Raw genomic sequence first — 72,089 nt, 5'->3', positions numbered from 1 at the left:
ACTTTTCCGACCTGAATAAAGCCTGCCCCAAGGATTGCTTTCCATTACCGAGGATCGATCAACTGGTGGATGCCACGGCGGGGCACGAGCTCATGTCCTTCATGGACGCGTACTCGGGCTACAATCAGATCGCGATGAATCCAGCAGACCAGGATCATACCAGCTTCATGACCCCGACTAATGTCTATTGCTATAAGGTCATGCCGTTCGGTCTTAAGAATGTCGGGGCTACCTACCAAAGGCTGGTAAATAGAATGTTCGCGGATCAGATCGGGAAAAACATGGAAGTGTACGTCGATGATATGCTTGTCAAGTCAAAGATTGCCAGCAACCACGTCACCGATCTGGAAGAATGCTTTAACATACTGCGAGAATATGGCATGAGGCTCAATCCTCAGAAGTGCACTTTCGGTGTCGCATCGGGGAAATTCTTGGGTTTCATAGTCAATACCCGAGGAATCGAGGCAAACCCCGACAAGATCAGGTCACTGCTAGAGCTTCCTTCCCCCAGGTCGCGGAAAGATGTCCAAGGCCTCACAGGAAGAGTGGCAGCACTGAACCGGTTCATTTCCAAATCGACTGACAAGTGTTTGCCCTTCTACAACCTGCTCCGGGGAAACAAGAAGTTCGAATGGACAGTAGAGTGTGAAAGCGCATTCCTCGACCTAAAAACGCACCTGGCTGAGCCGCCTGTGCTGTCAAAGCCCAAGGTAGGAGAACCTCTTTTCCTCTACATGGCCGTCACTGAGGACGCAGCTAGTGTTGTTCTGGTGCGAGAAGAGGACCAGGCTCAGAAACCGGTTTATTACATCAGCAAGAGACTCCTCGGAGCTGAGTCAAGGTACCCATTGATGGAAAAACTGGCGTTCTGCCTAATCACGGCCTCGCGAAAACTCAGGCCATACTTCCAGTCCCACTCTGTACACGTCATGACCGATCAGCCTCTAAGGCAGGTTTTGCAAAAGCCTGAAGCCTCGGGACGCTTGCTAAAGTGGGCGGTCGAACTCAGTCAGTTCGAGATTTTCTATACTCCCCGAACTACCATAAAAAGTCAAGCCTTGGCCGACTTCGTGGCAGAATGCGCGGGATTCCATGAGATCCCATCGGAAGACTCACATCAGCTCACCTCCTCAGGTTCATCGTGGAGGATCTTCGTTGATGGCTCATCTAACGAGAACGGCTCCGGGGCCGGAATCATTCTGATATCCCCAGAGGGGCATAGATTCCACTCGACGCTGAGGTTCGGGTTCAAGGCGTCTAACAACGAGGCAGAGTACGAGGCCTTGTTAGCTGGACTTAGGATAGCTAGCGAGCTAAAGGCAAGCTCTGTCCAATGCTTCAACAACTCTCAGCTCGTGGTGAATCAGGTTCTAGGCGAGTATCAGGCGCGGGGTCCCAAGATGGCCTCCTATTTGGCTAAGGTAAAATCCGAACTGTCTGCGTTTGGGCAAGGGTCGATCGAACAGATACCTCGGGAGCAGAACGCCAACGCAGATGCTCTCGCCAAGCTCGCCACCTCGGGAGAGACAGAAACCCTGGGGTTGGTGCCAGTTGAGTTCTTGGAGAAACCCAGCATAGACAGAGATCGAGCAGATATTGAAATGATTGATATCAGGCCGACCTGGATGACTCCCATTGTTGAGTACCTCGTCGAGGGCAAATTACCCGAAGGGCGCAACGACGCACGGCGAGTCCTTTATCAAGCTCCGAGGTATACGCTAGTCGAGGGGGTGTTGTACCGACATGGGCATTCCTTACCTCTCCTCCGGTGCGTTCTTCCAAGTGAAGCGAAGGCCATCCTGCAAGAAGTTCATGACGGATTCTGCGGAGATCACACTGGGGGGCAAAGCCTGGCCTTGAAGATCCTTCGGCAGGGGTATTACTGGCCGACTCTGTCCAAAGACTCGATCTCATATGTAAAAAAGTGCGACAAGTGTCAGCGGTTCGCTGCGGTTGCACGAGCTCCTCCGACCGAGCTAAAAATGATGTCGTCTCCCTGGCCCTTCGCCATTTGGGGGATAGATCTAATAGGCGCCCTGCCCACCGGAAAGGGCGGGGTCCGTTACGCCGTGGTAGCCATTGACTACTTCACCAAGTGGGCCGAAGCAGAACCGTTGGCGACAATAACATCGAAAAAGGTGCTAGACTTCGTGGTTAAAAGCATCATATGTCGATTTGGCCTACCCAAAAAGATCGTCTCCGACAATGGCACTCAATTTGACAGCGACCTGTTCACCGAATTTTGCGAAAGGCACGGAATTGTGAAAAGCTTCTCGTCCGTGGCCTATCCCCAGGCGAACGGCCAGGTCGAGGCTGCCAATAAAACTCTGAAGGCAAGCCTCAAGAAGAGGCTAGATGAGGCAAAGGGAATCTGGCCAGAACAGCTCCCCCAAGTTCTGTGGGCCTATAGGACCTCACATCGGACTCCCACGGGTCACACTCCTTTCTCCCTAACCTTTGGAAGTGAAGCAGTCCTCCCCGTGGAGGTGAAGGTCCTGTCGCACAGGGTCCGGTCCTACGACCAAGACGGGAACCACGAGCTCCTATGCCACTCCTTAGACTTAGTGGATGAAAGGCGAGAGGATTCACAACTCCAGCTTGCCCATTATCAACAGAAAATCACTCGCTACTTCAACACTAAGGTCAAAAGACGTGCCTTTAGCGTCGGTGATTTGGTCTTGAGGAGAGTTTTCCTGGCCATGAAAGATCCCAAAAATGGGGTTTTGGGACCAAGCTGGGAAGGACCATACCAGGTCATCGAAGTCATCAAAGAGGGAACTTATAAGTTAGCTCGACTTGATGGAGGGGCGGTCCCGCGGACTTGGAATGCTATCCACCTAAAGAAATATTATCAATGAGCCATTTGTAAGGCCTAGAAGGTCACCTTCCATGTATAAATAAAAATCAAATGTTTCTCGTTATTTGCAAGTGTAATTTTAAAGTAACAACGAAAGACCCTTTCCCAGTTACTTGGGGGGCATATGGTACCTGGATATAACCAGGTCTCCTTAACGACTTAGGTGTTAATTTTTATCTACGGATAAGAGTTATCACAAACTAAGTCCTATCCTGGTCTTAACCAGGTCAGAAAACTTAGAAGTTAACTAAAATTTGTTGACCGTGGTTCTTCTTTAAAGAGCCCGGGATACGGATAAAAGTTGACGCGAACTAAGTTTTTCAAAATAAGTTCCTGGTCTTAACCAGGTCAGAAAACTTAGAAGTTAACTAAAATTTGTTGACCGTGGTTCTTCTTTAAAGAGCCCGGGATACGGATAAAAGTTGACGCGAACTAAGTTTTTCAAAATAAGTTCCTGGTCTTAACCAGGTCAGAAAACTTAGAAGTTAACTAAAATTTGTTGACCGTGGTTCTTCTTTAAAGAGCCCGGGATACGGATAAAAGTTGACGCGAACTAAGTTTTTCAAAATAAGTTCCTGGTCTTAACCAGGTCACAAAACTTAGAAGTTAACTAAAATTTGTTGACCGTGGTTCTTCTTTAAAGAGCCCGGGATACGGATAAAAGTTGACGCGAACTAAGTTTTTCAAAATAAGTTCCTGGTCTTAACCAGGTCACAAAACTTAGAAGTTAACTAAAATTTGTTGACCGTGGTTCTTCTTTAAAGAGCCCGGGATACGGATAAAAGTTGACGCGAACTAAGTTTTTCAAAATAAGTTCCTGGTCTTAACCAGGTCAGAAAACTTAGAAGTTAACTAAAATTTGTTGACCGTGGTTCTTCTTTAAAGAGCCCGGGATACGGATAAAAGTTGACGCGAACTAAGTTTTTCAAAATAAGTTCCTGGTCTTAACCAGGTCACAAAACTTAGAAGTTAACTAAAATTTGTTGACCGTGGTTCTTCTTTAAAGAGCCCGGGATACGGATAAAAGTTGACGCGAACTAAGTTTTTCAAAATAAGTTCCTGGTCTTAACCAGGTCACAAAACTTAGAAGTTAACTAAAATTTGTTGACCGTGGTTCTTCTTTAAAGAGCCCGGGATACGGATAAAAGTTGACACGAACTAAGATTTTCAAAATAAGTTCCTGGTCTTAACCAGGTCGCAAAACTTAGAAGTGAACTAAAATTTGTTGAACGCGGATCTTCTTTAAAGAGCCCGGGATACGGATAAAGTTAACTCGAACTAAGTTCATAAAAATAAAGAGATGAATTGTAACCAAATGCATAAAAATATATATGTAAAACTGGCTGAGCAAATTGTCTCGAGGCGGAAACGCCTCACATAAAAAAGAGAATTACAATAGAAAAGAGTTCAAAATACTTAAACGAGAAGTGTCCTAAGCCCCATCAGTTGGCCCTTTGGAGGTCGCGGTCTCATCCTGCTCCGCCGCGGCAGAGGCCTCTCCAGTCTCCGATGGAGGAACCTCCTTATTCAGGCGGGCTTGAAGCTGCGGCAACAAGAATGCCCAGAGGTCCGGCGGCATGAAAGAAAAGTCCGCGTCCGGATTGTGGGACCAGAAGTGATAGAACAGGTCTTGTAATGACTGCTCCGATACGACCCGCTCGTCTTTCAGGGCGGCCTGGGAGGCCTGGGCTTCGGCCTTCGCCGCCTCAAGATCTGTCCGCGATGCGGCCAGGGAGTCTTTAAGCTCTTGGTTCTCGGAGCGGATCTTCTCTAGCTCGGCTTTAGAGGCCGCCAGAGCGTCTCTCGCCTCCTGAGACTCCTGGAGGGCGGTCTGACGATCAGCTTCCAAACCCTCGAGCTGGGCCTTGGTCCTAACAATGCCTCTGTAGGCGGCAGCAATGCCCTGCAAGAAAAGAATGATAAATTAACAAACTGGAAGGAGAAAGGCGGCGTGTGAGTGTTAAAGCCTTAAAAGAAGGGGGCACTTTACCGTTAAGGTCATGTCCATCGCAGACTCTACAACTCGGACCGGGCTCGTTGTTTCGATGGCCCGGAGCTCCTTCTCCCTGATATTGTAGAAATGGTTGACGGCATAGCTAGCCGACTCATACACGGTACCCCGGAATGCTTCGGGCATCTTCTCCAGAGCCTGGGGGTCGACCTAGATACGCACATCCGGGGCTGCCGCGGCCAGATTCCCGACCTCTATTACCCCGTCTTGGGCGGCTAGTGGAGATCGCTGGGGTGGCGGGTGCATGAGCCCTGTCTTGGCAACAGGGAGGTTCGCCCCCGCGACCTGGGATGGCGGGGCTTTCTCCTTCTCCTTAGCCGGGGATTTGGTGGAGGCCCCAGCCGAGCTCTTGGACTCGCGAAGCCTCTTTAACCTCGGCCCTGCTGGGGGATTCCCACCGAACACAACGCCCCGCAGACTATTCCCGGGCTGAGACATCTCTTCTGCTAAGAACAAAAAACATGGTCATTACAAGGTAGCAATCATGCAGAAATAAAGACAAAAGGTTCAAAGGCAATAAGAAAGCAAATACTAAGGGAGCCCTACCCCCCGAGCTGGAAGAGCCTAGGACGATTATCTCGCGAACTGGCGAAGGTTCTAGGTCCGGTTCTGACTCGAGGCTGGACTCTTCTACGTACTGCCTAATCCCCGGAGCATAGATGCCCCTCTAGAGCGCAGGCCACGTGCGTAAGTTGGTCCCGTACTCCTCAAAAATGACCGACCTAAAGGCTAGGGTATTATCTACTACTACGGTACCCTTAGGCCGACTCTCTTGGTTGTCCAGCACGAGCTGGTCAACGCAGTGGAGCAAGAGCGTGTCCAGGTCCGGATTCCTTGAGTGACGATGGACGAGCTGCCTAGGGTTGAACCTAACTAGCCGGGGGTCTGCAGTGGCCCTATCTACGTTCTTAAATAAGTAAGAGTTACCTTGACCGGAAGGACCCGCGGCTGCTCCGGATTGGGCCCTCTCCTCGCTCATCCCCTGGGCGACCTCCAAGGTCCTCTTCCTGTTCATCACCAGAGGAACTTCCTCACCTTCTTCCTCGCCTTCGTCGTCTGCGACCTCCTCCGCGACGATCGGTCTGTTGACCCGAGCTGGGGGAGGCCCCCGGGGCCTTTTCAAATTCAAAGTCTGATTTGGGAAAATCAGCTTGCAGAATACCATCGTCTCGTCCGTCACGAGCACGCGGTAGTCTTTCTCACTGGGGGGCAAGTTCGCCAGTGTATCGTATTGACCCCCGAGGGTCACAGACTTTTCGGTCCTCGCGTAAATGGCTGCAAGGTTGGTTGAAATCAGAAGAGGAATAAGGGAGGAGCTAAAACGAGATAACCTTTAAAAGGCGAACTAAATCAAGGATCACTTACGAGGACGGTTGAAGTAGTGATGGTCGCAATTACGAAACCCAGTTGACATGAAAAACTGGTCTTTGAAGTCGTTTGGATGGCTCGGCAGCTCGATCACTGCTGCTGTGTTGGGGAAGCGGGTTAAGTAATAGAACCCATCGCCTCACCCCCGCTGGTCCGGGCTGGCTTTGAGGCAAAAGAAATATAGAATATCAGCAGAAGTGGGGACCTCCCACTCATGCTTTTGGAACAAATACCTCAATCCCGCCAGCAGACGGTATGAGTTGGGGGGGAGCTGAAATGGGGCCAACCCCACATAGTTCAGAAAATCAGCAAAATACTGATCAAGGGGGAGGAAGGCCCCTGCCTTGAAGTGTTCCCCGCTCCAGGCCGCGAACGACTCGTCGAGCGGCGTGTAGCTCCGCTCCCCATCCGCAGCAGGTCGGGCGATCACGGAGGCCACCCCCAGGGGAATGTTGTGGTTGAGGAAGATTTTGGTGATCTTTGCCTGGTCGGTTATCTTCGAGACGATTCTCTCCGCCTCGAAAAACGCGTCAGGGGCCACCTCGGCTTGCTTCTCCACCGCCGGCCCAAAGTGAGGAATTGGCGAGCTGGTCACCACCGCCTTTCCTTTATCCTGCTGGGAGGACGAACTTCCCACATTCTTCTGTGGCAGATTTCTCTTTGGAGCCATCTGGTCGCCTATCGAACAAAAGAAAACACTTTAGAAAAGGCGACCCAAGCAGGAGAGTGAGGCAAGTATTAAGTACACGAGCTGGGGTAAGCCCAGCCCGTGGAGAGTGGTGCCACGCGTTCCAAGGAACATGCGCCTATGCCCTCAACAGATCCCAGATTACTCGGAATTCGTGTGTTAGAGGACTCAGGGTAAAAAATTGCCTTGGGGGGAAAGTTTCAACAGGCAAGGCGTGGCAAAACCGCTTTTAAGGCGTATTCCCTAAGCTACCCGGTTTTTGCACCCAAAATTCCTAAGGATCCTACCCAGAAATTGTTCCTAAGAAAGAACCATGGAACCCATATTCTAAGGCGATGTCCCATGGCAAGTGTGCCCTAATCCAAGAAGGGCTGTCACCCTCCATATCCGCGCGACCCAGAAAACCTCTGCATGTGGCTACAGTAAAAATCTTTACCTAAGCTACAGTGGCATGCTTTCAAAAATAAACAGGGACAGAAGACTTACAGTATATGGTTAGATGGTGAGCGAGGTTGCTGCGCGGGTAGGAGCTTCGTTGGCACAGTGGTCTCCAAGGCTTTGAAGGAACTCGTACGCTTAATCTTCGTGAACGGAGAAGATGAGAGCAATGGAAATGAGGGTTTTTTTTCTTCGGAAGGTCAAAGAGAAAAGAAGGAAATTTGAGAGGTTTTGAATGGTAAGGTGGCCCGTGCGTGGGATGACCACTCCCTTTTATACAAGGGAAGGATCACGTGTAAAAGGCTCTTGGGAGACCCTCCACTCGAAATGTGAAACGACGGCTGGACAGTAGGCTAGGCCATTTAATGCGGTTCTCGTAGAGTGTACCGTCGCCACCCACGGCGTTCCACGTATGAGACGCCTGCGAAAAGCATGGAATACGAAGGGTTGTGGGGGAAGTCTAAAAGCCCCTACTGTGGTCTCCCATATCTGACGTCATGGACCACGAGCAGGAGCTTGGGGGGCAGATGTACGCCCTGGTTTTCACGTGGGCTGTTTAGCAGGACGGGCCTTGGACTAAACATGATTTAGTCCGAGGCTCCCACAGGCCAGAGGCTCTATTTCCAGGCCGGGCCCTTTCTAGCTCGAGGGGGTCCTGTTTCCAGCTCGCGCTTGTTGCACCAGGAGCTGGGAATAACATCCGGCGACCACGGACGGATAAGCTCGGGTTATGGATTGCTCCGGTAGCGAGCTTCTCAGGAAGCTCTGACCTTATGGGAAGTCAACACGCAAGATAAACGTGCATATTCCTGCCATCACGTGTCCGATATCCCCCTGACTTCTCAGACACGCAGCAGGAACGTGCGTATTCAGACACCCACGGACGAGTTGGGCCGTGCGGCCCATTTTCTCCTTCCATACTGATTAGACCACACTTGTGTGTCAGGTTTAGGAATTAATCATGAATATCACAGACTTGATATGACAAATGGTAAGGTCACGGGATGACCTCCCTACCAACTTCCAGGTGCCTTCTCCTATAAATATGGAGACCCTGGGAGTTGATAGGGGTTGGAAAAATAGTCTTTTAAGAACTATATACTTTGTAAACCAATTACCCAGAGAATATCAATAATATTGACTAGTTGAGTAGAAGGATTTTAACCTTCGAACCACTTAAAAACGTGTCTCAAGTCACCTAGTTCTTGCCCCAAAGATTTCATATCTGTGACGGTTCTACTTTTAGTACTAATTTCTTTCTCTTCTTCTCTTAATTATCTGTTGCCGAAGAACCGCGCCAACATGGCCATTTTGGGCATGTTTTGTGTTGATATCGGTGATCCATGACTCGAGACGATCCTAGAGTGAGCGGGTTAGCGCAAAAGTCAATGCGGGAATCTATACCCGGCTTGGGTTAAGCCTGGGGAGTTTTAATGAGAATTTGGAAATATATTGAGGTTAATCTTGATGATGAGGAATGTATATTTGATGATTAATCAGGTATTGGGTAGCGAGCGGGAATTATTAGGAATACTTGAGGAATTAGTGGGAATTTGGGTAATAGGACTAAAATGCCCCCTTATGGGCATAAAGGTTTAGAATTATTAAGGGAGGGCATTTTGGTCATTAGGCTTGTAAGAGATAAATTAAAGAAGGGCTTTATACTTAGTGGATTTTGTAGAAAAAAAAAAGGGTTATAGGCTGAAAAAGAAAGAAAGAAGAAGAGAAAAGAAAAAGAGAGAAAAGCTTAAGGGGTTTTTGCTCCAAAAGAACGGTTTGTGGCTCTCCCAACCAATTTCCTTCATTTTTCTTGGAGTCAAGCTCAGTGGAGAGACAGGGTAGGCTGAGCATCAAGGATCCTAAGCTAGGCTTGAGGATTGGCAAGGGGTTAGCAAGATCACATCAGAAATTGAGGTAAGTTCTTGGGGATTTTCTGTTTTAGGGCTTGACTGGTTTGGATTGTGTTTTTGAGCTAAATGGATGGGGTTTTTGGGGAAAACAGGTCAAGGTTGTGAAGGTGCAAGCCAAGGAGGTCTAGGGTTCAATTCAAGGTCGAAATTCCACCCACGGTATGATTTCTAAGACCCTATCCTTGTTGTTTGAGTGAATTTTCTGGTTTTTGGGTTCATTGTGTTAGATTTTGAGTTTTGGGTTGCTTGAGCTAGGGATTGAGTTCATGGGATGCTAGGGATGAGTGTGAGGTGTGGTTATGTGTGTTTTTGGGTTTGGAAAAGGTTTGGGCAAGTTCGGAGTTGAAATGGGAGAAGAAAATCACAAGATACGATTTTGGGTTTGGTCTGGCTGCAACTAGCGCTACAGCGCTAGTCAGGGGGCGCTGTAGCACTAGCCCCTGTTCTGGTGGGGTGGTTCTGCTTGTAGCGCTACAGCGCCCTCTTTTGAGCGCTGTAGCGCTGCACTGTTCACAGAGGGGATTTTTGGGCTTTTGTGAAGGGATTTTGACCTAGGGTTCGGGGCTCGATTCCGCCACTTTGTTTTGGGGATCTAGGACTTCCCGGGGGCTCGGGATTAGTCCCGAGGCTAGGTTTGTGACTTGAGGTTGGTGATGACTTTGACTTGTGAATTTTGCTTAGGTAAGCGCTAGGGCTCGGATAGGATCGTGCTCAAGGAGTCAGGTGATCAAGGCTACCGAATCTAAAGGTAAGAAAACCGGAACATCCGAGAATAGGGCATGGGCCCACTGTGTGATTGCAGGGCACGACCCTAGATTGTATTGTGTGCAAAGGTGTAATCTTAGATGAACTATTGTATGTTTGAATGGTTATTTCTGAATGTATTATATGTGTGATTATAATGGAATGAACGGCTAAGGCCGAGAGCGGCATAGGCTGGATACGGCAGTGGGGCCGGAAGTAACGCTCAGCACATGGGATGCTATAGCCAGGGTGGGACCCAAGGGGTACATGAGTTATCCTACGGTGAGGACCGAGACCCCAAGCTTTGGTAAGGCCTCTGGGGCGGCATGGCCGTGCTTGTTTAATCTGATGGTTTTCCCATTTATCTGTGAATTATGCCAGCTATATTATTTGCATATGTTATGTACTATTTGGGTTTTCTTGCTGGGCTTCGGCTCACGGGTGCTCCGTGTGGCAGGTAAAAGCAAGGAGTCAGTCAACCGGCCATGAGTATGGAGAGCGTGGGGGCGGCGCATACATGTTCGGCCTGCCCGACTGCTTTGGTTGGGGGCATTTTGTAAATGGCTGTATTAATCCATTCTTTTGATAGTTAACCTGGTGTAAATCTATTTTTGAGTTGTAAATAATTTGTAAACCTTATTTTGGGATCCCAGATGTTTGATACTTAACATTTTCAATGAAACTAAACATTTTCAAAGAGTACAGCCTTAAATTCTGATTTATTCACACTTTTGGTTTTAGAAACCACTTAAAGTCAGTCAAAAGCACGATTTCTATTTTTAAACTCACTAAGTAACGGCTCTAAGGTAGTAGGGCGTTATAGATCCCCAATTAACTCTGACATACTTAAATAATCGCGAAATAGCTACCCGTTACTCGATAAATTCCGAACACATACTATGTTCCCAAAATACCCCTAGGCTTACCCCGAACCGGTATTCGACCCCGTTGTGACTATTCCGCTACTCCGCTCCTTAGGACCGTCTCGTATCACACATCTTAGTTATATCTACACAATAATGTGGTCTCAATCATAACACATACATAACTTACATTTATGCCCTCAACGGGCCAAAATTACAAATATGCCCTTATTAATGAAAATGGGCCCACATCCATATTTAATTCACCTAACACATGCATTTCTAATCATAATCCACATAATCACATGCTAATACACATATATCACATGTATAACCCATTAATCGATCATATAATCCCAATTAGGCCCTCCAGGCACTGTATCAAGGCACTCAACCTTAATAACAAATTTGGGAAGTTACAACTATACCCTCATTATTAAAATTTCGTCCTCGAAATTTATTCAAACATCTCGGGATACCAATTCTGCAAACCTGACTATGACCCCAGAGTTAGGTCCTTTACCTTGCCACTACTTGCAATACCTTCACAAGAAGGATAGTCTTAATATGTATGACTTTATCTCTTGTATTCAGAGTTCCACTGGTTTTTCATTGCACAATAATTTCCCCTGAAATTCCAGGGCCGCTTCGCTCGATCAGGGGTAGTACTCAACACTTCTTCCCTTAACATTGGCACCAGTAACACCTCATGAGCCTTACCCATGCTAAGGTAAGGCTAAATTGTAGTCCTCTGGCCTAGTCCTTATTAGGATCTTTCAGATCTATCCAAATCTAGGGTCAAAATTCCTTCTTCCTTTCCCAAACTCCTTTACCCTTCTTAGTCCACAATATTCGGAGAAGCACAAAGTCTCCAATCTTGGAACCCTACGTTCCTATACTCAAATTTGCAAACTCTTATATCCTTCAATAAAACAGACACTCTGCCCTAACAATCCTTAATAATTTTATTGGTCCTTTAAACCAATTATGAACTAGGATACTTCCTGTCCCTGGTTTTTTTTTCTCGGAATAAGTATTTCTCGTTCCCTATCTCATAATATCTTACTTAGAGCCACTCTAGCCGTCGACTGACATTCATCTTCGTGACAATCCATTCTAGGGGCTGTATTTACCTGAATGTCCCAAAGCTCATAAATTCGAAGTAAAACACTCAAAGTCTGAGTCATTCCTTCAGGTTATCAGTTGTTTGAAGGTAATCATTAATTCTAAATTCCAATCTTATACTCATCGCCCTTAATGACCTTTTTCCCAAACTGACTATGACCCCAGAGTCAGGTCCTTTACCTTGCCATTACTTGCAATACCTTCACAAGAAGGATAGTCTTAATCTGTATGACTTTATCTCTTGTATTCAGAGTTCCACTAGTTTTTCATTGCACAATAAATTCCCCTGAAATTCCAGGGCCGCTTCGCTCGATCAGGGGTAGTACTCAACACTTCTTCCCTTAACATTGGCACCAGTAACACCTCATGAACCTCTACCCATGCTGGGGTAAGGCTAAACTATAGTCCTCTGGCCTAGTCCTTATTAGGATCTTTCAGATCTATGCAAATCTAGGGTCAAATTTCCTTCTTCCTTTCCCAAACTCCTTTACCCTTCTTAGTCCACAATATTCGAAGAAGCACAAAGGCTCCAATCCTAGAACCCTACATTCCTATACTCAAATTTGCGAACTCTTATATCCTTCAATAAAACAGACACTCTGCCCTAACAATCCTTAATAACTTTATTGGTCCTTTAAACCAATTTTGAACCAGGATACTTCCTGTCCTTGGTTTTTTTTTTCTCGGAATAAGTATTTCTCATTCCCTATCTCATAATATCTTACTCAGAGCCACTCTAGCCATCGACTGACATTCATCATCGTGACAATCCATTCTAGGGACTGTATTTACCTCAATGTCCCAAAACTCATATATTCGAAGTAAAACACTCAAAGTCTGAGGCATTCCTTTAGGTTATTAGTTGTCTGAAGGTAATCATTAATTATAAATTCCAATCTTATACTCATCACCCTCTATGACCCTTTTCCCGAACCTGAGAACCTAAGGGTCTCAATCTAACACTGTCGACTTTGGTGTCTAGTGGGTACATACGGTCTCTTTTCGTACACACTCCCTCTTTTGATATCTCACTCACACCAACCATAGTGTGTTAGCCCTATAGGTGAAGTCACAACTTTTCGCATCCACTCACCTCATCTGCAATCATAGGTGATCCACCTTTAGGGTCCATAATTATATTCCTTCATACTAACTTCAGGATACCCTAGACTCATAATAGCCCTTCTAGCTTCTGATTATCATCTCACACTTACTAAAAGATTAGTTCGTGCGCCTCCCAGTATTCAACTTCCTGGATACAATAATCGTAAAGGGGTAACCTAAGGCTCGTCCCGCATCTTCCCCTCAACGCCAACATCCATCGGATTACTCATCTGATTGACATGTCTTAACCTATATATGCCAAAATAGTAGGATTCTTCACCATTCCTACAAAATATTCTTTCAAGTTTTCACCGTTTATTCATAGAAGTACATCTGCTACTTATCAATCACAGGTTCTGGACCAACCCAGTCATTACTCCACCCTAACAGTGTCTAAGCGACATTACCGTCAACTCGACATCCCATGTAGAAAATCTAGTCCTTATCCCTTCATCCATTGTGGGGTACAACACTGTTATCCAAAAAATAGGTATGGGTGATGTAACGACCCAAAATCGATAATAAGGCTTAAGGGCCTTGATTAGTGTGCCAAGAGGGCATTAATGGAATAATTGTGGTTTAAATGAGTAATTATATGTTTAGTAATGCTTATATGATAATCGATGATATTATGTGGTAATGTGATATGAAATAAATATGTGATATATGTGAGAACCACATTATTATGTGGACAAGTTCGCAGAGCACGACTCGGGACGATTCTAGGGTCAGATAGCGGGGGAAGTCACAACGGGACTTAAGATATGACTTTGGATAAGTCGGGGGTATTTCTTTAGATAGCGGGTAATGATCTGGACTATCGGGTCATGAAAATAAATATATGGAGATATATTTGAGGTTAGGATGTCTAGGCGGGAATATTGGGGGATTTTACCATTTTGGCCTCGGGGACGGTTCCGGCACCCCGAGCCTCGGGATTAACTTAATGTGTGAGATAGACATAAGGAAGCCTTTAGGAAATACAAACCGACTAAACACTTTTATCTCAGCTCTCTCTCTCTCACGCTCAAGGAAAACAAAGGGAAGGGAGGAAACACAGAAAACTAAGGGGAACAAGCTGGAATTTCTGGGATTTGTGGTGAGGATTTGGAGGTTTAGCTCAGGAGTAAATCAAGAACTAAAACAGGGATTAAGGTAAGCATCTAATCTTCTTTTCTGTGGTTGAATTCTGAGTTCTAGCTGGGTTTTGGTCAAGTTTTGAAGTCTTAAGGCAGAATTAAGGAGGAAACTTGGGGACTTAGCTTGGCTTTGGCTTGGTGAAGTGATTCAACAGAAAAGGTAAGTTGCAACTCATGGTTTAGAGGTTTTAAATTGGGTTTGAATGGCTGGTTTGAGTGTTTATAGCTCTTGAGTTTCAGAAATTGAAAAGAGAAGATTAGTGTGTGATGGGTTGAGTTTTCTATGGAATTAAGTTGTTTAAGTCATGTTAAAGGTGTTGGATTTGTTAGGTGTTGAAGTAGGGAGCTTAAGGGTGGTTGTGGCTAAGGTTTTGAGCTTTGAAATGGTGTAAATTCTGGGTTCGAAGGGGAGGGTCGCGTCTCTGTTCTAGAGCGCTGCGGCCCTAGCATGCAGAGGAGCCAAAGAGGCTCAGCCAAAGGCAAGCGCCGCGGCGCGTGTCCTCCTTCAGGGGTGGTGTTGGTTCTGTTTTGGGGAAGGGCCGCGGCTAGGCTTCAGGGGCCGTAGCCCTTGGTTGCACACATGAGTTTTTAAGGGCTTTAGGCATGGGGAAGTGGTCTAGTGTGCTTGGGTCCAGTTTCACCACCGTGCTTGGTGGAATTTGGAATCCCGGGAGTTAGTTTTGTAACTAGAAACCTATATTGGAGTATTAATGGAACCCTATACTATGGTTGTGACTAGGCGATAAAGGCTTAGGCTCGGGAACGGATCGTGCTCGAGAGGCGTTGCTTGTAATTCAATAACCGCACAGACTAAAGGTAAGAAAACTGCACCTGGTTGAATATATGTGACGGGACTAAGGGCTCCCTATTGTAAATGCTTGAAAAGATGGTATTATGCCATGCAAGCTATTTGGTGAACCAACGGCCTAAGGGTGCCAATGGTTTCACTAGCACACAGGGCGCAGCTCGGCCACTGGTAGCCGAGGACAGCTTATTATGCACTGAGCTCGGTTTAAGCGGGCCGGAGTCAGTGGGTTAAACAGAGGGTGCGGCCTAAGTCGTCGACCCTGAATATTATGTGATATGAGCGTAATACGTGATAAATTGTATCTTGAATCTGAATGTATGTGCTGAATATCTGTTGTGAGTTATCTGATGGGAATTACATGCCTAATAAGTTGATTGTCTATTATTATTGTCTGAGTTGTATATAATGTTTTCTTGTTGGGCCTTGGCTCACGGGTGCTACGTGGTGCAGGTAAAGGCAAGGGAAAATTGGACCAGCCTTGACTGGAGAGCTCAGTGAGCGGAATGTACATAGCCAGGTGCTCGGCTGCAACGGTTGAGGTCTAAGCAAGGACGTGAAACCTAAAGACTGTTTGTTTTGCCTTAGTATGGCCAGTGAATACTCATGTACTTTTGGGAGTCTGTAAACTTAATTTAACTTTGTTTTCTTATGGGATCCCATGTTTACTACAATTTAAATATATGAAATGAGTCTTTTGAGACCAAAATCTTTTTAACCCTAGCTTTTACATGTTTAGTGACACGTTGTTAGGTTAATGACTTGATTAGCGGGTCTTGCACCTTTATAAGTACACAGTGTAACGGTCTTGGCTATCCAGGGCGTTGCAGGTGACATGGCAGGCGTTTAGTACACGTGGCTGACACCTGGGGGAAGTCTTGTTCGACCATCGACCAGAAAGATCTCCATGGTGCAACGCTCAAACGTTATGCACGACCAGCTTGGTCGTATACTCACTATATTTGGAGAAAATCTTGTGCAGTTATGATCATATCTGAGATTGTCTCCCATGATTTCCTGAGTATCCGATTATTTAGGAAATAATATCTGTAATAGATTCCTGTAACCCTCCTTGAGCCTATAAATAAGAAAAGGGTAGCTCAAGGGAGGGGACTTTTTTTCTTTTTAATTACTTGAGAGTATAGATTTACAAGAGAATTAGAGCTAATACATTCCAATATATTGTTTATGATTCAGAGGTCGGTGAAACTCATAGAACCCTAGTTCTTTGATCACTCCTTTGAATCCCATATCAATAATAGCTCAAGTGGACGTAGGTTATTACCAGTTTCTGGGGCCGAACCACTATAAATTCTTGTGTGCTTTATTGTTTTTGTCATTACATTCATTCTAACATATCTGTCCACATCAAGCATTTCTGACTCTGTGTCAGTTGACCAAAATCAGGGTCAACATCCTGGTGCTTTCACTGAGAGCTTGATACAATATTGTTGAAACAGTAATGGCGAAAATCGCAAAGAAGACTGGGCAGGCGACTGGCGTTGCACCATCTCAACTGCCTCCTCCTCCAAATGTGACAGAAGATGAGCCACATTTGGAATTCGATGAGGAAGAACTGGATTCCGAGACACTGAGGAATACCCTGGGAGTATTGCAGGATGAACTGGCCAATCTGAGGGCCAGCCAAGAAAGTGCTGCTGAGATTATGGCGCGGCAGCAACAAGAAATTGAGCGACAGCGCCAGGAATTGAGTGAGAGACAGGCAGAGATGGACCGCCGTCAGAGGGAGGCCATGGCAGCCCTAGGAATCAGGCTGCACCTGCCTCACAACCTGATCAACCTACAAATGGGCCTAAAGGGGTCCCAATCCTAGCCCGCCGATCCAGCCCTCGAGCCCCCAGAGGCCCGAGCAACCACCAGTGCCTTAGGACGATGTCCCGCTAAGGGATCCTGAAGCGTAGCCTCCATCATAGGCTGGTCGTGACATTCCCCCACAGCCAAGGCATAATAGGGCCGGGCAGCTGCCTCGCAGTCCTAGACGCCATAGGGGCGAAGAGCCGAACCCACCGAGCAGAGGGCAACGTCCTTTTGGTAACAGAAGGAACTCAGAGATAAGCTCTGCGGTCCGGGCCCCCCCACGGCATGATAATGCATGGGGACCTACCGACCAACACATGCCACCCTCTAACGCTCGGGAAGTTCCAGCTCGAGGAGGTCGGTCAAGGTTCAGAGATGGCCATGGTTATAATGAGGCCGACTTAGGCAGAGGAAATGCCGGTCGGAGAAATGAAGATAGAGGTGGTGGGGGCAGAAGCCCTCCACCTAGAGAAGACCAACCCGAGAGACGTGACGCTGGGGGGCAACCCAGGAAAAATAACGTCTTTAACCGACTCGGAGCTAGCGAGCAGCGGTGAAGAGACGAGGATTTAAGAGACGTACTCAACGATCGCCGGGAATGACACGACAAGTACGTTCCCCCAGCACTAGAGGCCCTGGCGATTCCCGAAGCTGTGAAAGCCCAAATTGATGCCCTTAACCAGGTAGTACAACGCCTGGTCAGGGGAAGGACGTCTCACATCGAGTACGATAGGAGAAGAGGCACTCCTTTCGTTCAAAGGATAGCTATGGCAGAAACTCCTAGCAAGTTTAAGATGCCCACGCTTCCAAACTTTGACGGGTATGGTGACCCGGTATCTCCTGTCAACAAATTTGAGATACAAATGGACATTCAGAAAGTGTCTAAAGACGCTCAGTGCAGGATCTTTCCTGCAACACTTTCTGATGCTGCACACGAGTGGTTTTTCAAATTCCCTCCTGCAAGTATTGTTTCTTGGGAGATGTTCGTAAAGGAGTTTTACGGACAATTCTATGTGGGTCGTGTGCACCCAACTGAGCCAAATCAGCTGGTCGAGATACGCCAGCAAGAAGGAGAGCCACTGAAGGATTACGTCCAGCGCTTCATGCGAGCAACGGTTGGAGCCAAAACAGTGGGTGACGAGGGAAAGATGATGGCCCTAACTGCAGGAGTTAGGCGCCGTATACCTTTGTGGAGTAGCCTCAGAAAGCATGGAGTTAAGACAACTCAAGAGTTTTTGGATCGATCTGATCGCTACATCAAGCTCAAAGATGCCATCGCCAGTGAAGGAAAACCCCCAGGCAAGGATAAGGGGACTGCCGAGCCCGCCAAAGCCACCAATGGGTCAAACCCCAACGGCAACGACAAATACAATGGGAACGACAATGGAAATTCCAAGAATGGGGGGAAACGGCCGCATAATGAGCCTTCCACCTCTGATAATAAACGAGCCAAGGGCAATCGTTATGAACCATAGTTCACTAACTACACTGCCCTTGTCGAGTCTCAGGGAGAGGTGTATCAGGCCACGAGTTCCAGTGTGCCTTACAAAAAACCTGCTCCCATTCGAAAAGATATTTCGAAGAGAGACACTACCAAGTTCTGTCACTATCATAACGACTACGGACATGATACAAATGAATGCAACCAGCTGAAGGATGAAATCGAGTTCCTTATTAGACAAGGACACTTGAGAAGATATGTACGGGCCTCGGGAAATTCCCAACGAGAGGCTCCAGGTGGCAACGAGCATGCGCCCGCACGCCAACGCTCGCCACCTTTGCAGCCTGACCCCGTAGCTGGCACTTTACTCACCATCTGCGGAGGCCCGCACCTCGCGGGAAGTAGTGGAGAGGTGAGGGAATGATATGCTCGGACCCTACGTCACGACCAGGACATCGAGATGATGACTGTGGAGGACAGGGCATCGAAGAAGGCTCGGTCAGAGGATGGTGAGATAACCTTCTCTGATAGCGACGCCCAGCATGTCCGGTTCCCACATTCCGATCCGCTGGTCGTGGACGTTCAAATCACCAACATGATGGTGAAAAGAGTACTAGTTGATACAGGAAGTTCAGCGAACATCCTGTACAAATCTTCGCTGGAATGCATGAAGTTGTCCGTTAAGGACTTGGAGCCCTGCAACCAAACAATTTACAGCTTCTCCGATGAAGGACTCGCTCCAACAGGGTCAATCAGACTTCCAGTGACTGCAGGTACAGCGCCTGCTACCAGGACATTACTCGCTACTCTTATAGTAGTCGATTGTCCTTCGGCGTACAATGCTGTCATTGGAAGGCCCATACTGGTCGATCTTCAGGCCGTCACCTTAGTATGGCACTTGGCCCTGAAATTCCCGACAGACGCAGGGGTAGGATGCGTGTTGGGTAATCAGAGGGAAGTAAGGGAGTGCTACAATGCCTCAGTCATAAAGGCGAAGAGAGGAACGTCGAAGAGCACTCCCCTAGATAGGTTGCAGATGGCTATTGATACACAAGCCCAATCCAGTGATGGAGTCACCAAATAGGGTGTTGCCCAAAGTGAGGATAGGGATTTAGATCCTCGCTTTAGGTATTTTGAGGAAGATGTTGGACCCGTCGAGGACCTGGAAGAGGTCCAACTTGACGAAAAAGACCCGACCAAAGTTGTAAAGGTCGGGAAAAATTTAGAAGCAACAATGAAGCATGCACTGGTGGAATTTTTGCGAAAGAACCAGGAAGTTTTTGCCTGGTCACACAAAGACATGGCTGGGATAGATCCTGCAGTTATTAGCCATGTCTTGAATGTTGACAAGAGTTTTCCACCTGTGCAACAGAAAAGAAGGCTGCTCGATAAGGATAGATCGAAAGCCTTAAAAGAGGAAGTCGAAAGACTAAAGGAGAATGGGTTTATCAGAGTGGCGTTTTCTCCTTCGTGGGTCTCTAATCCAGTACTGGTTCCTAAGCCTAGCGGCAAATGGCGAACCTATGTGGATTTCACAGACCTCAATAAAGCTTGCCCAAAAGAATGCTCCCCCCTTAATAAATCCAAAAGTTTGTGAGGATTTCACAGACCTTAGTTCGATATCACATATTCACCGCGAGCAGCAGTAAAAGGACAAGTCTTGGCTGACCTTATCGCTGAGTTCCTTGAGCTCCCAGACGACGAGTAGTGCGAATGACCTAGTATGCCTGAGCCCCAGGTCGAAGCTCCTTATTGGAAGTTATTCACGGACGGATCGTCCAACAAATCTCACGTAGGAGCAGGAGTGATATTGATAACGCCAGAAGGGCATCGATTTCACTGCGCTATTAGGTTCGATTTCACCGCATCAAACAATGAGGCTGAATATGAAGCACTCCTCGCAGGACTAAGGTTAGCCAAAGATATGAGTATAAAAGTGCTTGATATCTACAGTGATTCACAGCTGGTAGTGAATCAGGTCTTAGGGGAATATCAAGCATGGGGCCTCAAAATGGTGGCCTACTTAAACAAAACTAGAGATTTGTTGGCGCAATTCGAGAAGTATACCCTCCAGCAAATCCCCCGAGATCATAATTCAAATGCAGATGCTTTAGCCAAACTCGCAAGACGCTGACACTTTAAATATAGTGCCAATAGAGAGATTATGTGAGCCGAGCATACGAGCAGAGGAAACCAATATGGAAATCCGGATGGGGGATACATGGATGGCACCATACTTGGAGTATCTCACGAATGGTGTATTACCGGCAGATAGGAACAAAGCCAGAACTCTTTAGAGACAGGCTGCTAGGTATATACTGGTCGATGGTGTTCTGTATCGAAGGGGATATTCCATGCCACGACTCAGATGTATTACACCAGAAAAGGCTAAAGAGCTAATGAGAGAAGTACATGAAGGCTTCTATGGGGACCACGCTGGGGGGTAGAGCTTGTCGAAAAAGATTCTGAGGTAGGGTTATTTCTGGCCGACTATGAACGAAGACTCAATGGAGTTTGTGCAAAAATGCGACAAGTGTCAAAGATTTTCCAAGATCCCACGTGCAGCTCCCAACGAGTTAAAGCAGATGCAGAGTCCTTGGCCTTTCACGGTATGGGGTATATATTTGATTGGATCCTTGCCAACGAGAAAGGGTGGAGTAAAATACGCAGTTGTAGCAATCGACTACTTCACCAAATGGGTCATAGCTGAGCCGCTCGCTACCATAACGACCAAGAAAGTTCTTGACTTTGTCATCAAGAACATCGTTTGTCGATATGGTTTGCCTCGAAAAATTGTCTCAGACAACGAAACCCAGTTCGACAGTGACTTATTCACAGACTTCTGCGAAAGGCATGGAATCGTCAAAAGCTTTTCTTCAGTCGCACATCCACAAGCAAATGGGCAAGTCGAAGTAGTGAATAAAACACTTAAAGATACCCTGAATAAAAGGCTCGAAGACACTAAAGGAGCATGGCCAGAATAGCTGCCTGAAGTACTGTGGTCGTATAGAACTTCTCATCGAACAACAACAGGTCATACTCCATTTTCCTTAGCATACGGGTATGAAGCTATGTTGCCCGTTGAGTTAGATCCGCCCTCACATCGACGAATCAAATACGACCAAGACCAGAATAGCCAACTGATGATGGAGTCCCTAGACTCACTTGAAGAGAAACGGGAAAGAGCCCAACTTCGAGTAGCTGTGTACCAGCAAAAAGTCGCCCGGTATTTTAACTCAAAGGTGAAAGAAAGAAAGTTCAACATCGGAGACCTAGTTCTTCGATGAGTATTCTTAAACACCCGCGACCCAACTGCTGGAGTACTCGGACCAAACTGGGAAGGACCTTACCAGATTGAAGAAGTCCTTCATCCAGGCACCTACAAGCTTGCATGCTTAAATGGAGATCTCGTTCCACGCTATTGGAACGGAGAACACCTGCGCAAGTATTATCAATAAAGGACTGGCTTGTATTAATTTTTACTTTTTACAAGTTTTGAAAAAGGGTTTGCCATGTTATATGGCTAATCGCTTATAAGTGTAAGATCTTTTTAAGATCACTCGTAAAGACATGTTTAGTCCATTTTTAATATGAGAATTATAAGGGACTGTGCGCAGCCAGTCATTCTTGCCAACCCTTGTAAATTTTTTTTACAAGTATTTGTTCATTACGTGTGTTGTTTTGCTGTATTATAAGTGTTGCATTTCCTACCGAGCAGTAATGTTCGTACAGGTCATGGTCAAGGCAAGTGACCAAGGACCTAAAGCTCCTCAGTCACTTGGGGGGCATATAAGGTACATCGATAGTAAAGCATACCAAGAGGTATGTAAACACATGAACAAAATAAGTGAAAGCATGCTACAGAACTTAGAGTATTTTTCAAAATTCATATTTTGTCAAATCAAGCCAAAGTACTATGCTAGGTTCGGTCATGCGAACATATATTATAGTAAAAATAAAATATTATAATATCAAAAGGATTTCTTTTACACCACGAGCAGAACTGCTCGGATGTAACTGTTCAAATAAAAGAAAAAGTAACTGCCCTTGCAGCAACAAAAACAAATTGTCTTTACAGCACGGCCCGTGGGCCGTGTAAATGAAATAAAAAAGAAATTTTTTTTAAGGAGCTAGAGGGTTGTGAGGAGTGCCTTGGTCAGCCGAAGGACCAGCTTCAGCATCCGCACCATCAATCCCCCCTGCTAGGGAGATCTCTGGAGAGGCAGGCACTTTGGCCTTTTCTTCTTCTTCCAGCCGGATGGCGCACTGCGCCATCAGAGTCCTCTTCAAACGTTCAGACAGGTAGTCGAAGTTAGCCTCCCGGTTATGCTTCCAGAATTCATAGAAGCAGAGGTGAGTGGCTTCCTTGTACTTCTTCAAATCCCTGGCCCCGGCCTCCTCGAGCTCCCGCACTCGTTTTCCAAGCTCCTCCGCCTCCTGCCTGCTGGCGATCAGATCAAGCTCAAGCTGAACACATTCTTGATGGTTGAGCTTGGCGCTTTTGTAACGCCCTGGATAACCAAGACCGTTACACTGTGTGTTTTAAATAGTGCAAGACTTGCTAGTCAAGTCATTTAAACAAAGTGTGAATTCAATGTCATCAACAGGTTAGGAATAAAAGATTTTGGTCACAAACAGGCTATTTTCATTAAAAATGACAGTTTGATACATGGAAACTTGAAACAGGATTTAGACGTCTTAGTTATAACAAATTCCAAGAGCTACAAATAATTCAAGCCACTCTAATGGCAAAATATACATTTTAGGTTTCCGTCCCTGTACAATTCCTCGACCGTGGCGGCCGAGCAGCTGACAATGTACACCTCGCCCCCAGAGCTCTCCAACTCATGGTTGATTCAGCCTACCCTTGCCTTTACCTGCACCACGTAGCACCCGTGAGCCAAGGCCCAGCAAGAAAGCATGATAACATAGCAAGATCAACATCATTTATCAAATATTTCACAATGCACAACCAGGAATTTAACATTTCATAACATTTACCCAATTAGTGATATCACACGACAGATTAACAGTTTGTTATCCAAACAGCCAACAAGTCACGTTCATAACACAATATTCACAATCATAATCAGCAGTTCATCACATCATCAAATAATATTCAGGGTCAGCGCCCTTAGTCGCACCCTCTATTTAACACACTGTCTTCGGCTCTCTTGGGCCGCCCCCAGTGTAATACTCACTGACTCCGGCCAGCTTAACCGAGCTCAGTGATAGATAAGCTGCCTCAGCTACCAGTAGCCGAGCCGCGCCCTGTGCGCAAATATTGATTCCGACACTCTTAGGCCGGTTATCGCATGTCCCATGGCATAATAATACCATCTCATGACATGATATACAAATGTAGGGAGCTCTTAGTCCCATCGTGTCCACATGGTTAAACACATTCATATAACAATGCATACAAACATAGGGAACACTTAGTCCCAACCTAGCCACATAATCAGGTGCAGCTTTCTTACCTTTGGCTTTCAAACGAGCTAGATATAAGCGATGTTCCTTGAGCGCGATCCGATCCCCGAGCCCTAGCTTAGCACCCAGTCACAACCAAGATAAAGGTTACCATTAACAATCTTAAATGAGCTTCTAAACCAAGTTCTAGTCCATGGAGACAGTTTTGGTAATGGCTGTCTGGTTGCGCTTGTGCTTGGAGAGCTTGTATATCCTCTCCCTGGCTGAGCCGACCACGAGGCTGGGCAGGGAGCCTTCGGGTGGGGTGTTCAATGCCTCCCTGTTAGGAGCCTTAGAAGAAGACTGGGGATCGACAGGAGTGGGAGTCGGCTGCTCGGGGGAGGGCGGAGGTGGCGAGTTCTCCTTCGAGGGGGCAGTAGTTGGAGCATTGTCTGTTCGAGCCTTCTTCGAGGGGTTCTTGTTGCTTTCCCCTCAAGCCCTCTTGCTATCCTTCTTCGGGACAGAAGAGGCAGTGGCAGCCTGGTAGTGCTCAAAAACGTCTTCAGAGTCCATATCTGCACAAAAGGAAGCAACGCGAGTGGTGAGACTAAATGGTCACACATAGTAAAAGAATGAAAGTAAAAGGATTACAAGGAGAGTACCCGTGCTACAACTACTGGTCGTTACATTATTTACTGAACTACCTACTGCCTGGAAGAAATATGAATTTAAGGGGGGAGCATTCTTAAAGTTGCCATCCCCATCAAATAGATGAGAGGGAGTTGGAAAATGGTTTAAAAGCGAGATTTGTATACCATTTTCACCCAACGAGTCGTCAGAAAGTTCGGTAGGCTCAGCAGCCTTTTTTTTTTCCTTTGCCCACAGGAGCCAAGGGTCTCTCTGTTCGGTGAGGGACGGCGGGTTCGCTGATCGTAACCCTAGTTGTTCTCCTCCGCGGAGGAGACGCTTGGGGCTGCTGCTAGGGTTCCACTTCGGCATGAGCATCTTCCACCGAAGGTTCACTCGTCGCTTGTTGGAGATTCCAGAGGCCGGCCAACCTAAGGTTGGCCTCTGTAACTAAATTTTTGACACTCTTTTCAGCATTCGACATACTGGTTAAGAGTGCCGCCCTTGACTCCATCCCTGGAGTTGGGATTGGACGCAACCATGGGCCTGAAACACATTGAAAATTCAGGACATTGTGGAAGAAAAACACCAAGTGAAGAAGTTGGCGACGTGAGAATTTTTACCTCCTTGGGTGAAGGCCAGGTTGTTCGCAACCAAGTCGTGTGTAAGGAAGTATTCCTGGTGATACCTCCCCACATTGGAGATGTGGGTGGTGTCAGTCAGGAAGGTGCGCCCGGTTTCTTGGTGGCAAAGATGGAAAAACCCCGTGCCTTCTTGGTTAGGGTTGGACTTAAGGTCAAAGAGGAAGTTGACCTCGTGGGGGGTGGGCTCTGGCCATTTTTTAAATTTGTAAAGGATATAGAGTGCGACAAGCATTCTATATCCATTTGGGATAATTTGAAAGGGGGCAACTCCAAAATAATTTGCTACCCCCTGAAAGAATGAGTGAAGAGGCAATGTGGCACCTGCCTCAATCTGAAACCGTGACCAGGCGCTGTAGGCCCTTTGGTCGACGGAAGGTTTGACCAGGGTCACCCCTGTCAGTTTATATTTATTTAAGTAGTTGGCGATCATCCTGATCGTCACTCTACTCTCAGGAACAACATGCCACTCGACATCCGGCTGGGCAGCATGTCGAGGACAGGCATGCCTTTGCACATTGGCGTCATGAGTATTTTCGCTTCGACCACTGGTCGATGGGGCATCAGCAGTAGGCTGGCGGGGGGGTGTTAGGGATTTTTCTTTTCCGATCTTTGGTTTTAGTACAAGCCATCCTTTGGGTTGGAATTGGAAAGGTATTTGGGCTACGGTGAGAGAAAGGAATGTCTGGTATCAAAGTAGAAGGGTGTTCTTCACCTTCAAGCAGCTGAGCTAGGAGGTCGTCTTCAATGGGTCTTTCTCCATCCCAAGGGTCTTGCATATGAATTGCAAACAGACAAAGGAGGAGATAAGACACGTAGCCTGGAGATTTATGTGGGAGATTGGGATAACATTGCTCGCGTCTATTGACCAGCAGCATCCTATCCATACACTAAATTTGGTGCTAGCAATTTGAAAAACAGATCAAAAAGGAAATAAAACATTTTCTGAAAAGAAACTTTTTCAACTCCCAAAGGACGGGAAAAACCCAGTTTTTCGACTAGCTTAAAGATCAAATTTTTACGTCGATTTTACGCCCTAAATCTATGATCCTTACTATCAAACTAACTCCTAACTTATATAAAGCAGAAATACACTCTCTTTTCAAGCATCATATGGTCTATACAAGATCCTCACAAATTTCTGCTCAAGAACGCCAGAAATCACAGAACACAGTAACAACATGCTTGGCATCATAAAGAGTTTAAAAGACCAAGAGATTACCTGGGTAAAGGTTGGAGGTTCAGAGAAAATAAAAGCTTTGAGTCGGAGAGGTCTTCAGTAGGACGTCTGGATCTTTCAAAATTCTAGGCCCCGGAGCAAAGCTCTTGAAAAAGTTCTTGGCCGAAAATAGTGAGTAAAGGATTATAAGAGAGAAGAGGAGGTTACTTGTAAAGGTTGAAGTATAGCAAAAAGTGGTAATCATGACTTTCCCTTTTTCGAAGCGTGGAGGAGTGTATAAGCCGTCAAATTGGTTTCTTGAAAACCGAAAGGCTTGATTAGACATAATTAAGTCATGGTTTTCAAAAACGCATGAAGACTCTGACAGATTTCGTGGGGCACATGAACGGCTGTTTCCCTAAAGTTTCTTTATTGCTGATCGCACTAAACAAACTTAGGGGGCAAATGTTATCCAAAAAACATGTATGGGTGACATGGTAGGCATTTAGTACACGTGGCTGACACCTGGCGGAAGTCTTGTTCGACCATCGACCAGAAAGATCTCCATGGTGCAACGCTCAAACGTTATGCACGACCAGCTTGGTCGTCTACTCACTATATTTGGAGAAAATCTTGTGCAGTGATCATATCCGAGATTGTCTCCCATGATTTCCTGAGTATCCGATTATTTAGGAAATAATATCTGTAACAGATTCTTGTAACCCTCCTTGAGCCTATAAATAAGAAAAGGGTAGCTCAAGGGAGGGGACTTTTTTGCTTTTTAATTACTTGAGAGTATAGATTTATGAGAGAATTAGCGCGAATACATTATGATATATTGTTTATGATTCAGAGGTCGGTGAAACTCATAGAACCCTAGTTCTTTGATCACTCCTTTGAATCCCATATCAATAATAGCTCAAGTGGACGTAGGTTATTACCAATTTCTGGGGCCGAACCACTATAAATTCTTGTGTGCTTTATTGTTTTTGTCATTACATTCATTCTAACATATCTGTCCACATCAAGCATTTCTGACTCCTTGTCAGTTGACCAAAATCAAGGTCAACAAACAAAATCACTCTTTCAGTGTATATACAGGCACACCCTAATCCTTGATGCACCACACTATTATTCCATGTTCTAAGCAAGGACAGTGTCCACTGCACCGTCCTCCTGTACTAGCATATCCAGTGCATATCCTAATACCATGGCATGCGAATCAACCCTTATTTCAATCTCTTAGAATCCGGCACACAACTATCCATTCAAACAAACTTTATGTCTCTATGTTACTTTAATCAAGGGTATAACAATCCCCGAAGGTGCTTCGGGTAAAATTTGAGGTGTCTCACCAGTCTCACCGTGTTTCTAACCCCCCAAGGCATTCCTTTAACAATTTCCTTGCGGCTTTTATCTTAACTGAATCATATGCAATCCCATCACTTCCTATAATGTGACCTTGAATATCATCAAGAGAAAGCATAACTTATCCCTTCTGGAGCCTTACCTTTAATCCCTGCTTCCTCAATCTCAGTAGTATCAATAAAGGTATTACTCATATTCTGTTCTTAACCGGAAGTGGTCCAAAACATTCTTGATTGAGCTAGTTATGACTTGTCTGGATAAATCCTTCATCCTTGGTGATGGGTATCTATTCTTAACAAATACCTTATTTGGCTTTCCACATACAGTACGTACTCTTGCAGATTTGGCCTTCTCCTTAACCCATGGCGTGACATGTCCCATGGTAAGATGCTCCGTCTAATTACCTTTAAGTCAAGTAACTCCTTTGACTTAACCTTTTATTCTAGCTGCTCAACTAGCGTCATTCTTCATGATGTCTCTGGTACAGGTTCTATTTTTGCCTTATTACCATAGCACACTAAATTTCCTAGTTGCGACTGCAATCCTGAAAAATCCTTGTCAACCCATCTGAAATCCCATTGACCGATCCAGTTTCCCTTTGGTCTAGCTAACATAACCATAGTGGTACCTACCACAATGGCTAGGCGTCCTGTAATCGCAGCCGAGTCCTCTCCTTTTAAACCTGGAAGTCACCATTCTCTCTTACAGTCCATGGTTGTCCCTTATTGGCAAATTAATCCATACATAGGATCATACCGAGATAATCATATAACAATCCCAACCAATTCTTACTGCAAATTTTCTACCTGTAATACTCTGTCCCATTCCCTTGAAATTACCAATTTTCCTAGCAAACGTAAAATCTCAAGCCCCATAGCGTAATATTTATACGGTAGGTATCAAATGTATATATCTCTACTAAGAGGTACGTAACACAAAACTCAGTCAGTACAATATAAAGGAACGAGAACTACAACGCCAACCTGCCATTTTCGAGGGACCAGCTTTGGGCTCTAGCTTCCTCCAGGCAGACTCTCGAGTTGAGGTCAAGCTATCTGTACTCCTTGATTCTTTTATCTTCGATTTTGGGCAATGCTTCTTGATGTGCCCAACTATTCCACATAGAAAACATTCATGTGAATGTGGTAATTTTTCCCTTGTGAAGTCCCTTCAAGAGAGCCTCTAAATTACAAAGGATGTTAAAGACCATGAAACACATGCTGACAGAACGGTGCTTTGAGGCATGCCCACATAGGTGCCGCCAAGGAATCATGGACCTCGCGCTGAGCATGCATGGCTCCCCAACCAATGGCCTCGCCAGGTGAGGCGTGACGTACATATGCGCGTAAGTGTGGAGGCGTGCACAACGACCTCACATAGAAAGGCTTGTCACGCATGTGTTCCTAGATGCTAAGACGCGCGTAAGTCTTTCCCGTGATGTCACCATGGAGGAGTTTTGAAACGCGCACACCATTTTCTAAGGGCCTCGCTAAGCGAGACCGGATGCATAAGGCACCCCCTCATAGGTGCTGCCAGTGTAGCTTAGCGTGAAAGAAGGCCTCGATGCATCTCCAGGCGCCTAGGGTCACCCGCGTGACTTTTTGTGAAGAAGGGCCTCGCATAGCGAGGCCCGATACCTTCGAGCGCCTTAGGGCGCGACCCACGCATGGAGATGAGCTAACACCCGCGTGACTCGGTGGGCGGGAGGGCCTCGCATAGCGACGCCCGATACCTTCCAGCGCCTTAGGGTGCAACCCGCGCATGGAGATGAGCTAATGCCTGCGTGACTCGGTGTGCAGGAGGGCCTTGCATAACGAGGCTCGATACCTTCAAGCGCCATAGGGCGCAACCTGCGCATGGAGATGAGAAAACGCCCGCGTGACTTGGTGTGTAGGAGGGCCTCACTCTTTGAGCGCCTTAGGGTGCGACCCGCACATGGAGATGAGCTAACACCCGCGTGACTTAATGTGAAGGGGGGCCTTGCATTGCGAGGCCTGACACCTTCGAGCGCCTTGGGGTGCGACCCGCACATTGCCCAATGTTCTTGGATGCCGAAACACCAAGTTTTCGATCCATATTTCATTGACGAGTTTCTGCCGTCAACAATTTGGCGCCGTCTGTGGGAAGGACAAGCATCAAGACAACGTTCTTTCATCACTTCCAACAAGGAAAAATGCCAAGGCATTCAAAATGCTTGCGGCAACTACAAGATGTTCAGGTAGATCGGAGAACAACTGAGGGCCTCCAGGAAAGATCCTCCTCCGCCTAAGCTTGGAGATATGCCAGAGGAATGTCCTCCCCCAAGGGAGGAGAAGGAAGCATCATCCCTGGCTGTCCGGCCCGACGGACGTCATCCAGAGCCACCAGCGCACCCACATCCTCGGCCCTCGGTGGCACCACGCTCTGGCGAGCGAGACCCGGGTCCCTCGACGCGTAGGCCAGGCAAGAATCCCCAAGTACACTTTGTGAGTTCCAGTTCAAGGACTCACTTCTATGAGGACAAGATTTGCGAGTTACACAAAAAGAACCGAAGGCTGGAAACCATGTTAGAGAACATGCAGGAGGTTTTAAATGACCTTCTGCAAGGAAAGTTGAGCATACCCCTTACAAAGCATAAATAGAAAGAGCGAGAAAGAGGGGAAACCAATGTCCCCGTGGATGATGGGAGAACCTGAATTTCCACCAGCAACACTCCCCAGACAAAGTACCATGAGGGACCTAGGCCGGCGAAATACCCCCAGGAGCAAAGGCAGAGGGACAACGATGGTCGTAAGAACGAAGCCGAAGTCACCTCTAAGGAGGCCCTGCCTGACCTAAGAGAAAAACTCAATGGGAGGAGGTCAGAAGTAAGGACGACACCTCCTATGGCCCCTCCGAAGGTCAGAGAGAAGAGAAAGGTCAATCTTACCGAGTTGAGGGACTCCTTGTCGCACATGTGTGCCTAGATGCTGAGACGCACGCAAGTCTCTCCCGCGATGTCACCATGGAGGAGTTTTGAGATGCGTGCACCATTTGATAAGGGCCTCGCTAAGTGAGACCAAATGCATAAGGAACCCCCTCATAGGTGCTGCAAATGTAGCTCGGCGTGAAATAAGGCCTCGATGCATCTTTAGGCGCCTAGGGTCGCCCGCGTGACTTGGTGTGAAGAAGGACCTCTCATAGCGAGGCCCGATACCTTCGAGCGCCTTAGGGCACGACCAGCGCATGGAGATGAGCTAACTCCCACGTGACTCAGTGTGCAGGAGGGCCTCGCGATACCATCGAGAGCCTTAGGATGCGACCCGCACATGAAGATGAGCTAACGTCCGCGTGACTCGGTGTGCAGGAGGGCCATGCATAGTGAGGCCTAATACCTTTGAGCGCCTTAGGGCATGACCTGCGCATGGAGATAAGCTAACGCCCGCGTGACTCGGTGTGTAGGAGGGCCTCACTCTTCGAGCGCCTTAGGGCGCGACTTGCGCATGGAGAAGAGCTAATGCCCGCGTGACTTGGTGTGAAGGGGGGCCTCGCAACACCTTTGAGCGACTTGGGGTGTGACTTGCACATGGCACGATGTTCTTGGATGTCGAAATGCCAAGTTTTCTAGAAGTGTTGAGAACCCAAGATGTCGAGAAGAGCTGGGTTCGCGAGGCGCCATGTCTCGCCTTTATGCGCCTGCGTGAGAGCAACACTAGGAAAGACCAAGCAATCATTCCATGTCAAACTAGAATGGATAAAGACAACTGAGTATGTCATTCATGACATACTACAAGCTATCATACACATGAAGATATAAGGAGGTTTAAGGGGAATTAATGCCTTGGAAATGATAGGAGGACCATCAGGTACAAGGCACATGTACGAGTATGGGGTATACGACAATAAAGGAGTCAAATGCGTGATTCTGAAATCTGTATCCGAAAAGTAGTGGTGATACGAATTAGTATGGGAAGTGTTAGCATGTTCTGTACATCCCTGACCATGTGCTAGAGTCGACACCATGACTCTCTGCATCACTATGCCCTGCACCACTACCCTGACAATGTACCTATGTACGATCTTGTCCCCTGGGACTACCTTGTATCAAGGGCCATTAGAGCTCATCTATAAATAGGGTTCGACCCCTCAAACTAAGGGGTTGGAAAATTCTTGTAATATCATATTATTCTAAGAGCAATATACGAGTTTTTCTTCTACGGTTCACTTGCAATTTCTTTCAAATTTCTATAAGTTCCTCTGCGTTCAGAAGACATTGATTAAGTCTTTGAGTTTTCCATCCATATTTTGTTGACGAGTTTCTGCCGTCAACAATGCCTTTGCTCGACATTTTCCCAGATGGCGTCTCCTTGACTTGACGCACACTAGATAACTTCTCCAGACCTCATTATCGTTGTGGCAGCTACTCTGAATACTATGACCCCTCCTGTTAGGACCAAAAGTAGTAGCACTATCAGGGGTCTTTCTCTTCTGGTTGCTAGGGCCTCCGCCCTTACCTGGTCCCAAAAACAGGGGTAAAATTACCTGAGCTTCCTGCGCCACGACACTCTCGCTCCATATCTCACCTCTACATCTTCCATAGCAAGGGCCCTCCCTACCGCCTAAGCGTAGGTAGAAATCTTATGCACTGGAGCGACCCTAACTCTCTAAGCTACCTCAAGGTTCAGTTCTTGAATGAATCATTCTTTCTGGGCCACATCTATTGGTACCAAACCAAAAGCGAATTTGGCCAATCTATCAAATTCACATACTTTGTCAATGTCTTACTATCTTGAGCCAAATTCATAAACTCATTGGTCTTCGCGATTCAAACAGCGTCACAATATTACCTTTTGTTGAAAAATTGCATGAATTCCTCCCAACCCATCATGACAACATTCCGGGTCTGGGATATGACCTCCCACCACGTTCGGGCTCCTTCCGCAGCATGTACGTGGCACAAGCCACTTTATCATTGCCTTCCGCTCCTATATAGTCAAGGATGGTCCAAACCATGTCCATCCACTGTTCATCTCTGAACGGATCTAAGCCCCCTTTGAAAATTGGAGGATGATGCCTCTGGAATCTTTCATACAATAGTTCCCATCTGTTTCCACCCTCAGGCTGAACCAAAAATGATTCCATTGTTGTCGAAACATATGGAGCGACATTCCCTGATGGAACCCGTTGTCACAACCATCTAATCTCTTCCTCTTGATTTTGCAGTCTAGTCTGCATGTCAGCAAACATCTGCTGCCAATCATAGGGGGCAGATGGAGGATTCTGGCCCCGACTACTATTCACAACCCCAGCATTTGTTGGGATTTTATGCCCTAATTAAATTCCAATTTCTTTGTAATCTCATTTTATTATCAAAATCAATTTTTGACTTGGTTAATCACTTTGCTCACATGTTTTATTTTCATAAAATTTTATTAAATCTCTAGCATATAGCTAATCATATTTATAGTGACATAATCACAGTGGAATATAAATATGATTATATGTTCAAAATAAGTTAGTCCTAAGATTAGTCAGTGCACATGATTTACACTGACTTGTCAATCTATGTATGATCTACTTACAGATTGTAGTGTTATGTTCTTTCCAGAACATTAGCAAAGTAGATAAGATTAGATTTATTTGTTACATCGGACTGGATCGATATTGACAGTAGATAGGATAAGTAAACATACTGTGATCATCTATTCTATTCATATCATATAGTTGACCATAGGTCAATTCAATCTCAATTCTGAGTGGTTAGTATTCTAACTCATTGTACTATTTGAGTTCTTTGACTTGCTCGTTACCAGCTTATCCTACGGACTAGCCCATACTTACATCTTGGAAACTCAGCAGTATAATTTAGTGGGAGTGTTAATCATAGATATGAACATCTATAGCTTCTGATGAAGAAGTGAAATGATGGTTTCCTTTTAGTTTGGTTCAACGTGCTAAATGATAGAGATCTCATTTTAGCAATTAATATTAGTTTACTGAAATATCATTTACAAGGAACTAAGTGTTTTAAAGATAAAATACAATGAGGGGTAAAACAATATTTTAGTCCCACCTCATTATAGACCATCTATAGAGGATTGAGTGAAAATTATGGTTGTAACAATAAATAATTAATAACGTATCTATATTGCTTATAAAACGTCCTATGAATTCAAGAGTGCAATTCTGAGTTTTTAGTGGAGTCACGAGGAATTAATAAGTTAGTCAATTTATTTGTTAAATTTATGATAATTTATTGGAGCTTGATTTCATAGGCCCATGGTCCCCACTGTACCTTGGATAAATCATCTAGATAGTCTCAATTAGTTGATTTAATTATCAATTAGAATTATCAAAGTTTACTAGGTCAATTTTGGATAGTTGCACAGAGTTATGTAATTTAGAGAAGAAAAGAGAAATTATGGCAGATTTATTAATTAAGATAAATTGGTGTCTAAATTAATAAATAAGTTTAAATCAAGGTTCAAATTATAAATAATTAATTTGATAATGGATTTAAATAATTATTTAATTAATTAAATCAATAGAAAATAATACATGCTTTGATTTTAAGTCCAACAGGTTTATAATTAACAGGAAAATTTCACGGGCCTATGGCCCATGATAATTTTGACCTAGGGCTGATTATTGGCTATTATTTTATTGATATTTTAATTAAATAAATGACCTAATTGAGCCTATAAAAGAAATGCTAAGTGAGAGATGAAAAAACAAGTTTTTGAGAAGATCAGAAGATCTAGTTTTGATGCTCTTGGTTTTAGATTCTCTCGACAACATAAGTCCTTTTCTAAGCCTCAAATTTTCTCTTCTATTCTTCTTCTCTTTGTATTTATCTCATGTGTTGAGAATTTCCCACTCTAATCAAGGTGATTCTAAGGATACTTTGGAAGACTGTGAAGAAAATTGAAGAACGGCTTAGTTTCTTAGTAATACTCTGCGACGGAAAGGATATAAGGGTTAGAGAAACTAAAGGAATGACTCTATTATTTCACTGCGTATAATGTAAGTATTCTTACCATTATTTCTCTTTGAATTCAATTTTAGAAACATGTTCTAGGTTGTCTCATATTAACTTGTTTAATATTAGATCTACATGAAAATAAATAAAGATCATGTATAAGTTTCCCAACATAAACCTCGTGAACTAATTTATTCAGATGTTTGGGGTCTTGCTCCCATTACTGGTTTTGATCAATCTCATTATTATGTTATCTTTGTGGATCATTTTACAAAATATAAATGGCTCTATTTACTCAAAGAAAAATCTGAAGTTCCTACATTATTCTTACATTTCAAAAATTTAGTTGAAAACTATTTTCAAACTAAAATCATTAACTTATACATAGATGGAGGAACTGAGTATCATGGTGTGAACAAAATTGAAGAACAGTTCAGTTTCTTGGTGATACCCTACGACAGAAAGGATACAAGGGTTAGATAAACTGAAGGAATGACTCATTCATTCCGCCGCGTATAATGTAAGTGTTCTTATCATTATTTCTCTTTGAGTTCAATTTTAGAAACATGTTCTAGGTTGTCTCATATTAATTTGTTTAATATAAGATTTACATGAAAATAAACAAGATCTTGTATAATTTTTCCCAACACTGGCCTCAGAGCCTTTGATAATCTTTATTTTCAAGCACGAACATGGTAAAATTGAATTATTTGATGTGTTGAGTAATTGGGTAGATTTCATATATTTTTTTTATGCATATTGAATTTTATGTGATTATTAGCATATTTGGGTTATTTTGTTGTATTTTCTTTGCAAATAATTTTTATATAAATGCTTTATTTGATGTAAAACATGGGAAAAATTATTTAGAAAACATTTTTGGCTTGAAAAATTACACAAATTTTATTCAATGTTTTTTCTCGGGAAGTGGTCGCGACCACCATTTTTCGTGGGTCGCGGCCTGGGAGACAGACGCTAGTAGCCGCGACCACCTTAAACCCGTGGCCGCAGCCAGCACGCGAATTTTTGCCCAGATACTCCCGTGGCCGCGGCCACCAACTTTCCCTGGCTGCGGCTTGCGTTAATTTTTTTCTTAAAATTTGATTTTTGAATGTCTTTTTAATAGGTTAATATAAAAATATAAGTTTTGTTCTATTATTTAAAAATATATTTTTTGAAATATGATATTTTTGTTGTTTGATCTTTTAAAAATAGATATTTTCTACAAAGATTCAAATTCAAATTTAAAAATAGGTTAACTAATTAATTTTAAATATTTTAATATATTAAAATATTAGAATTATGTTATCAGATATTTAAGATATTTTTTAATACTTGATATTTTTTTTTAAATCTGATATTTAAAGATATTAATATCTGATTATTCTATGGATTTTAATATTTAAATTATTTGAAATTTGAAAATTTGTTGATTAGATATTTTTATAGATATTTGAATTTGTTTAACTGTTTAAGATATTTTCTCAAGAACAGCAGATGATATTTGTTTTAAAAATTTATAACTGGTTAGTTTTTAAAAATATCACGTTTTTCAAATCAATTAATAAAATATTTCTTTAATAAATGAGATTTAAATTAATTGTGGTTAATTGTTGATAAATCCTATATAAATTAAATTAATATTTTTCAAATTAACCTAAACCAAGTTGATTGTTGATAAATGAAATTTAAATTAACTTTTGTTCATTGTTGATAAATTTTATTTAAATTGACTTATTTTTGTAAAAAATTAATTAATTCGGATTTTTTGATAAATTCTAGAAAATTAATTGTGGTATTTTTGAAAATGAAATAAATTTTGGTATTTTTGCATAAAATTCATAGACTTGCTCATATAGTAACATGATTAGACCCATCCAATTATAACATGTCTATTTGCACTATATGTGATATTTTTGCAATTGGGGTTAGATGCATATAGTGACCCATATGTTTGCTTAATATATGGATTTTTCCAAATAAAATATTCATAAAATGATAGGTTTTATTTGGGCCCACTAGAAAATGTAAAGTTTAAATTTCTCTCTTGTGGGTGGTTTCACTTGTGAATGCCCATTTGCTTTGCATGACTATAGTGGGCCTAATCAATTAATAAAATGAAGGTTTTAATTCCTATCTTTTGGAACTTTTATGGAAGTATGGGCCTTAGTTGTAACGACCCAAAATTGCTAATAGGGTTTGGTGCCTTGATTAGCATGCCAGGAGGGCATAATTGGTTTATATGTGTGTTTAGTTAATTAAATGTGTGACTATGTGGCAAGCATGATCAATATAATTATGTGAGTATATTATATGTATGTTTATGAGTATTAAATATGCACGTGGACCCTTTACTGTTCATAAGGGCATATTTGTAATTTTGGCCCGTTGAGGGCATTCATGTGATTATATGTGGATATATTTGCAGTATATGGCTCGAGACAATCCTAGTGAGCGGATTAGCAAAATAGTCCCATCGAGGTTTAATACTCGGCTTGGGGGAGCCTAGGGGTATTTTGGGAATTTAGATAATATTTTGGAATTTATTGAATAATGAATAAGTATTTGGTAATTTATTAAACGTGACAGGATTAATTGGTTAATAATAGGAACACTTGAGGAATTAGCAGAAACCGGGGGGAAATGACCATTTTACCCTTATAAACCATTAGAGGGCTGAATAAACTTAAAGGGGCAAAGAGGTCTTTTATGGGTTAAGGATATACATAGAGAAGACTTGGGAATGTATCAGAATACACTAAAAGTCCCAAACACTCTCTCCCTTTCCTCTTACATGATTTCCCTCCCCCTCTCTTATGCTTGAAGAATTCTTGATGAACTGCAGGATAAAACCAGGGAATACAGCTGGGAAGCTTGGGAATTTAAGCTCAAGGATTGAAGTTTAGGGTTTAGCTGCCATTGAGGTAAGGATTTTGTTTGGTTTTTGTTAAGAATTCTGGTTTTTATGATCAATTGGTTTAGGTTCTTAGATAGTGATTTGTTGATGGTTGGATTGGAAGTTTCAGTAGAGTTTCATATGATACAATATGCTTAAAATATATGGTTAGGAGTCTTGAACTCGCTCCTGAAATTTAGTTGGAAGTTGGGAGCATAATTAATTGGATTTTTGGGCTGGAGGTTGGGGAAGCATGCTGGAAACCTAAGGATTTCTGGGTATGCGGGGGCGCACCACGACCCAGTTCTTGGGCGCCGCGGCCCGCATGCTCAGAAGGCCATGGGAGGGCATGCTTACTAGAGGGCACGCCGTGGCCCTAGGGGGGCAAGTCGCGACTCGCCTCCCTCTAGAGGCATGTGTTTGCGCCTCTGATTTGAGGCGCGCCGCGACCCTCAGGGCCAGGTCGTGGCCCGCCTAGGGAGCATTGTCCTAGGAAAGTTTTTAGGCTTGGGGAGGCTCGGGGGTTCGAGCCTAAGCGCCCGAGACGAATTCTACTACCCGGTTTAATAGTATTCGAGGTCCCGGAGGCTAGTTTTAGTTTCATAAACATTTATTTGGGTTAGGAATTGATGGTTACCCATTAACACTGTGACTAGGTTTATTGATAAGGCTCAGGACTGAGGATCGTGCTCGAGACCGTTCTTAATTCTTCGGTCAGGATTCGAGGTAAGAAAACTTCACCCTTGTCGTTGTGAACATGACTGAGGTTCCAAATAATTGAATATGTGTATTATGTGATTGTACAATTGTTATGTTATATGAAAATGAACGACCTAAGGGTGTCAGGGATGATGATAAGCATACTAAACGCAGCTCGGCCTTAGCAAGCCGGGGTCAACTAGATAAACAGAGGGCTCGGCCTAAGCGTGCCAACCTTGAACACTTGTGAAACTGGATAAGATATGAACTTGAGATTATATGTGTACCATTGGTTATTTTAATACTTGTATTTTGTTATATAGTTGAACTGGTTGTGTTAAGATTGATTGAATACTATGATTGTTATATGTGCTTGCTGGTTATGGTTTTCTTGCTGGGCCTTGGCTCACGAGTGCTACGTGGTGCAGGTAAAGGCAAAGGGAAGCTGGACCAACCATGAGTTGGAGGGCTCTGGGGGTGAAGTGTACATAGTCAGTTGACGTTCGCCACGGCCGAGGGAAAGTACAGGGACAGAGCCCTAAAACTTGTATTTTGCCATTAGAGTGGCTTTTTGTTGTATTAACTTTTTGAGATCGTAAATTACCACTTATACCCTGTTTTTGGGATCCCATGTATCAAGCATCTGTGTTAATGAAAATTAACCGTTTATGATCAAAATATTTTAACCCTAACCTGATAGTTGACCTTAGGATCACATTTTTGTTCAAACGACTTGATTAGCAAGTCTTGCACTATTTTAAAATACACAGTGTAACGGTCTTGGTTATCCAGGGCGTTACAACTTGGTATCAGAGTGATTTAGGTTTAAGGGTTCTTGAAGACTGGCTGACATGTACACTCGCTGCTAAAGATAAGCTCGACTCAGGGTTTGGTAACTGTATACATGTGATTATATGCTTAAATGTTTGAGTGAAATGTAAATGCTTTGTTGCATGATGAATAAGGAGCATAAGATACTTGTAGGGCCTGGCCCTTGACTGTTTTGCGATTATGATGAGGCAGGCTTATTAGCATTACTACTGCATGTGAATGAATGTTTAAATGCTTGTTTGCATCTTGATTGCATATTGATGGTTGAGTTTCAATGGTTGACCATGGAAAGACTGTTAACCTGTCATCATTACCTGACTGCCGAGTCGTTGATTGCAGATAAACTTAGATAGCTATGTGTCCAAGGCAATCAATACCATTAGTCGACACAGGGGTTGAGGCTAGAGATGATGAGCAGGGCCAGAACCCTTTGTCAGTCCCTGAGAACTGGCAGCAGATACTTGCTGATATGCAAGCCCGGTTACAAAGTCAGGAAGAGCAGATCCGTCTCTTGAGACAACAGGCTCTGTCAGGGAGTGCTGCACCTATAATGCCACCTACTATGGCACCATTTGTACAACCACCTGAGCTTGGGAACAGGTGGGAGACACTTTATGAATGGTTTAGGAGACATCATCCTCCAACCTTTGAGGGAGGACCAGATCCACTGAAGGTTGAATAGCGGAAGAGTATATTCACCTCCATCCTGGATTTCATGAGGGTAGAAGGTAATGATAGGGTGGCCTGTGCCACCTATATGCTTAGAGAGGATGCCTGCATTTGGTGGGAGGTGGCATGACAAACTTGGGATATTTCTACTTTGAGTTGGGATGGGTTCAGAGATCTGTTTAATCAGAAGTATTACAACGTTGCAATCAAGGAAGAAAAGGTGAAAGAATTCATGGGATTGGTACAGGGCAGCATGACAGTTACAGAGTATGCCCTGAAGTTTAATAGGCTAGCAAAGTTTGCAACAGACTTAGTGCCTACAGATGCGGCCAGACAGGACAGGTGTGTCCGAGGGCTTAATGCTATGATAGCCCGGAACGTGAGGATTACATCAGTACATGGGCAGTCAACTTAGCCCAGGCTGTTGAGAAGGATCTTACCATTGAAGAGGCAGAGAATAAGATTTGGAGGGAAAACACTGCAAGACGGGATGTTCCCAGAGCAGTGCCTCCATCCATAGGGTCTGGTAGGGGCGAAGGCCCCAGTGATCTGAAGAGGAAGACCCCTGGCACTTCGACCATTGTTGGTCCTAATAGGAGGGGTCGGGGTGCTCAGGGTGGCTGCTAGGGAGGCAGTGAGACATGGAGAAGTTACCCAGAATGCATGAGATGCAGAAAGTGCCATCTGGGCGAATAACGGGCAAAGGCTTGTTATCTGTGCGGGGTGGTGGGACACCTCAAGAAGGATTTCCCAACAGCGAAGAAGGAGGAACTAGGGAGGGTGGACAGCTTAACTCCAACTCGAGTGTTCACCTTGACGCAGGCCGAGGCCGAGGCCGAGGCTAGTCCGTCGGTAGTGACAGGTCAGCCTTCTAGCGCTGGCTCTTCATATATTGTATTGATTGACTCTGGTGCTACACATTTGTTTGGTTCTAGTAAGATAATTGATAGATTGTATAGACCTGGTGAGTATTATACTGTGGGGTTTTGGACTATACTGCCTCCAGGGGAACATGTAGTATCTAGGTGATGAATTAGAGCACTGCTAGTGATGGTAGATAGTATGGAACTATTAGTTGATTTGATCGAGTTGAGTATGGATGATTTTGATATGATTCTAGGGATGGATTGACTAGTCAGATATGGGGCTACTATAGATTGTAGGAAGAAGATGGTGACTTTTGAGCCTGAGGGTGAGGATCCCTTTGTTTTCGTGGGTGCTGTCCATGGACCCCGCATACCCATGATATCAGCATTGAGGGCTAGGGACCTATTACAGGGAGGTTGTATAGGTTTTCTAGCTAGTGTGGTGGATACCACCAGAGTTATGCCAGTGGGGTCGGGAGAGACCAGATTGGTATGTGAGTTCTTGGATATGTTTTCTGAAGATTTACCAGGACTGCCGTCACATAGGGAGATTCAGTTCTTCATCGAGTTAGCGCTAGGTACAAAGCCAGTGTTAAGGGCACCATATAGGATGGCTCCGGCGGAACTGAAGGAGTTGAAAATACAGTTGCAAGAACTTCTAGATTTGGTGTTTATTAGACCCAGCTTCTCATCATGGGGTGCTCCGATTTTGTTTGTGAAGAAAAAGGATGGAACTCTGAGAATGTGTATAGACTATAGGGAGTTAAACAAGTTGACCATTAAGAAAAGATACCCTTTACCAAGAATCAATGCCCTGTTTGATCAGCTGCAGGGAAAGGTGGTATTCTCGAAGAATGATCTCCAATCTGGTTATCACCAGCTGAGGATCAAGGACAAGGATATTTTGAAGACAACTTTCCGAACGAGGTATGGGCATTATGAGTTCTTGGTCATGTCGTTTGGTTTGACCAATGGCCCAGCAACATTCATGGATCTGATGAACAGGGTGTTCAAGAACTTCTTAAATCAGTTCGTGATTGTCTTCATCGACGACATTGTGGTTTACTCCAGTTCAGAGGCAGAGCATGAACAACATCTCCGGCAGGTATTGCAAAGATTGAGAGAGCATTGGTTGTATGCCAAGTTTAAGAAGTGCGAGCTCTGGCTACCTGAAGTGACATTCCTTGAACACATTATTGGTGGACATGGGGTTGAGGTGGATCCAGCTAAGGTAGAGGCAGTGAGAGATTGGTAGAGGCCAAGGAACGCCTCAGAGATTTGGAGTTTCCTTGGATTAGCGGGATATTACAGATAGTTCATGGAAGGGTCTGTGAAGATTGCTGCACCGATGACAAAATTGACACGGAAGAATCTGAAGTTTATCTGCTTCTAGGAACTGAAGTGACGACTGATTACTGCTCCTGTGTTGAGTCTTCCTTCGGAGGGAGGGAAGTTTGTAGTATACTGTGACACATCGAGATTGGGATTGGGATGCGTGATGATGCAAAATGAGAAGGTTATTGCTTATGTGTCACAACAACTGAAGAGTATGAGCAGCGGTACCTTACTCATGATTTAGAGTTGGTAGTGGTAGTATTCACACTAAAAGTTTGGCGACATTACTTGTATGGAGAAAAATGCGAGATATACACTGATCATAAGAGCTTGAAGTATTTCTTCACCCAGAAGGACTTGAACATGAGACAAAGACATTGGCTAGAGTTGGTGAAGGACTATGATTGTGATATCCTTTACCACCCAGGGAAAGCCAACGTAGTGGAAGATGTGTTGAGTCGGAGGGGCCCAAGACAATTATTTAGCTCTACACAGATATAAAAGGAGTTGGCTAAAGAGATGGCTAGAGCAAGGATAGAGCTGATAGTGGGTCAGTTAGCCAATATTACCTTATAATCGACCCTTCTAGTGTAGTGTCCCAAAATTTTACTTAGCTAGATAGTAGTAGTAGTTAGTAGTAGTTTGTAGTATGTTAGTTTCCGTGGATTTTGGTTCAAGCCGGGGCTTAGTTGGAAACTCATAGCAATAGTTATGAATTTTATAAGTTTAACCTATAGTTTAGAAATATTAATTATAGCATAAGGTTTGATTAATATTGCTAGTTTTAGAAATATTATTTATTATAACCTAAGGTTTAGATAGAATTATTTAGAATGTAACACTTATCATAATCATGTTTATTAAGGATTTAAGTATTTTTGATGAACAGATTAATTAAAAGAAAGATCTAGAAGCTCTAGAACCTTCCAGAAGCTGCTAGGATCATGTTTTGACTCTGTCAAAGCTATTTAATCAATTCAAAATATGCTGAAAAAGTGTAAATACGTGTTTGATATATCAACGTATGTCTATATATCGCAGCTATAGGGGTTGATATATCGCGTAAGGAAGATACGGAAAACATGTCGTCTTTGCATGAACGAACGAACGGGGCTCGGGAAAATGGTCTAGGCGATATATCGCCCCTGGGAGTGCATTTTTGAATATTTGAGGATTTTAAATTTAAAAACAGCCTTAACCACTTAGATCTGCCTTTGAACGATTTTGGCCGAGTTCTGGGCATCTGTTGAACAAAAATTTAAATCCTTTTCATTTTATATTCATTTATTTATTCAAATTTAAAGGTGTTAGTTTCACTCTTTGAACTCTATAAATAGGACCTAGTACTCAACCATTTCATTCATCATTCAAGCATTGTTCAGAGTCTTCAAGCTGCTAAGTTTACTATAGAGAGAAACACTTGGGTTTTGGGTTAAAAATATTTTCTAATCTAAGCTTTTCTAAACACTTGGGAAGTGAGATATAGTGTTATTTTGGCATCGAGGTATAGATCAAGTCATAGTTATTCAAGGTATTCCTATCCTTAAGTTCAGGTCTTCATGGTTCTTTAGTTTTCTTTTATTTTCTTTTAGATCCTAACTCTTGTTTATGATTCTTGGTTAGGTGTTTAAGTTTCTTGAAACTTAAGGTTCTTTCCGGTAAGTTTCTTTTTTGATGGTTTAGTTCTCTTTCATCTCTTTTTCTTTAGAGACTCATGGTTCTATTGTTGGTTTTAGGAGTGTTCCAAATCTTGTTCTTGTTCCCAAATATCCCGGTTTTTTGTAAGGAAAATAGATTAGATAATATGTGTTTATATGTTTATGTTATGATATGTTTTATGTTATGATATATATAAGTATGAATATGTTTTGTAGTCGCCTGGGCATATGACTTGCTTAGATAGCAAGCCCCAAGAATTTTGATCATTTTCATGATTTAGAGTTATGATTTACCCTACCTCGATTAGGAGACAGAGGACCTAGATGGGTTATCATATACTATAGTGTGATCTAACCTACCTCGATTAGTAGACAAAGGACCTATATGGTTTTACCATGTTAATGAGTTAATGGCCATTAATATTGTAGTCCTATATGATATACTTTTTTATAGTCATATGTTTTATAGTATATGTATATGATATAGTATTATGTTTATGATTTATGATATATGTTGTTAGTAGATTTTCCTTGTTGGGCATTAGGCTCATTCCTTTATTTTTAGCATGATGCAGGAAAATGAACATGGAAGGCAGGAAGGATTCGTGGCAGCTTGGCATGTGTGTTAAGGATGAATGGATTGAATGAACTACATGACGATCGAGGATGACGTTATTTTTAAGTCTTTTGAATTATGTTTTGATGTATTTCCACAATTCGTATTTAAACAATTAAAGTTTATGTTTTATGTTTTATAATAATGGGATCCCATATCACATTTTATATTCCATACCATATTTTGTATTTCGTACAATACTTTGGGTTTTAAATAAAGTTATGTTATTTCATATGAATGTGTTTCAAAATAGTAGCCATGTTAGAAGTTTTTAATGGTCCGAGGTCTTAGAAATAGTCAGATCATTACAGTTTGTATCAGAGCCACAATTCATATGCATGAAGTTCTCCTTGATACACACGCACGAGCTCTGAATCTAACTGCCAATGTAAGTGTTATGTTTATTATGCTTATGTTTATGTTATTCGCTAACATTTTAGCCATTATGTTTTAGTAAAGAATGGATGGAGCCTTGACCTATCATGATATCTGAGCCATTAAGGCATTGAAAATGATTAGAGAGCCAAGGAATACAATAGGAGTGTTAGAAAGAATCACTCAAAGATTGATCTTGTTCCACAAAGAGATAGTCCATCTTCAGACTACTAAGCAAATTATGATGAGAGCTACAGAACAATATGTCCTAGTAATTATGCTTTTTAAAGATTTTTCTTCTATAATTTCAACATTAGAAGAAATATGGGAGACTATAGATGATGACGATGATTTACCGGTAGCTATGAGATATTATTTTCTCATACTTAGGTTCACCTCTAAGTTGGAATTTCAATTCACTAATGAGAAAAAGCATAGAATCTTTATGAATCTCCCCTGAGGTAATTTTGAGGCTCAAGATAATGATGAATATGAAGAAATAGATGATGATATGTTAGATGAAGGGTCAGATGTAGGAGATCCTGATTTTTAGATTCACCCTAGTTATGTTAGTTTAGTTTATTTATTTTGCATTTATGATTGTACTTTGTGAAAACCTTTTTCCAAATGAATATTATTGTTATTGTTATTTTTTTTAATGACATGCATGAGTTTGATTATTTTTACAATCATAATAAATTTAAATAAATAAATAATGACTGAGTTCGGTGAGGGTGGATACAAATCAATGAACCGGGTTCTTTATTGAGAATTTAGGGGGCCATAGTAGTGGGAACGATTTCACTGATCCCAACCCTCCCTCAATATGGTTAACTTTGGAACAACGACGAGTTTCGAGCCTGAGAATTAAGTCCGATAGGATGGTTAGAAACATACTTAGAAAATAATAAAGATGGCCAAATTTTTCTAAGTATAGAAACACACCCTAATTATAAATAAGGCTTACATATTTTTTCATAAGAAATCATAACTAGTAGGTTCGAGTTATTTTTGCTTAGACTAAGTTTTTCCTTAAAGCCTATTAGGGTAAGTTCTAACACATTTTTTCTCGACTGTTAGAACTTTGCTGAAGATGTCACTCAGAAGATCTGCACGCATAGCCGGTGTTGACGGTAAGAACTCGTCAATGGAATAAGGATGGGAATCTCAAAAGCTTAAATCAGTATATAATGAACACAAGTGAACTTATAGAAACTTGAAGGAAAATTGCAAGTGAAAAATAGAAAGAAAACTTGTATATTGCTCTTAGAGTAATCTCATCTTCCAAGAATCCCCCCCCCCCCCCCCCTTCAATGATGAAGTGAGGTTCCCTTTATAGTGGGCTCTAATGGCCGCTAATACATTGTGGTCCCAGGGGACCAGATTGTTCACAAGTACGTTGGCAGTGTGGTGGCACATGTAGTAGTGGTGTAGAAGGTCGTGGTGTCGACTCTGGTACATAGTCAGGGTCCGTGGGAACGCCTCCACTACTTATTCAGTACGAGTGTCAGAGAAGTGGCACCAGACGTAGTGGCACAGGTGGTTGTGGTGTCGGCTCTGATGTATGATCAGAAACATGCAGGCCATGTCATCACTCCTTGTACTTCCACTACTTGCCAGGGATGGATGTCAAGGGTTGGCTGAGAAGGATGACATCAGGTACCTCACTCGTACGACCACTACCTATGTGGCGTGGATATCAGGATTAGATGCCTGGGGTTCTTAGAGTCGTACACCAATACGTACTTCATACCCGTGCAATCTTTTTTAGCCGCGTATAGCCTCTTACACCCGTAGGGCGCCTATCCCTTTTACCTTTGAAAGCTCCTTCTCCGCTAATATAATCACTCTATTGGTGCGAGTTACCGTATGGTTGATTAGTGTGTGCCAAGGGTACAGCTTTGTGGTGCACGAAGTGCATTTGATTAGGACCTTGCGAGGCACGAGAGATGGGAGGTGCGCGAGGCCCTCCTGCGAAGCACGCGAGCGAGGTACGTGGCTGGTGGCGCATGGCCTTCTTGCAAGGCACGGGCCTAGGCACGCGAGTGAGGCATGGGAGATGGGGGGCACGCGATGCCTTCCTGCGAAGCATGCGAGCGAGGCACGGGCTTGGGCACCCTGTTGATTTACCGTACTAAGTTGCCCCTCTAATTCATAGCTGTTGGGGGGATGGTAACCCTGTTGATTTACCATACGAAAAGTGAAGCTTTACCCATTATTCCTCCTCAGGCGCATCTGCGCAACCATCGATTCTGATCTCCTTAGTGACTTTGGGGTTGAACTCTCTCGGGTTTGTGCTCCCATGCACTACCATCATCATAAGTTCTGGCGGTCTCATGGCTCGCTGAAGAGACGTATTATAACACTCCCTTGCTTCTTTCTGTTCCCCTTTCATGCTCGCCACTCCCCCAGGAGTTGGGAGTTTTATGGCCAAGTGGTATACTGAGGTTATTGCCTTCAATTCTCTCAGGTAGGCTCTCCCTAATACCGCATTAAAGGTCGAGGAACAACTTAGTACGACAAATTTCGTCATTACAGTGGTCTGTTTGGGCGGCTCTCCCACGGTGAGGGCTAACTCGATTGTGCCCAGGGGTTGTATCGAATCTCATGTAAGCCCATATAGGAAGGTGTTACATGGCTTTAGGTTCCTGATACCCAGTCCCATCTTCTCTAAGGCCGAGCGATATAGGATGTCTACAGAGCTTCCATTGTCCACAAGAACCCGATGTACCCTCATGTTTGCAAGCTGAACAGTCAACACCAGGGAGTCATTGTGAGGGAAATGCACACCCTACGCCTCTTCTTCACTGAAGGTTACTAAGTCATTTTCCCCTTTAATGTTTTTCGGGGGTCGTTGTTCTAGGCTTATCATGCATGAGGGTGGGCTTCGTCTAGCTTCCTTGGCGTACCTATCTCGCCCTTTTGTCGATTCTCCTCCGAATCCTGGTCCTCCGAAGATCGTCCTCACCTCTCCTTGCACTTCTGGGGCTACATCTCACGCTCATGGCGAGGGTTGTCTATCATCTGGTCTTTCATTATCTCTTCGGACGTATCTACCCAAGTGCCCCCTGCGTATGAGTTCCTCTATTTCCACCTTTAAATGAGTGCATTCCGCAGTGGTGTGGTGGATGTCTTTATGATACTGACAATAATTTCCAGGGTCTCTCTTTGACCGACCTCTCTTCATTGGTGGGGGTCTCCTGAAGGGGACCCAATTCTCGTTTGCTATGAAGATACGCTCCCTAGTATGCATTAGGTCGGTGTGGGATGTTTGCCTAGGGTTACCTCCATGTTTGTGCTTCCTCTGGTGGTCGTCTCTTGGGCCTTCGTATACCCTTTTAATTTTTTCGTCATTCAAACTTTCAGGGGCTGAGTGCTTGACAAGTGATGCCTTCAAGTTCTCATGGCCGTCTTCGACACAAATGTACTTTTGTGCCCACTCGCAGAAATCGTCTAATTCTGTGACCTCCCTTTTGAGCATGTTATCCCAAAGCTTACTGCCTGGGCGCACTCCGGCCATGATCGCCATCTTGAGTTCTCCCCTGGTCAGGCTTCCCACTTTAGCTGCCTTCATGTTGAACCTATGGATGTAGCTCTTCAAGCTCTCTCCTTCACCTTGTTTTATATTAGTGAGGCTAGTGTCAAGTAGGGTATAATCGCGTATGACATGATGTTGTTGGAGAAGGTCGTTGGAAAATAGTTGCCATGACCTAATAGACCCTGGTCTGAGTCTTTTGAACCATTTGTAAGCAGGTCCTTTTAACGTGACAACGAAGCAGTGGCACCTGGCCCTGCTATTAATTCCTCTCAGCTTCATTAGGTTATTAAACGCGTCTAGATGGTATTTGGGGTTCTTATTTCCCTCATAAGGGGTCATATGAGGTTCTTTAAAGTTAGTCGGGAGTCGTTCGAAGTGGATTTCTCGCGTGAAGGGTGACTCGTAGTCGAACTCTTCATCGGTAATGTGCCCCCCAGACGCCGTGACGATCTTGCTCCGAAGGCTCCTCATCTCGGTGTCTCGCTCCTGTCCCCTCATATTCAAGGAGTCCCTTAGCTCGCTAGGGTCAGTCTTTCCCTTTTCTCTACCCTTCGGAGGGGCCACAGGAGGTGTTGTCCTTACTTCTGACCTCCTTCTATTGAGCTTTTCTCTTAGGTCAGGTGGCGCCTCCCTAGAGGTGACTTCGACTTCATTAGGAGGGTTAGCATTGTTCTTCTGCTCTGGCATCTGGGGCTGCTTCACCTTCCCAGGATGTTCACACTGCTTTGTCCAAGGGGTATTACTGGTGGAGAGCCGAGTCCTCCCATCATCCACAAGGACCGTGGTTTCTCCTCCGTTGTAGTAGGCCTTGTAGTAGGAAGGGGCACGCTTGATTTTCCTTGTAGTAGGCCGTTCAACACCTCTTGCATATTTTCTAAGGTGGTTTCTAGCCTTTGGTTCTTCCGTTGTAACTCGCATATCTCCTCTTCATAGAATTGAGACCTAGAGCTCGAGCTTATAGAATGCACTCGGTCAGTCTTGTCTGGCCTGCGCATTGATGGATCCAGATCTTTCCGGCCAAAGTTCGGCACCCGCGTTGGCCTTGGGGGTGGAAGCTCTCCGGCATCTCTAGGTGGAGTAGTTGTGGATCACGGATGGTTCTCATTAGGCTGGACAGCTGGGGATGAAGCCTCCCTTTCATCCCCAGGAACCGTGGGCTCCTTTGGAGCATCCACACTTTTGGGTGGCGGAGGATTCTTCATGGAGGCTTTTAGCTTATCTCTGTTAAGGTGGACCTCCACCTCTCGTGGCTCTCTCATTCGCTTAGAACGTCTTGGCATCTTTTCCTGCCGGAATCAATGGAAGAACAGTGGCTTGGCACTTATCCTTCCCACAGACGGCGCCAAACTGTTGACGGTAAGAACTCGTCAACGAAATAAGGATGGAAATCTCAAAAGCTTAAATTAGTAAAGGAAAATTGCAAGTGAAAAAAAGAAAGAAAACTCGTATATTTCTCTTAGAGTAATCTCATCTTCCAAGAATTCCCCCCCCCCCCCCCCCCCGTTCAATGATGAAGTGAGGTTCCCTTTATAGTGGGCTCTAATGGCCCCTAATACGTTGTTCCCAGGGGCCCAGATTGTTCACAAGTACGTTGGCAGTGTGGTGGCACAAGTAGTAGTGGTGCAGAAGGTCGTGGTGTCGGCTCTGGTACATAGTCAAGGTCTGTGGGAATGCCTACACTACTTATTCAGTATGAGTGTCAGAGAAGTGGCACCAGACGTAGTGGCACAGGTGGTTGTGGTGTTGGCTCTGATGTATGGTCAAAGACATACAAGCCATGTCACCACTCCTCGTACTTCCACTACTTGCCAGGGATGGATGTCAGGGGTTGTCTGAGAAGGACGGCACCAGGTACCTCACTCGTGAATATGAGGATCAGATGCCTGGGGTTCTTAGACTCGTACACCAATACGTACTTCATACCCGTGCAATATTTTTGAGCCGCGTATAGACTCTTACACCCGTAGGCGCCTATCCCTTTTACCTTTGAAAGATCCTTCTCCGCTAATATAATCACTGTGTTGGTGCAAGTCACTGTATGGTTGATTAGAGTGTGCCGAGGGTGTAGCTATGTGGTGCACAAAGTGTGTTTGATGAGGACCTTTCGAGGCACGGGAGATGGGGGACGCGTGAGGCCCTCTTGCAAAGAACACTAGTGAGGCACGCGGCTGGTGCCGCGAGGCCTTCTTGCGAGGCACGGTCCTGGGCATGCGAGTGAGGCATGGGAGATGGGGGGCCTACGAGGCCCTCCTACGAAGCATGTGAGCGAGGCACGCGGCTGGTGGCGTGAGGCCTTCCTATGAGGCACGGGCCTGGGCACACGAGATGGGTGGCGCAAGGCCTTCCTACGAGGCACGCGAGTGAGGCACACTGTTGGTCGCGTGAGGCCTTCCTGCGAGGCACGCGGCTGGTGGTGTGAGGCCTTCCTGCGAGGCACGGGCCTGGGCACACGAGCAAGGCACGCAAGATGGGTGGTGCGCGAGGCCCTCCTACGAAGCACACGAGCGAGGCATGCTGTAACGCCCTAGATAGCCAAGACCGTTACACTGTGTGTTTATAAAGTGCCAGACTTGCTAATCAAGTCATGTAATTAAAATAGTGTTACAGAAACTATAAAGGAACTAGGGTTAAAAGTGTTTTGGTCTCAAAAGCCGCATTTTTATTAAGAAGCATCATCTGTTTACACAGGATCCCAAAAATATTAAGTTTAAAGACCGTTTACAAAAGACACAAGGTTTGTATACAATATTAAGCCATACTAAGGCAAAACAGATAGTTAGGCAATCCCTGTCCTGACCCACTCCTTGACCATGGCGGTCGAACAGCTGGCTACGTACATTTAACCCCGCAACTCTCCACCTCAGGATTGGTCCAACTTGCCCTTGCCTTTACCTGCACCACGTAGCAACCGTGAGCCAAGGCCCAGCAAGAAAACATAACAACAGTGCATAAGCAATCAACAGACAAATCAACATCCCATACTGCATCACATAATCTCAACCATATAATCATTCAGTATAATCAAGTATTCAACAAGCTAAACATATCAACTCATATCATATATCACTGCACAAACGATAACTAGGGCTAGCACTCTCAGGCTGCTCCCTCCGTTATCCCACTGACTCCGGCCCGCTTAAACCGAGCTCAATGAATATTAAGCTGTCCTTGGCTACCAGTGGCCAAGCCGCGCCCTGTGCGCAAATATTGTGTACGGCATTCTTAGGTCGCTTTTACATGTCCCATGGCGTAATACCATCATTGACACGATACAAGTATCAGGAGCACTTAGTCCCATCATAAACATATATCCCGGTGCAGTTTTCTTACCTTTCAATTCAATAGCTTTGATCCCTCAACTCCTTGAGCACGATCCCCCTCGAGCCCTAGCGCTCACCTAAACACAATCATGGGCCAAAGTCATCATCAATCCTCAAGTCCAAAACCTAGCCTCGGGGCCAATCCCGAGCCCCCGGGAAGTCCTAGTTCCACCAAACAAGGTGGTGGAATCAAACCCCAAACCCTAGGTCAAAAACCCTTGCAAACAACCCTAAAATCCCCTTCAGAAAGCAGGGTAGCACTACAGCGCTCATGGGAGGGCACTACAACGCTACAAACAGAAGCAAAAACCCCATCAGCAAGCTTGGCCTAGCGCTACAGCGCCCAAAGGCTAGCGCTGTAGCGCTAGTCATAGACAGATACCACCCCCAGTTCTCCTTCTTGCAATTTCCTCGAACCAACCTCAACCAAAACTCTTCCAAATCTTACCCAACCTCAAAATCAACCTTATAACCAAGCTCCACTCATCCCAAGCACCCCAAATATCTAGAACTCAAGCACATGCATCCCCAAACTCAAAATTCACCATAGCCACTCCTAAACACTAAAACTCAGCAGAAACCAGTTGAACAACAAAGTTAGAGTTTAAACTTTATACCTGTGATGGGATTTCGACCACAAGTTGCCTCTAGACTTCCTTGATTTGCTCCTCCTCAGCCTTAGGCCTGAATTCCCTAAAGTTTCCATCCAGTTCAACTTAAACACCATAGCTTAAAAACCAGAAACAGAAACTGAAGAACTCTAAAGTCTTACCTCAAGTGTTAGTGACCTCTTGGTAAACCTCTGCCAATTCCTCAACCCTAGCTTAGGATCCTTGATGTTCAGTCTATCCCAGCTCTCCTCTGAGCTTTGCTCCAGAAATCCTCAAGAAACTGATGAAGGAAGCTTAAACCGACCTTAGAGAACTCTCTCTGTTTTTCTCCCTTTCTTTTTCCTTCCTTTTTCTTCTTTTCTCTCTTTCAGACTTCTACACTTCTCTACACTTCCCACTAACATAAAGTCTCAGTAATTCCATCCTTAAAAAGCCAAATGACCCTAATGCCCTCCCCTTTATTCCTAACCCTTTAATCCACTTAAGGGCATTCTAGTCATTTTACCCAATTCCCGCTAACTCCTCTAGTGTCTCTAATATTTCCTGCTTAATTCCCGATACCTAATTAATCACCAATAATTTTCCTCAATGTCAAGATAGACCCCAGTATATTCACTAAATTCCCATTTATACCCCTAAGCTCACCTCGAGTCGGGTATAAATCCCCACCATGACTTTTTCGCTACTTTGCTCACTAGGATCGTCTCGAGTCACAGACCACAGATATATCCACATAATAATGTGGTCTCGACAATTATCACATATATCAAAGCAGTCATGCCCATAATGGCCAAAATTACAATTATGCCCTTCTAACCTAATCAGGGCCTACATGCATACTACTACACATATTCATGCATCTCAAATATTCAAATAATCATATAACATGCTTTAAATCATAATCATACATCTTAATCATTAAAACCACACATAATTCCCATTATGCCCTCCAGGCACACTAATCAAGGCCCTTAAGCCTTATTAGCAAATTTGGTTCGTTACACATGTGTTTGGTGGGGCGAGGCCTTCCTGCAAGGCATGGGCCTGGGCACGCAAGCGAGGCATGCGAGATGGGTGGCGCGCGAGGCCCTCCTGTGAAGCACGCTAGCGAGGTACGCGGCTGGTGGCGCGAGGCCTTCCTATGAGGCACGGGCCTGGGCACGCGAGATGGGTGGCATAAATTTTATATTAATTTATTTATTCAAATTAAAAGGGGTTAGTTTCTATCCTTGAACTCTATAAATAGGACCTAGTACTCAGCCATTTCATTCATCATTCAAGCATTGTTCAGAATCTCCAAGATGCTAAGTTTACTATAGAGAGAAACACTTGGGTTTTGGGTTAAAAAACTTTTCTAATCTAAGCTTTTCTAAACACTTGGGAAGTAAAATATAGTGTTATTTTTGCATCGAGGTGTATATCAAGTCATATTTATTCAAGGTATTCCTATCCTTAAGTTCATATCTTCACGGTTCTTTAGTTTTCTTTTATTTTCTTTCAGATCCTAACTATTGTTTATGATTCTTGGTTAGGTGTTTATGTTTCTTGAAACTTAAGGTTCTTTTCGATAAGTTTCTTCTTTGATGGTTTAGTTCTCTTTCATCTCTTTTTCTTTAGAAACTGATGGTTCTACTGTTGGTTTTAGGAGTGTTCCAAATCCCGTTCTTGTTCCCAAATATCCCAGTTTTTTGTAAGGAAAATAGGTTAGATGATATGTGTTTATATGTTTATGTTATGATATGTTTTATGTCATGATATGTATATGTATGAATATATTTTCTAGTTGCTTGGGCATATGACTTGCTTAGATAGCAAGCCCCAAGAATTTTTATCATTTTCATGGTTTAGGTTATGATTTACCCTACCTCGATTAGTAGACAGAGGACCTAGATGGGTTATCATATACTATAGTGTGATCTAACCTACCTCGATTAGTAGACAGAGGACCTAGATAGTTTTACCATGTTAATGAGTTAATGACCATTAATATTGTAGTCCTATATGATATACATTTTTATAGTCATATGTTTATGATTTATGATATATCGCTACTACAAAAAATACTTTTTAGGACTAGCATTGTGAGTCCTAAAAAAGATTTTAGGACTCGCGTGGTGCGAGTCCTCTATCTGAGAGCCTTAAAAACTGAGGTTTTTTAGGACTTGCATTGCGAGTCCTAAAAGAATGTTTTTAGGACTCGCGTTGAGAGTCCTAAAAACTATCGTTGAGTGCCTTCAAGTAAGTTTTTAGGACTCGCAACGCAAGTCCTAAAAGAATGTTTTTAGGACTCGCAACATGAGTCCTAAAAAATCGGGTTGAGTGCCTTTAAGTAATTTTTTAAGACTCGCAACGCAAGTCCTAAAAGAATGTTTTTAGGACTTGCAATGCAAGTCCTAAAAGATATCATTGAGTGTCTTTAAATTAAGATTTTAGGACTCGATTTGCATGCCCTTAAAAGTAATTTTTTTTTAAAAAATGCAGCTATAATTTTCATTTTGATTTAAAAAAAATATATCCCTTTGAAAAAATATATTTTAAAAAATTAATATATATTTATTTTAAATTAAAAATTATGATTTAAATGAAAACCCCAAATTTTAATACAAATCAAAGTTCATAACAAACCACAACACATTCAAAACTTGACAAATTATATTAGCAAGAACATGAACGATATTAATATTATAGTGTCACAATAATAGACAAACAACAACATGACGACACATATTTTATACATACCATAAACAAATTATAATTTGTCAATCTCCAAAACCTATAAACTAAACAGGTGGATTATGATGCAGGGTTGTCTTAGCAACTACAAGTAAAGGGTAAAACTTCAACATCTTCCAACAACTAATCAAGTAGACTAAAACTTCTACCCCTTACATGTGAGAATATTGCACTGTCAAATAAAACAAATAATTAAAATCAGAATGTCACTATAACATGAACCTTAAACTACAACCCCGAGCCAAGATTGCCAAAGAAACATTTTTTTTCTTTTCACTCTCTCCTTCGTCTTCTCCATACATACTCCCTCTTTGTCAATCAACATACATGAGAAAAGAAACAAAAAAAAAAAAAGAATGAAACTGAACAGTTTTAATGATATCATTTTCTTAACAAATATCAATGTATATTGCAGTAAGTATATACCAATTTAGTTAATCTATTGTCACCATTATCACCTCAAACAATATATGACACAAGTGTTGGAACTTTAGTTTAAAGATAACCATTTCAAAAACATTATCCAATAAATACTCAATGATGACCGGTTAAGAACTTGTCATAAATTTTTTTTAGTGTTGGACATAAAATTAAAATTTAGTTCTTAACAATTCCTTAAAAAAATATAGTTAATAGTTTAATTTCAAATTAATATTCAATCTTATGTTCCGAGATGGTTATAAAATACTAACATTTAGTTACTTCGTTTTTAGTTAAGTACCATTCTTTTTCCATATTGCGCCTATTTGTTTTAATAAAAAATTAAAATTAAGACAATAAAATAAAATAAACATACAAAACAAAACTAAGTATAACATAATCTATAGAAAATCAGACAGCATATCCCCTAATTTACTAGCCAAACCATCTGTCACAATCAACACCAACATATCAAACAAATCAAATATTTTCATCCATATATCACCGCAGCACACAAAATTCTCAGAACCTACTTCACTAAGACATGCAAGTTCTCAATCTTCCGTTATCACCGCAGCACACAGAATTCCCAAAACCTACTTCACTTACGGATGAATATCTAAGATATTCAAACTCCACTAAAGTAATACAGTTATCATTCAAAAATATATAATCCTTTTATTTTATGATAAATGAGAAGTTTAAAAGATAATAAATCTAGATAAAAATAAATAAATAACTAAAAAGCTCGTTAACCCCATTCGTATAAAAAAAATTCAAGGTCGGCATGCAAGAGACAAAGCCCATACCCAATTAAGCATCTTCATTTATGTTACTTACAAAAGCATAATCAAACCAGCTAGCTCACAGTAATAACTATACCCCTATTGTTATTTTTGTTTTTTTAAACATTGATTCGCTTGCTCTGACCAAATAAATTATTATTTTTATATGAATAAATAATTACCAAGTCTTAATATTAAACCATGTAGATCTGAGTTTAGAAAACAAATATATTTATATTGATGATAGACTTACCCGAATACGAATATCCCTTTAATGTGTAAGGTCTCTGAGTGCTCCACGAGTTAATGGGCAAGATCTCCTCGTGGCACGGCGTTGTTATCACCAAGTTTATGTTCAACTCATTTATTATATGTTCCGACTTGTACCATCATGCTGCAAAGATTTTTAAACAAATTAATTTTTTTTTTTACACCTTGATTGAAAATCCGCTGACCATAAAGCTGCAAAGGTAAAAGTGTTTTTTCTCTTAAATATATACAGAAAAAAAACAAGGGAAAGAAAACAAGTACTACAAGGCACAACAACACTTTTAATACATGGAAGAAAAAAACACCAATATTCCTACTTGACAAGAACATGTTTACCGAAATGCTAAGTATAAATTTTTTTCAAAAATGCCTTCTTTTTTGGTTGAATCTTACAATATAAAGAATGAGACCAAGCCTGCAACTCAAACAATAATGGTACCAGTATTCTGTAGCAATGGTACAAGAGCTATAAAGCATGTATTACCTCAGAAAGAGCACTGCATCTTTCCCTTCTTGTTTCACTCCTACCAGCTGAATAATATCCAAAACAAAACATTCATACCAGCTGGCAATGCGGTGGTTTTAAAGCCATCAGAAATTGCTCCAGCAACATCCTCTTTGCTTGTTAAATTGTTTGACCAATACTTAGATAACTCTGCTATAAGAGTTGTTGAGGGGGCTATTCCAGAAACAACTGCATTGCTCCAACAAAAGTGGGATAAAATATTATATACAGGTCAGCCAATATATATATATAAATAAATATATAAAGAGTAAATTAGTTTATACTAATATTTATGCATCAATGATTACATGGAGTTTGGTCATCAGGTTTTTTTTTAATAATTTTGATAAAAAATATTTCTTATTTTTTAATGACAACATACACCAGTGATTCTAGAACTTGGGGGAAAGTGCCCAGCTGTGGTGGATTCGAATATCGACTTACAAGTACGTCTACATAATATATATATATTTCTTGTTGCATAAATTGATATACTTTCATGGTTAATTATTGTTTGTGTTAACAAATAAATAGCATTTAGACTTCTCTTTCTGTTTTGCCAGGGACAAGGGAGATGATAGCAAACCTTTGGAGATAGTTTTCCAGAAGCATTTCAAGTTCTTCTTCCTCTTCTGCATAAAACAAAACAAAACAAAATCAAACCAAAATTTAATTTGTTGCAGTAATTATGTAAAATAAAACTACAATATTGTTGATGTCAGGATTAGAATTACCCTCAGCAATCTGCTGTTCTACGGGAACAGAGCATTCTAAAATCTCTATTGTTGCTACTAAAGAGAGTTCATTGCATGAGTAATTTCCATGGGCTACACCAAAGTAGTGTTTTCATTGATTTAGGAGACTTAAAAAGTTGCCACTTAAGAAGTAATATATAGCAAAAGATTCGAGATTGAACTGTTGTTCTTTTCATACTTACAGTAAATGGTCAGCATGAAAAAAAAAACAAGAAAAAAAGAAAGAAAGAAAGAAAGACGCTTATTCTTATAATACAAACAAGCATTGATGGTGCTCCAATTATATGTTTTGGGTTCAGTTGAGGCCATAGAGTTTCTACAAAAGCATTGTAAAAATTGAAAAATTGAATAAAAATAAAAATGAAACTTACCATACATTGGGAGCTTTGGAACTGTAGAAGTCGACGATGTGGAGATTGAGGACCTTTGGAGATGTGGAACTCGGATATGTCTGAAGAAATGAACGAGAGGACAAAGAGCCCAGCCACATTGTTGCGCCGCTACCTACACCACCACCCACGACCCCTCTGCGAGACTGAGCCACCCACGACCCCTGCGCGAGACCGAGCCAGCCAAGACCCCCGAGCCCCTATCGTTTGTGCCGTTTGCCCATGACCAGCCCCTAAGCCCCCACATTATCGCGCCGTTCACGCTGTTCGCCGAGCGTGAGGGAGAGGAAGTTGGAGGGTGAGTGTTGCGGCTGTGAGAAGTGAGAAAGAGAGAGAGATAGGGTTTAGGGGAAAAGGAAAAAAACGTGTGGCTTAGGTAGAATTTTTAGTTTTTATTTTAATTTTAAATACAAAATTTAATGATATTAAGAAAAAAAATACAATAAAATATTGATGATATATTATTAATTTTTATTTTCTAATTATATTTAAAAACTAACAATTTATAATTTTTTAAAATAAAATTTAAGTATATTATTCTTTATATCATAATTAATTTAAATTTTTATTAAAAATTATTATAAATAAAAAGTTAATAATATTAAAAATTTAGAAAAAAAAATATAGAATTTAGGACACGTATGAGTTTTTAGGACTCGCTTTGCGAGCCCTCAAAGAATTATTTTAGGACTCGCAACGCGAGTCCTAAAAAGTCCAAAGAGTACTAAGACACTTTTTTTTTAGTCCAGATTTTTTAGGACTCGCATATTCTTTTAGGACACTCATTGCGAGTCCTAAAAGAGTATTAAGGACTCCCAAAGCAAGTCCTTAAAATTATTAAGTAAAACACTTATTTTTATAGCCCAGGTTTTTTTAGGACTCGCATTTTCTTTTAGGACACTCATTGCGAGTCCTAAATTGCATTTTTTGAGGACTCTCAATGAGTGTCCTAAAAACTTCATAAATATTTTTAAGGACTTGCATTTATGTGCATGTCCTAAAAAAGTGCCCCGTAAAGGGTATTTTGTAGTAGTGTATGTTGTTAGTAGATTTTCCTTGCTGGGCATTATGCTCATTCCTTTATTTTTAGCATGATGCAGGAAAATGAACATGGAAGGCGGGAAGGATTCGTGGCAGCTTGGCATGTGTGTTGAGGATGAATGGATTCAATGGACTATGTGACAATCGAGGATGACGTTATTTTTAAGTTTTTTTAATTATGTTTTGATGTATTTCCGCAATTAGTATTTAAACAATTGAAGTTTATGTTTTATGTTTTATAATAATGGGATCCTATATCACATTTTATATTCCATACCATATTTTGTATTTCATACAATACTTTGGGTTTTAAATAACGTTATGTTATTTCATATGAATGTGTTTCAAAATAGTAGCTATGTTAGTAGTTTTTAATGGTCTGAGATCTTAGAAATAGTCGAGTCATTACATCTAGAGATGATAAGAGAGGGTTAGATGGATGATACATAGTTGCAGGAGGTTAGAGGGAATGTCCTAGCTGGTGTGGATAAGGATTATTCCGTTTTAGATACAGGATTACTATGGTACAAAGGTCAGATTTGTGTTCCGATAGATGTGGGTATTAGACGGGAGATACTTAATGAATCCCATACTACACCATATTCACTCCATCTAGGCACCAAGAAGATGTATCAGGATCTACGGACTTTATATTGGTGGCTTGGGATGAAGAAGGATGTAGTGGAGTATGTGGCCAAGTGTTTAACCTGTAAGCAGGTGAAGGCTGAGCATTAGCGACCAGCAGGGTTGCTTCAGCCTTTGGCTATTCCCGAATGGAAGTGGGAAGACATTACTATAGATTTTGTGGGAGGTTTACCCAGGACAGTGGGGTAGCATGACTCAGTATGGGTGATAGTAGATAGATACACCAAGTCAGCTCACTTTTTAGCAGTGAGAACGACCTGTACTGTGGATCGGTACGCGAAGTTGTACATGAGGGAGATTGTACGTCTCCATGGGGTTCCCAAATCTATGGTATCAGACCGGGATTCCATATTTACCTCAAAGTTTTTGGGTGTTTTGCAGAAGGCCATAGGGACTCAGTTGAAGTTCAATATAGCCTTTCATCCTCAGGTAGATGGACAGTCTGAGAGGACAATCCAGTTGTTAGAAGACATGCTTAGGGCGTGTGTATTGGACTTCGAGGGGTCTTGGAGTAAGTACCTTCCGTTGATTGAGTTCTCATACAACAACAGTTATCAATCAATGATTGGAGTAGCTCCATATGAGATGTTGTATGGAAGGAGATGTAGATCATCCATTCATTGGGATGAGATGGGTGAGAGGAAGTATTTGGGACCAGAGTTGGTTCAGAAGACTAATGAAGCTATGGAGAAGATCCGAGCTCGAATGCTCGCTTCGCTTCGCAGTCAGAAAAGCTACAATGATCCTAAGTGTAGGGACGTGGAGTTTCAAGTAGGGGACCACGTGTTTCTGTGAGTGTCACCACTGCGAGGGGTGAGAAGGTTTGGGAAAAAGGGCAAGTTGAGCCCTTGATTCATAGGACCTTTTGAGATCCTGGAGAGGATCAGGCAGGTAGCCTTTAGATTGGCTCTGCCACCATCGTTTTCAGGAGTTCACGACGTATTCCACATCTCTATGCTTCGGAAGTACGTCTCAGATACAACTCATGTGTTAAGATATGAAGATTTGGATTTAAAAACATATTTTTCATATGAAGAGCGACTGGTTCATGTCCTAGAAAAGAAAGGCAAGGTTCTACGGAACAAGATGATTCCTCTAGTCAAAGTATTATGGAGGAATAGCAAGGTCGAGGAAGCGACCTGGGAGATTGAGTCAGCTATGCGGGATCAGTATCCCGAGTTATTCAGGTAAATTTTGAGGGCGAAATTCTCAGTAGGAGGGGATAGTTGTAACGACCCAAAATTGCTAAAAGGGTTTAGCGCCTTGATTAGTGTGCTAGGAGGGCTTAATTAGTTTATATATGTGTTTAGTTGGTTAAATGCGTGACTATGTGGCATGCATGATTAATATAATTATGTGAGTATATTATATGCATGCTTATGAGTATTAAATATGCTTGTGGGCCATTTACTGTTGATAATTCTTGAATAAAGAGTTATTTCATGTGCTTTTGAACTTATAATTGTGGAAAACTCGTGGGCGATGTTAGTTTATTTTTAGCTTTCGTAGATAACTTTGGTGTTTTTTATGATCTTAATTAAGTTTAATTATTTTTGTAGTTTTTAATAGCTAATGGGTTAAAGGTAGTAGTTTCATGGATAAATATTTTCACAAAGAATGAACTAACATGTGAAACTATCTAAAATGAATTTTTGATGGCTGAATTATCAGGTTTTTCTGAAGCATTTTGATTAGGCAGTTTTTAGGCACATAGAACACATGGCAAGTCAATGGGTGAGCTTGAATATTGGCTGAGGTGGCAAGTACAGAAAGCACCAGTCAACATTTGGGAGAAAATGACAAAAGAGAAGAGGAGACTCACGTTTTTTTTACAAGGAGGGCAATATTGTACTTTTGAGGCAAAAAGGAGGAAACATAGAAGACACTTAAAGAAGCATCAGCCGAATTGGGAAGAAGGCAGCCATTTTTGGAAAGGAAAAACCAGCAAGAAGAAGGAAAGAAACCCAAAAATCAGCAAGGAAGGAGGACAAAAAAGAGAGCTCAAGCATCAATTGGATTTGTTCCTTCTTCCATTTCTAAACTTGTTTGACTACGTGCACTTGCGTATTTAAAATCAAATATAAATTTATCACAACAAGTTTTTGGCGTCGTTGCCGGGGATTGGAATTAGAAATTTTTTTTTATATCAATTACTTGCAATTTATTTTTTCTTTGTTAAGCTGACTTTGTTTGCTTCCTCTTGTGTTTTCTCATGTGATTTTCTATATGAACGAGCAAGAAGACATTGAACTAGCTCCTATTGACCCTGAGATTGAAAGAACAGTTAGAAGAAGACTACGGGAACAACGGGCTCAAAATCACCTTAATATGGCTGAAGAGGTTGAAGGAGTTGAGGGTTCTAATAATGTCACTAACGCAATTGCTATGGCTGATGATAGAGAGAGAGCCATAAGGGAGTATGCTGCCCCCATGTTTAATGAGCTCAATCCGGGCATTGTTAGGCCTGAAATTCAAGCACCCCAATTCAATTTAATGCTCGTGATGTTCCAAATGTTGCAAACAGTGGGTCAATTTAGTGGGCTGCCTACTGAGGATCTTCATCTTCGTTCATTTTTGGGGGTGAGAAATTCTTTCAAGCTACAAGGAGTGAGTGACGAGGCCCCAAGGTTCAAATTTCCCCCTTTCTATTTAAGGGATTGAGCTAGAGCTTGGCTAAACATCCTTCCTCCCGACTCAGTGACTACATGGAATGAGTTGGCTGAAAAATTCTTGATGAAGTACTTTCCTCCTACCAAAAATGCCAAGTTTCGCAATGAAATCATGTCATTTCAGTAGTTGGAAGATGAATCATTTTGTGAAGCTTGGGAGAGATTCAAGGAGTTATTGAGGAAGTTCCCTACCATGGGATCCCGCATTGTATACAAATGGAAACATTCTATAATGGGCTCAATTCTTCCACTCGGATGGTGTTAGATGCTTCAGCTAATGGGGCTATTCTCTCTAAGTCCCACAATGAAGCCTATGAGATTTTGGAGAGGATAGCTAGCAACAATTATCAATGGTCCAATGCTAGAGCCTCAACAAGTCGAAAAGTGGCTGGTATACTTGAAGTGGATGCATTGACAGCTTTGACCGCTCAAGTTTCTTCAATGACTAACCTTCTCAAGAACACGAGTTTGGGGGGAATGGTACAACTAGCTGCTATGGGACAAGTTGTCGATGTATCTTGTGTTTATTGTGGAGATGGGCACACATTTGAGAGTTGTCCTTCAAATCCTGCTTTGGTTTGTTATGTGGGCAATCAAAATGCCAACCGAAATAACCCATATTCGAACTCTTATAATCCGGGGTGGAGGCAGCATCCAAACTTCTCATTGGGGGGGGGGGGGGGGGGGGGTCAAGGAGCTAGTTCAAGCGGAGCACCAATGCAAAACAAGCCTACATATCCACCGGGGTTTTCTCAACAACAACCAAGAGCTCCACCACCTCCTCCTAGAGTGTCTCAATCAAGCTCTTTGGAGAGTTTAATGAAAGAATATATGGCCAAGAATGATGCTGTGATTCAAAGCCAAGTGGCATCCTTGAAGAACATAGAGATTCAATTGGGGCAGCTAGCTAATGAGCTAAGGAATAGATCACAAGGCACTTTGCCTAGTGAACCGAAAACCCAAGGAAAGATGGTAAGGAGCATTGCAAGCCAGTTACCTTGAGGAGTGGTAAAAATCTGGAATTGACTGAGGAGAATTGTAAGAGAAACATCGAGCCCACTTCAATCCAAAGTAGTGTGGACAAGGGAGACAAAGCTGTGAATTCAAAAATTTCAAATGCTGATCCTGAAGCAATCGCTATAGCAATTCCTCAGCAAAATGCTACAGAGAAGCCTATGACCAAGCCACCTCCACCATTTCCTTAGCGCTTTCAAAAGCAGCAACAAGATGGTCAATTCTGGAGATTTTTAGATGTTTTGAAACAACTTCACATCAATATACCGTTGGTGGAAGCTTTGGAGCAAATGCCAAACTATGTAAAGTTCTTGAAGGATATTTTAACTAATAGAGGAGGCTTGGAGAATTTGAAACGGTGACTTTGACTAAAGGTTGTAGTGCTATATTGAAGAATAAAATTCCTGCTAAATTGAAAGATCTGGGCAGCTTCACAATTCCTTGTTCTATTGGTAGTAGAGATGTTGGTAGAGCACTTTGTGACTTGGGGGCTAGTATCAATTTGATGCCCATGTAAATTTTCAAGAAGTTGGGGATTGGAGAAGCAAGACCAACCACAGTCACTTTGCAATTAGTGGATCATTCTATGGCACACCCGGAAGGAAAAATTGAAGATGTTCTAGTGCAAGTTGATAAATTCATTTTTTCGGTTGATTTCGCCATTCTTGATTATGAAGTGGATAGAGATGTTCCTATTATCTTGGGTAGGCCTTCTCAACATGTTCACGATCATCTGATCAAAATGATAAACTACTTTCAGGAAGTTGAACTGCATGGAGTAATAATAGATGAGGAAACTCAAGCCGTCTTAATCCTCAACAGTCTATCTCCAGCTTTCCTGCCATTCACCACCAACTATGTGTTAAATAAACTCAACTATGGTCTGATGCAACTCATGAAGGAGCTTTAGACTTTTGAATCTATCATGGGTGGACCAAGTAAGGGAGGAGAAAAGAAGACAACTACTACTACTGGTGCTAATCCAGCTAAGGCTGAAGCTAACCAAGCTTCTTCTTTGAAAGCTGGAAACAAGAGGAAATATGGAAAAAACAAAAACCCCAAGCCTACAAAGGCTGCAAAGATGAGTGCACAACCAAATGCACAGATGCCTAAGGGGAAGAACAAGAAAATCAAGAAAGGAAAGGTAAGTGCTTTCACTACAAAGAGAAAGGGCATTGGAAACAAGATTGCCCCAAATTTATATCAACGAAAAACAAAGGTAATGATTATAGTTCATTTATCTTAGAAACATGTGTTTTAGAGAATGATAAATTCGTTTGGATTATTGATTCTAGATCTACTAACCATGTTTGCAACTCTTTACAACTTCTTGAATCGTGGGAGGAAGTGGATGAAGGCGGCTTAAAGCATAGAGTTGGGAACAGAGCGTTTGTTGTAGTCCAAGCTAGAGGAAGAGCTCTCCTGAAGTTCAAAAATAAATATTTAATTTTGACAGATGTAGTTTTTTATTCTAGATTTTAGTAGAAATTTAATTTCAGTTTCCATGTTGCAATTAGAACAATTTGTTATGACCTTCACAACTTTTTTTTTTGGTAAATCAGATCTGTGTATTGCATAACTATCCATTTACAACCTAAGCAGAACCATAATTTGGCCCGCCAATGAACTCTATTACAATTGTTCAAACCATTCTCTATCTAGCATTTGTATTTTGTTAGGCATGAAATTTCTAACTCTGCTCTTTACATTATATTGAATTCTTTTTACAACTATGGCTACTCAATAAACTTTTTGACTCCACAAAGCCTCATTTCTACACCACCAAAGCTGATAAACCAAAGCTGCAATAGTAGCTGAAAACACTTGCTTCCTAAATCAAGATATCCTTGCCTTAGCTATCCATCTCAGTAACTTCTGAATTGTATTGGTTGCCGTTTGCCATCCCAACTAATTTTTAATCTGTTGCAGACAGTGAAAGCTCAAATAGCACTCAAAGTATATATGTTCTCTATTTTCCTTACTAGTTCCACATAGAAGGCAATGATCATCCGAAGTTATGTGAAATCTGAATAATCAATCTTTCATTTGCAACCTATCCAAAACCGCAAGCTAGAGAATAAATCTATGCTTCAGTATTGTGATTCTATTCCATACCTCCCTATGCCACTGTACCGTCTGATTTGTAGAAACAAGTGCTTGGTACCCCTCGACTATCTTATAGACTCCTCTTGAGAAAAGTGGAATCAGTTGTAGAGCCTTGAATTTTTCCTTGACTTTAACAATATGTTTCCAGTACCAACTACTTGTATTTGGGGCTGTATAAGCCCACCAATATGCATCCCTAATATATACAGCATGAATCCATCGGACCCATAAAGAGTCTTTCTTTATTGCCTCTGCCCACACATACTTTCCCATTGCTGCTATATTCCATTCCTTTATCCTTCTGAATCCTAATCCTCCTTCTGCCTTAGCTTTACACATATCATCCCATGATACATGTCCTGGACTGCTAAACTCAGCCAATCCTTTCCATAAGAAATTTCTACAGATTGAAGTAATTTGTTGCAAAACTTTTTGGGGAAGAATCAATACCTGTGCCCAGTAGGAATGTATTGCTATGAGTACTGAGTTCACCAAAGTAGCTCTGCCTGCATAAGATAAGTTTTTGGTACTCCAAACTTTAATTCTTTGAACCATCTTCTCCACTAGAAGATCACATTCAGTTGCTGTAATTCTTGTTGAACATATAGGAATCACTAGATATCGAAATGGAACCTGACTTTTAGTGAAACCTGAAGCTGTTGTGACCCTGTGCACCTCCGATTCTTCCATATTACTGCAATATAAAGCTGTTTTTGCTTCATTCGGATGTAACCCATAAGTTTGGGAGAACAACTTAAGACCCTGGAGCATCAAATATATTGATTTATAGTCTCAATTGCAAAAAAGCAATACATCATCTGCAAAACAAAGGTGATTGAGCTTAAGTGATCCACATCTGTCATGATATTTAAATCCCTCTTTCATACCAATTTTCATCATGATTCTAGATAGATATTCCATCCCCAATACAAATAGCAAGGGAGACAATGGATCCCCCTACCTAAGGCCTCTTTTAGCATAAAAAAACCATGTAAAACCCCATTAAACATAAGACTATATCTTGGAGTTCTAACACATATCATAATCATATGAATAAATCTGACAGGAAAATTTAAAGCATATAGCATCTCTTCTATAAATTATTTTAATATATCTATTTCTTTCAATGGATCACAATTGTGTATTGCATGTTTTGAAAATGAGCTTTATATTCTACGACCTAACGAACCCCTCACTCTTAACAATGATTTATTCAAAGTTGCTAAACCTAGGACCAATAAACGTCAAAATACCGATAACGATAACATGACGTATTTATGGCATTGGAGACTAGGTGACATTGGCTATGATATGATTAAAAGACTTACAAAGGATGGGCCTTTTAGGGAACTCACCTTAGGTGAATTACCTGTCTGTGAATCTTGTCTAGAAGGCAAACTGACCAAACTTCCATTCTCTGCAAAGGGTGATAGGGCCAAGGAACCACTTGGACTTGTTCATTCAGATGTTTGTGAACCTTTGAATGTAAAAGCCATGGTGGTTTTGAGTCTTTCGTCACTTTCATTGACGATTACTCTAGATACTCATGTCTTTACTTAATGCCCAGGAAATCAGAAACATTTTCAAAGTTTCAGGAATTCTTATCTATGATTCAAAACCAAATAGGTAAAACATTAAAGATCTTGCAATCTGATATGGGTTGAGAATATTTGGATATGCAGTTTTAAGATCATTTAACTGAACTTGGGATTTTATCACAACTTACTGCCCTGGGTACTCCACAACAAAATGGTGTAGCGGAACGTTGGAACAAAACTTTATTTGAAATGGTTAGATGCAAGCTTAGTTACTCAACTCTACCAACTTCATTCCGGGAACATGCAATAATGGCATTCTCAATGTCGTGCCGTCCAAATAAATCCCCAAAATACCTTTAGAATGTTAGAATGGTCGTGAACCTAGTTTACATCATTATAGAATCTGGAGGTGTCCCGCCCACGTCCTGAGGAAAAAAGAACGAGAGCTAGAAACGCAAAATGAAGTTTGCATGTTTGTTGGCAATCCTAAAGGAACTTGGGGTTGACTTTTCTATAGTCATTCAGAAAATGTAAAATGCCCTAATATAATACTTTGTAAAATGTTTGCATGCTCATAAGTATATAGAAGAAAAGCCACTTATTATAAAAATCCCAGTGGGGCCTTGCTAAAACATGCAAGTTGGGCCCAATAGTTTAAAAGAAAATAATAGTTTTTATGCAATGTTTTTAAAAATAATTAAAGTTCAAGTCCCACTGATAAGTTCTGAAATTTTAAAATAAACATAACATTATTCTTTAGAAATTGGCGTTAAACTGATCGTTTTCTCGTCCATAGGATGCCCCCACGCCATACACACCTTGACGTTGGAACTCCCCACATCACCACGTGTGCCACATTCATTTTCATACATTGTTACAAATCCTAATCATCGTTATCATAACCATCATCATCATAAACATAGTCATCATAAACATAATCATCATAAACATAATCATTATAAACATAATCATCATGAACATTATCATCATAAGCATCATCATCGTATCTTTGTGAACATGGCCCGCTAACTTGTCCATGTCACATCTTGAGGTAAACATGATCTCTGGTCCTTGAATAACCTCGGCGCGTCCGCCCTAAGAGTTATGTCTTTACATCCTTAGTAACTCGGGTTACGTTTTCATATCCTTAGCAACCCCTTTGTTGTGTCGCATTCATCATGCTAACAACCATTACATATCATACAACACTCAAATCACATACAATCCAGTCACATCAACACAAAGGAAATTTCATGATTTATCAACATCATCACAAAATACCATTTCATACTTCATATCGCAAAATGTATCATCGTACATAGCATTCTATCATACAAACAATCTTACCATTCAAAACATAAATAAACAGAATTCTATCTAACTTCCTTACCTCAGGTCCAAGCAAAGCAAAACTGACAAACTTCACAACGAGCCTATACCATAATCAAATAACATTCTTTAGCATCACATAAGACTTTCTTGTGCCAAACTCATATATCCCATGTGTGCATGAACTACAAGAAATTTGACATTTACCTACCGATTTCTTACATACTTATATTTATTTGTAGGTGAAGATGAGTTTTACCTACCAATATTTAATGGTACGAACTATTCGTAAGTAATTATTGCAAAATATATGAACTATTTCAGATTTATTTTTCGCTACCAATAAAATTGGTAGGTAAAGAGTTTTACCTACGTATATATTGGAGGGAAAATTTTCAGCTTTTGGAGCTCACTTTTCCCAGCAATTTTATTTTAATTTAAAAAATTTATTAAAATCAATGTTGATGTGTCTACAACATTTGTGTGACCATATTTATTTTATAATTAACACATTGTTTTATCAATACATATAAATGTAATACTAACATAAATAAATTTATTATTTAATATAAATTTATACTTATAAACCTATTCCCTAACATATATCTCAAACATTCAAGCTTCTCTCTTCAAAAACACAATAGCCTCTCTTTGTTCTCTTCTCCGAGCACCGCCTCTCTCTTCTCTCTTCTCCGAGATTTGCCTCTATTTTCTCTCTTCTCTGAGGACTGCCTCTCTCTTCTATCTTCTTCGAGATTTACCTCTCTTTTCTCTCTTCTCTGAGCACCGCCTCCACCATCAAACCATGGCTGAGCATAGCTGAGACCCTTAATCTCCATGTTCGAGTGCCTTCATTTCCAGTTTCCTTCATCTCTATTCTTGAATCAACCCAGAGGCTTTCTTCTTCTTTGTTGACGTTTTTGGCACCCCGAGCCTTGAGGTAACCATAGAGACTAAGTTAAATAAAACAAAACAAAGGAAACACTTAGAAACTTGGAGAAACCGACCTAAACCTCTTCCTTTCTCTCTTTCTTTCTCTAAACCATACTAAGGGGAACTTTGAGGAGATTAAGCTAGGAAAACTCAGAATTCAAGGCTGGAGCTTTGGGGAATTGAAGCTTGGAACTTAGAAGATTAGCTCAGGATTTAATTAAGCAAAGGTAAGCCTTTATCTTGATGAATTATATTGATTTTCTGCTGATATTTGCAGAGTTTGCATGTGAGTAAAATGGTGAATTGCTCTTGACTGTTTGGGTAAGTTTTGGGATTAGTTTTGTTGGGTTTTTCTGCTAGGATTGCTCTGGAGATGTTGTGATGATTGAGTGGGATTGTTGGGTTGATTTTTGGATAAATTGGCTGGGTTTTCATGGAATCAATGGAGGATTTTTCTGGGTTCGAAGGGTCAGGCTGCGACATTGTTCTTGCTGAGCCGCGACCCTCTGAAGCATGTTGGTGGCCTGGAAGAGGGGCGGGCCGCGACATGCCCTAGCTAGGGCCACGTCGCGCTTGCCCTGATTTGGGGTTGCTCTCTGTTTTGGGGGCGGGTCGCGGCATGGCTTTATGGGGCTGCGACTCTTAGTGCAATTTTGAGCTTTAAAGTGTGTTTAAGCTTGGGAACTCAAAGGTTAAGGCTCAGGATGGATTTTATCATTCAGATTGATAGAATTCAAGGTCTCGGAGATTAGAATTATGGCTCGAAGTTATTAAATGGATTAGAACTTGATGGATGAATATTGTTAATGTGTTGTGACTAAGGTTTCGGCGAGGCTCGAATTAGAAGATTGTGCTTGGGACATCGGTGCTTGGAAGCTCGGGACACAGGTAAGAAAAATACTATTCCCATAGAGCTTGTATGCAGGGCAGGGCCCTATATGATTGTGTTGCAGGGCGTAGCCCTTTGATTGAGTTTATTCATGTTTGGTATTTTCTTTATTATGCTATGTATGCATATGTGTGAATGTTCGGCAAGAGCCAGGAACGGCGCAGGCCGAGGTCGGCAAGGGGCCGAGAACGGCATTAAGCACGTGGAGTGAAAGGACGAGCGCGGAAAGGGGCCGGGAGCCACGTTTAGCACGCAGAGTGCGAATTGCCAGGGCGAGACCCTAAAGGATACCGGGGATATCCTCACGGTGTGGATCGCGAACCCAGGGCCTGGTAAAGCGCTTGGGACGGCATGGCCGTATGCGTATTGCCTATTGATGGCCTGTTTATATGCTAAGTGTTTGATATGCATATGTTATCTGCTTGTGAGGATTTTCTTGCTGGGCTTCGGCTCACGAGTGCTCTGTGGTGCAGGTAAGGGCAAGGGAAAAGTCAACCAACCATGAGTACGGAGAGCATGAAGCAGCGTGTAACATGCCGGCCTTGAGGGCATGTTACAAGCTAGGATGGTTCTCGATTAGATGCGCATGCGAGGGTGCAGGATGGTGAGCATGCTGATCCCTAGTTTGTACGGCAGTGACATTTTCGTAAATATCTTCAATATTGCCCGAAAATGGATGGGACTTGGTAGGTTCTATATTGAAGGGTCAATGAACGCAATGGTATGATCAGATTTGGGAGATTCGGAGAATTGGCGATCTGAGAGCCAAATATGTCTCCCAAGCAAAAATCATATATGTTCCTGGTAGAAGGCTAAAAGCTTAGAAGGCTCTTTGTAGGGGGAGCACCTGGTGTCAGGTCTCCACCACCCCTAGCACAGGCGCATCAAGTGAGCTACTACTAGTTGGGAGGACTAGTAGGGTAGGCATATAAGGACCAAGAGGGGACTCATATGTCTCCATGAGTAGGAGTACTCATGGACATTACCGGGCCGCCCTGGTAGTGCGTTGAACTGTGCTGCCAAAGGTTTATGGGTACGGATCTCTTGGCTTGCCGGTATGCCACCTGCATGGAACGTAGCCCAAACCTCCGAGAGACGTCATGGTGCGCCATGGCCACGAGTCTTGACACGAGATGGCATGGGAAGTCATTCGTGGGACTTGCTAGCATGCAGGCATTGAAGAGTGAACAATGCTTAAGAAGGACAGAGGTCCAGTGTGTGCTACTAGTCTGGCAGCTAGTCTCGAGGGCCTACCAACATGCGTAAAGGCATGGTGCCTTGAGGATTGGACCATGGATGTATGAGAGTCCTTGGTCTGTGACGCAAGCTATTCATATAGTATCGAATGGGGCATGACGAGACGCGTTGGCACGCCAACTTGGCGTTGGCTCTTGGCCACACATGCTACCTTGGCTTGCGAATGTCTATGTGAGCATCGGTGTTGGAATTTTCCTTGCCATAGTGTGAACCTATGAACAGTGTGAGTGTCTTGGCTAGAGAGCCTTGATGCATGATTGCACTCATAGATGCTTGAGAGCATGACTCAACGATAGTTGTTTGAGAGACGGAAGTGTGCAGAGGCACACGGTCGCGCAAAAAATGTTCCCATTGTTATTCGAATGGTTGGAAGACTGACCTTGGCTCAGAGTAGTCAAGGTGCCGCACGGGCATTTCTGCTGTCAAAATGTCAGCCCGTGACATGACGCGTACATGTTTGGCCTGCCTGGCTGCCACGACCAGGGGTATTTTGGGAGATGATTGTACTAAACTTGGATTTTGTCGTCTAGTCGACTATTCTTGTGTTTATGTGTTGTAAACATTTCTAAACAGTGTTTTGGGATCCAATATGTTAAACGCTTTATGATTTTCAATAAATGGAATTATTTTCAAAGTTTATGATCCTGTTTATGGTTTAATTACACGTTTGCCTTAAAACCTCGATTAGCGAGTTAAATGTACATTTTAAACTCACTTAGTAACGACTCTAAGGAAGTAGGGCGTTATAGTTGGCTTGGTGGCTTTGAGGTATATTTTTATGATCCATTTTGATTAAATCCCCACTAGTCTGAAGGATTAATGCTGATCCATTATTTTGAGATCTTTTCATTGTTATTTGCTATGTATATTTAGTATAAGGTTTAGATGTATGCTTTGAGAAATATTTGTTTTAATGATTAGTTAGTTTCATTATCCTACGAGTTT

At 42.5% G+C, this 72,089-nt stretch overlaps 1 protein-coding gene across 12 annotated transcripts; it reads right to left on the bottom strand.

Annotated features, from left to right (window-relative positions):
* Window positions 1-22,933: 22,933 nt before the first annotated feature.
* LOC133777522 (magnesium transporter MRS2-A, chloroplastic-like) lies at window positions 22,934-58,085 on the bottom strand. 12 transcript variants are annotated; one of them, XR_009868629.1, is made up of 7 exons: window positions 57,706-58,085; window positions 57,166-57,206; window positions 56,559-56,768; window positions 56,058-56,198; window positions 52,028-54,908; window positions 51,873-51,948; window positions 50,566-50,827 (listed from the first exon to the last, which is right to left on the bottom strand). XR_009868629.1 is itself a non-coding variant. In XM_062217176.1 (6 exons), exons 1-5 carry the CDS (start codon window positions 57,710-57,712, stop codon window positions 56,233-56,235), a joined length of 270 nt encoding a protein of 89 aa, XP_062073160.1. In that variant the 5' UTR covers window positions 57,713-58,085; the 3' UTR covers window positions 54,517-54,908; window positions 56,058-56,232. The 12 variants fall into 12 exon arrangements, 7 of the variants coding, with proteins under 7 accessions (XP_062073160.1, XP_062073159.1, XP_062073162.1 ...); XR_009868625.1 differs by having other exon boundaries at window positions 50,568-50,827; window positions 57,166-57,211; XR_009868627.1 differs by lacking the exons at window positions 50,566-50,827; window positions 51,873-51,948; window positions 52,028-54,908 and adding exons at window positions 22,934-23,188; window positions 23,313-24,295 and having other exon boundaries at window positions 57,166-57,211.
* Between the last annotated feature and the right edge of the window lie 14,004 nt (window positions 58,086-72,089).

The sequence above is a fragment of the Humulus lupulus genome, chromosome 5 (assembly GCF_963169125.1).
Source record: "Humulus lupulus chromosome 5, drHumLupu1.1, whole genome shotgun sequence".
NCBI classification, from domain to species: domain Eukaryota; kingdom Viridiplantae; phylum Streptophyta; class Magnoliopsida; order Rosales; family Cannabaceae; genus Humulus; species Humulus lupulus.
This window is presented reverse-complemented; position numbering and strand designations above follow the sequence as displayed.

Excerpts from the sequence above, each read along its gene's own strand:
- LOC133777522 (XM_062217172.1), bottom strand. The coding sequence starts at position 57,824 with ATGTGGCTGGGCTCTTTGTCCTCTCGTTCATTTCTTCAGACATATCCG. Across the intron at positions 57,212-57,710 it reads ACAGTTCCAAAGCTCCCAAT|AAGAGGAAGAAGAACTTGAA; the intron begins GTATGGTAAGTT and ends TGTTTTATGCAG. Across the intron at positions 56,769-57,165 it reads CTGGAAAACTATCTCCAAAG|TTGTTTCTGGAATAGCCCCC; the intron begins GTTTGCTATCAT and ends GGAGCAATGCAG.